At 39.6% G+C, this 72089-nt stretch overlaps 2 protein-coding genes across 4 annotated transcripts; one reads left to right on the plus strand and one right to left on the minus strand.

The window, feature by feature from the left end:
- Positions 1–4504: 4504 nt before the first annotated feature.
- Positions 4505–55504, minus strand: fhl3a (four and a half LIM domains 3a). 3 transcript variants are annotated; one of them, XM_041793536.1, is made up of 7 exons: positions 55287–55504; positions 50096–50285; positions 15410–15582; positions 12253–12427; positions 7986–8155; positions 7407–7593; positions 4505–6940 (listed from the first exon to the last, which is right to left on the minus strand). In XM_041793536.1, the coding sequence occupies exons 3-7, from the start codon at positions 15563–15565 to the stop codon at positions 6789–6791; spliced, it is 840 nt and encodes a 279-aa protein (XP_041649470.1). In that variant the 5' UTR covers positions 15566–15582; positions 50096–50285; positions 55287–55504; the 3' UTR covers positions 4505–6788. The 3 variants fall into 3 exon arrangements, with proteins under 3 accessions (XP_041649470.1, XP_041649468.1, XP_041649469.1); XM_041793534.1 differs by lacking the exon at positions 50096–50285; XM_041793535.1 differs by lacking the exons at positions 50096–50285; positions 55287–55504 and adding an exon at positions 15697–15843.
- Positions 55505–67126: 11622 nt separating this feature from the next.
- On the plus strand, positions 67127–71150 carry utp11 (UTP11 small subunit processome component). Its single transcript, XM_041793806.1, has 8 exons — positions 67127–67331; positions 67529–67590; positions 67716–67818; positions 68035–68154; positions 70189–70282; positions 70400–70530; positions 70685–70795; positions 70900–71150. The coding sequence occupies exons 1-8, from the start codon at positions 67272–67274 to the stop codon at positions 70981–70983; spliced, it is 765 nt and encodes a 254-aa protein (XP_041649740.1). The 5' UTR covers positions 67127–67271; the 3' UTR covers positions 70984–71150.
- Positions 71151–72089: the final 939 nt, after the last annotated feature.

The raw sequence follows: 72089 nt of genomic DNA on the forward strand, positions 1-72089 counted from the left end.
CAGTTTGATTCTACTGAAGCTCTTAAAACAACAAAAAGAGCAAATGACACACCTTGCTAATTATAGTCACTACATCAGTCATTACAAGTGTGTTTCTAAGTTGGCAGTCAACAGGTGAGACACTCTTCATACCCTATGCCTGTTGCAAGCTGTCTTTCTGTATTAACTCAGACTAAAAACAATGCCTGAAAAAGGTATTCTGAAATAAACTCTGACTTGAAGTACTCATTGTTCTCCTGAAATGGTCGCACCAAATTCTTATCAGTTCTTCATTCTGAAGAATCTGATTAGTTGCACACCCTCAGTGCATGAGACATGAGGGTTACAAGAGATCACAATGTGAACAGCAACTGTCTTTCTGACTCATGCCTTCGTGTGCTTGTCTAGACATCATGTAGGACGCGACCACAAACTACTGCAATACTCACCACTGCTGGACGAAGTCGCTGTGTCTTGATGTTTGCTAAATTAAAAACATCAAGATAGTCATTTAATCATAATTTCAGTCATAAAGGATGAAATTAGTCAGGACAAAGCAGCTTACTACTGAATGGCTATGTAACTAATCACTTAAATCAAATTAGCTTTAAAAGCTTTCAAGTCCAAACTTGTTAATGTTATTCTGTCAGTTTGATTTGTGTTGTGAATTAGAGTGAAGGTTTTATGATCAATTTCAATTTGATAGAGGCCTAATTCACTTATCTGTGAGAGACATGAACTGTTACATAAAAATATATTGGTGTGCTGTGTTAAAATCAAAATATAATACAATTCTTTGGTCCTTGAAGACTCTTTAAAGCCTGATTAAATTATGTGAAAAGGACCAGTGTGTAGACTGTACAAGCCGTTATCGATTATAACATTCAGAATCACTTTCTAAACAATTTAAAGAGATATTGCTGTATTTTTGAAGTTGGGTTGCATGCGGTACTTGGTAAAAGTAATGGCATTATCCTCCAGATATTTCATTATTTTTTGCAACTTTAAGGAGTACGAGCTGGGCCCACTGACAAGGAAGCTAGGTTATACAGCGCTACCGATACACAGTTTCTCTGTGTGATTTACCAAGTTTAGGTTAAAATGGGCCAAAAAAACACTTAGCTGCTTTTATTACTTAAACTAAATCCAGTTATATTCTGGATGAAGATGTCAGGCAGCGTGGTATGGCTTGCACATCTGGGCACTGCAGTTTTACTCCATTAGTCTTTGCAAAACTATTCGATCTCAGTAAAGATGCATGGAGTTTGAGCAGTTTCAAGTCCAGCAACAAATTCTCTGCTGGATTGAGATCTGGGCTTTGACTCGGCCACTCCAGAACATTCACCTTGTTGTCTTTAAACCATTTCTGTGAAGCTTTCACTGTGTGCTTTGGTTCATTGTCTTTCAAGAAAATAAATCTTCTCCCAAGCTGTAGTTCTCTTGCCGACTGAATCAGATTGTTCTCCAGGATTTTCCTATATTTTGTCGCATTCATTTTTTCCTCCACCATTACAAGCTTTCCAGGGCTGGCAGCCAAGAAGCATGCCCACAGCATGATGCTGCCACCACCGTGCTTTACAGTGGGGATGGTGTGTTTGTAGTGATGTGCAGTTTTCAGTGTCTGCCAAACATAGCATTTTGCCTGATGGCCAACAACACCATTTGATGCAAAGAACTTTCTCCCACTTGACCATGGAGTCTCCCATATGCCTTTTGGTGAACTCTAGTCGAGTTTTACTATGACTTTTCTTTAGCAGTGGATTTCTCTTTGCCACTTTTCCATAACATTTTGACTGGTGAAGAACACAGAAAACAGTTTTTGTATGCAGAGTCTCTCCCATCTCAGCTTCTAAAGCTTGTAACCCCTTCAGAGTAGTCTTAGGTGTCTTGGTGGCCTCTCTCACTAGTCTCCTTCTTGCACGGTCACTCAGTTTGTGAGGACACCCTGATCTAGGTGGATTTACGCATGTGCCATATTCTTTCCATTTCTCGATGATGGATTACACTGAATTCTGGTGTTGCTCTTGGAATTTCTTTGGGTCTCCATCTCCTGAGTTTTACCTTTCAAAAAACATTTCTCTGAGTTGCTTGGAGTGTTCTTTTGTGGTGTAATGGTAGCCAGGAACACTGATGAACCAGTGATTGGACCGTCCAGACACAGGTGTCTTTATACCACAATCACTTAAGACACATTACCTGCACTCAGGTGATTCCCACTTCACTATTTGTGAGACAAGAAGCACCTATCGGCTGGACCTCTGTTGAATTAGGTCAGTCATTTTGAAGGAGGTGGATGTTTCTGCAATTACTTTTTTACATTACATATTTTTTGTTTAACTGACATCACATTGAAGAAATCTGTTTTCTTTCTAACATTAAAGAGTTTTTTGTTGTAAAAATAAAAAAAGCCAAATTAAATTGACCATGATTGATTTATAAAATCTATAAAAGGGTAAAACATCCAAAGAGGTCAATACTTTTATAGGCACTGGAAGTCACTATTTTTGTATTAACATTTGATAAATTATAGTTGCAGCAGCAACAATGAGACTCAAAGATTTTCTGACCTCTTGTTACACTCATAGTGAAAGGCCTTATTTTTTCTTATGCCCTAATGGTCTGCTACCAAAGTCAAAAGGCATTTTAAAGGACAAATGTGCGAGAACATGTTTTTGCTCACTAGAAATAGCAGCTAAAGCTGAACCTCTGGAGAGAGTGCACATACGATATAGTTAACATCTCCACAGTGTTTCCTCTGACCCTTCCTGCTAGCCGTCACCTCTCCGCCTGCCTCCTCTTTCCAATAAATCCGAAGGGGGCCGTGTGTGCAGCTGACCCCCCAGTGAAAGTGCCATGGAGCAACTCCAGATGTGAACATCCTCCCTCTCTTTCTCTCTCTCTCTCTCTCTCTCCCACACTTCTACCACCAGTCTACCCCCTTCCTCCCTCCCTTCCTCCCTCACGTAGCTACGAGTTTTCCATTTCCTTTTTTGGTGAAAAAATCTCAAACAGAGGCAGGGAGGAGGACGTTTCACCAATGCCGACAGGAGAGTGTGTTTGGCAGTCTGTGTACTTCATCAAGGCAATGAAACAGTCGAGTCAGCATAAACAACAGTGTCTGTGTGTATTTATGTGTACATCCAGAAACACACATACAACCCCTGCTGCACTGACCCTCTTTTAATCTCAAACACAGAGAAATATCTTAAAATTACACACAAAAGGGTTTTAATCTCTTTTATTACACGCATGGTTTCTCTCTCTAACACTTTCTCACCCCCCCCCCTGCACCCACTCTTTCTCCCTCTGTTTCACACACGCTGATCTTTCCTAGAAACACACCAGAAGGTTTTTCTCTGTCTTTAACAGTAAACACAAGTCAGAAAGCTATGACCTCATAAACCAATAATGGACACAAATCCACAAAAGCTGAAACAGAGAAAAAACTGGTCAGTGTAAATTTATTAAGACTTCACAAATAAAGCTCAACATTTATCATCTCTTTAACACTAAAGCCAAACTGTCATTGCCTTTATTTCCATGTTAAAATGTATGTTTGCCAACTCTGACTCACCAGCATCAAAGCTGTAACAATGAAATATAGTTTTCATATAATTTTTCACATAAATGTTAAAAAATGCTCCCAAAACAGAGTTAAACAAATTCATAATGGAAAATCATGGCATACAAACATGCATACTCCTGCAATACACAACTACAGTATCTCATTTTAATTTCTTTTAGGTTATAAATGCTGGCTCTTTGAGCAACAGTGCTAAAAAAGACATTAATTACAACAAATGAAAAAGAAAGAAAGAAGAGAACATGTACATAAAGTTAAGTGTCTTTGCAAAGTTAATAAAGCAGATACATGACATAAAAGTGGTCTGTGTGCCATGTTTTTTTTTTTAAACATTATTATGTGCTCATAACATGAATATCCAAAGTGCAAATGGCTTAATCAGGGGTGTCCAAACCTTTACAATGAGGGCCACAAACAGAAAATATGGGGCCACTTTGATGAACCTCACCTTAAGTTAATCAAAATTGGTAAAAAATATTATATGCTGTTTTTCCATTAATGGCTATCAAGAAAAAAAGCCATTCAATGTGAAGGATTTTCAAATTTATTAATTAATCAGGAGAAAAGAGATGCTCATTCCCATCAGATGCAAAACTAAAAGAAAACAGTTTAAAGCTGACAAACATTATATAGGAGTGATGGTGCTTAAATATGATTTGCGCATTAAGCTTTGTAAATCACACCTTGAGATGACGGCAATAACAGGGCACATGGGTGCAATTTGTGCTATTTTTGCCTCCCTAAAGCTTGGTTGTCAGCAGGGGTGAAAAGTAACTCATTACATTTCATCAAAATTACGGTAGTTGAGTTTTTTCAGGTTCTTTTACTTTTTTAATACATTTGAAATCCTTTTACTCTACTTAAAGACCCTGTAAAGTGAAAATAAATCTGTATTTAGGTTTGTTGTATGATAGGCCACTGTGTTGTGAACCCCCAGGTCAAATTTTAGTCAATTAAAACATCTCTAAGTTTCTAAAATCAAGCTTTAAAATCATGAAAAATGAGGCAATAAAATCTGCTCCAGGGTGGTGTGGGTGTGTCTGTTGAATGAGCTGAAGCCACGCCCACATAGGAGAAAATAGGAACCTCTCAAATGTCAAAAATGCTACAATCTGAATGGAGGAAAGCACTCATGCAATCAGCCTGTCCTTTGACCTTACACTGACCTTATGAACAGAGTGCAGCTGCCTGGCTTTGTGCAAGAGAACAGGCAAAGTCAGGTGAATTTATATTGTAATGTTAGAGGGGCGGGGTTATTCCCCACTGTGGGCTGGTGACATCACCAGCCCACATATTTGCCCCGCCCACATTAAACCCAGCCAGGAAAGAGGTGAAAAACTTTCTAATGGTCTAAATCCAAAATTCAGTCACATGTAGATCTCAGCATTTTCTCATGTTTACAGCAACCGTATTACATCACATCTAGTGTCTTAAGACACACATTTAGGATTTCACTTTACAGGGTCTTTAAGTTTTAACCAGAGAAACTGTGCTTTTACTTGAGTACAAAACTCCTTTACTTTTTCCACCTATGTTGACCACAGAGTGGCACAGCTGTTGCACAAAGGCAAAACTGGAGTGTTGATATCTCAGGGTTTACATTTTGGAGATGATTTTAACTTCCAAAGTGTAATTTTTAACTCAATTCTAATTGAAGTGATCTCTAGTGTCAATCTACTAGTGTTGGTTCAACTCTGTAAAGAGTCAACTGATCTGAGCGCTGCTCACTGCTACTTAAAAACCTGGTGGGCAGATGGCAGAGTTCCCCATCATGCACTTGTGCAGTGTTTAGTTGCTTTTGGATGTTGCCTGTTGTACAGTGACCTCTGCTGGGGTTCTTTTGCTCATGTTTCTGTTGGATTGTTGTTGTCTTTAATGTGAGACATATTTGCACCATGAGTGAAGTTACCCATTGAGTTAGGGTTCTTGTCTGTGATTTATGGTGCTCCTAGGACACATAGTGCATATTCTTCAACAGTATTGCCTTGCTATGAGGTTGACTCTGCTTTGTTCTTGTCAGAGGAGACCCACCTTGCCACAGATTTTCAAGAGTTACAGCAGCCTATCATACTGCCAAATATTCAACACTTTTAAAGGGGAGTTTAACGTTATATTGTGTGGACCAATGAAAGCACTTCTAAAGTGCTTAATATAATTCTATATGAGTTTAATTAACACTTTCAGTTTTGCTGTGAGTTTTACTTTATTACAGAGGTGTGGCTTTCCCTGAAAAACCTGGTTGGAGATCCATTCTCCTGTTCTTAGATCATATTCTACTGCTCAACTCCTTGGTAGCTACTCAGTACTTAAAGAAAACTTTACATTAAATCATTTTTACTTGTGTAAATTTGTAGGCCAGTACATTTACATGTACTTTAGTAAATTCCAACCAGAGTAACTACTTTTATTCGAGTTCAACAGTGGTGTACTTCTTCCATCTTTGGTTGTCAGGTGGTTTACCATTTACAGTCATCTCAGTTTGGTCATGAGTATGGCAGTGAATCTGTCTAGTCAAAATGTTTGTTTGCTGAATTAGCTTAGCAGCACTGCCTTCTCAAACTAAGAAGCACAATACAGTAGCCTAAGCTCAATGTTCTTGTGTCGGGCACATTTTATTTAATTTCTTGAATCTGCAGCTGGTGAATTAAAAATGAGCCATAGCTTGGACACCCCTGAATTTCTTGATCAAACAGCTCTAAACTGACTGCCTCACTGTAAATGTGTTAAATTCTTGTTTTTTGCAGTCTGACATATTTATATAAAAATACTTTAAACTGTAGTAAAAAGATCACAAAGCCACTGTACCTCCACCACACTCTGAATACACAGTAAGGTTCACATACTGTACAGTATCAGTGTTCTGTGAGGAAACTTTTATAAAAAATATTAAGGATTTTTCAGCAAAGTGACTAGCATTTTGCATATCTTTGGTTCAATAGCATATAACATTAAAGTAATGTTATTCTGAAGGCACTCCATTAACTTTGTTTCAGAAAACTTTTTTTGGTTAAGGAATCAATCTTTTGAACAATGCAGCATCAAAACAGGATTTTTGCGCACTAGGTCCTGAATGGAAATCTGACCCAAGGAGGGACAATCAGTAACTGATCTCTTTATAAAACAACCTGAGAGGCAGCGTTTGTAAGCCTGTGTTACCTTCCTTGGTAATGAATTGGTAAGTCTTGAAATGCAGGGAAAAAGAGCAAAAATGTGGTAAAAGACTGCTTTATAGGTTACTGTTGCAGTCCCGACACAAGATTCTGTCACCATCAGGGAAAAAGCCGGCGCCCACCAGAGAAACAGAGCATTGGGAGCAGGTGAAGCATGGCTGATGCCACTGGCGATCCTCAAATGAGATGTACTTTCCCCCTCCAAAACCTGTGAAAGAAAAAGTGAACAGAATGTCCAGTCTTAGACTTTTAAATTTTGAACCATGGCAGATGAAAATCATGCAATCGCTAAAATATAGTAATTGTGATTTTTCTATTGTGTTAAGATTAAAAAGAAAAAAAGGTTTTGAATTTTGATATGCTATGGTTGTTAATGATCCCATTTTAAACTTCTGTGAGTTGCTTGAAAACACACTTTTGGGTCTTACAGGAAATTTCCCTTTAATATTTTGCTTCCTTGGTTGCACTCGATATGTATCTGTTATCCATGTGCTGTGACACAATCTTGATTTAAAAGTTAGAAATTTAAGACCTAGTGACACAGAAATGACAACGCACAAAGCAGCTTCCATCATCTGTGTCAGTCTTGTTCACAGAAGTATTAGTATTTCTAGTTTCTCCAATTAACCTGATTTAGCAAAGGACAAATCAGTATCACAGCGTTGCTGTCTTGCCTGTGATTGGTTTGCTGCAGGCCTCACACTTCTTGGCGTACAGACTGCCGAAGCACTTGAGGCAGTACGGGCTGTCGTCTCGGGATGTGAAGTGTTGACCCGCCAGCTGCGTCTTACAGTTGGTGCACACAAAACACTCCTTATGCCACGGCTCATCCCGATAGGTCACACCTCCTTTAGCCAGGGTCTGAAAATGAGACACATCAAACACAATTAGGATCCTTTTAAGTCACCTTTTAGACCAAATCTCCTGTGCTGCCCTGCAGAAACAAAGCCACCCAGACCTACCTAACCCTCTGTTAAAAAGAGGGTGGTGGGGGGGGTGGGTGTTACTTTTTTACATAGGCCCAGGCTGGGCCCTTAATAAATGAAATTATCATTTAAAAACTGCATTTTGTTTTGACTCCAGTTACCTTTGTTGATACTAAAATGTGTTTGATGATCTGAAACATTTAAGTGTGACAAATATGAAAAAAAAACTGGAAATCAGGAAGGGAGATAATACTTTTTCACATCCCTGCATATCTATTTAGTTTATTTACTCTTTAATGATTTTTCATTATTCAAAAGAATGCCCACCTTTTTACAGCGTGTGCAGCGTGGTGCAAACTTGTCCTCATAGCACTGCACACAGTAGTGTTCATCCTTGTCGGGAATGAAAGACTTTGAGCCAATTGGCTGCTCACAGCTGTGGCAGATGAAGCAGCTCTCATGCCAGGTAGAGCCTGCATACTCCAACTTCCTGGAACCTAGCAGAGAGAAAATACAAAGGAGGAGGGTGAAAAAGAGATCTAAAAAATGACACAGAACGGGGTGACATTTCACTTCTTTAGTGCAGAATCAGTCTTCTCCTTTACAAGATTGCTATGACCAGTTTGGTCATTTTTGGTGTCAGTTTTATTGAATATGAAATAATACACTTGTACTGCATGAAGCCATATGAAACTTTATTTTTATTCCATAAATTATCCTCTGTTTTAAATCATTATACCACAGGCCCCAGACTTCTTCCCAACTGCTGACAGTGGCGACAGGCCTTACAGAAATGGATAATGCCATTTTTCCTCCGTGTCCCCAACTAATCCATCTTCTTTCTCTGGGCTGTTGAGGTTTTTATGATACTGGTTGGTTTATTCTATGGTGACGCGGTGGTTTATGTGGAGCCGACATTTTGCACTACTGCTGTCTGCGGATTTGCTAACGTTTCACTGCCTTGGGCTGTCTTCTGTGGTGTCCTCAATACAAAAAACTGCAAAAATCCTCTGCAAATACATTCCAGTTGTATAAGCTTACAGGATTCATAGTGGCTCAAGAGTAAAATACTACTAGTTTCTATTTGTTGAATACTTCTACATATATATATTTTACAAATAGAATAAGACTGAACAAGCTAAGATATTCAATATACAAGGTGCAATTTCTGATGGTTTTGAAAGCTTAAAGAGCTCCAAATATAATGCAAAGATATTAAATAGGTATAAAATACATTCATATGTAACACAAGGGGAACTATTCGATATAGATATTTGACTGTGCTCATTTTAATGACATTTCTCTCCTAGGTTTAAGTTCCTCAGTTTATATATTACACATATCTCTGCAAATCCTTGAGCTTGCTCTCTGCACAGAGACTCTTACCAATACTCGGAATAATACTAGTATCTAATGAAAGGATAAGTGTGCAGTGAGGAAACGTCTAAACCCAACTACCCTTTGGCACCTCAGTCATCCCCTTCTGTGCGTTCTCTCCCCGCCCACCATACCAACACATAAGTGCTTTGTATTTTACTAATTCTACCCCTTGGTGCAAACAGCCCAAATAGCATTGCCACCTTCAAGACCTAGGCAGCATAAACGCAAGCTCCAGGCAGGGACAGTGATGCTAGGCCTACTACTGGGGCCATAATAGCCCATACGAAAGAAAACCCCATACTATTCCTGATGTCAATATTACACATGAAAAAAAATGGCAAAAAGAGATCAAGAGAAGACAGAAAAGTACCAGAAAGCCTGAAAAGAGAGCCTAGAAAGAGGGCAGGGGAAATAGAGCCAGGGTTGAGAGGAGTCTCGCTGAAGGCCACACATTTCTGACAGCCACTCTAACAGACTGTTCATCTGAGACACTGTAGAGCTTTGAAAGAAACTGCCCTAATCTGCTGGTACATTGTTTTTCCAGTTTTTAGATACTTTATTACATTCAACTTTATTCATGATATCACCACATTGCAAACAGTACAGACTAGCAATACTTCATAAATAAAACAGAGAAAAAGGTCAAAGGTCTCATCCGAGATTAAACTAAACATAGACCGATTTTTAGAAATAGTTACATGAATGGAGGCTTGCTTTAGCTACGTCAGCTTTGGCTAAAGCTAACATAGCTACACTAGCTACGTAATTTACATTACTACATAAGCCAGTGCAGCTAATTTAGCTTGAGCAACATGAGCTTTAACAAACGTTGCTAAGGATAATGTAGCTACATAGATAATATACCTACGTAGCTAGCATAGCTGCTTCATGAGCTTAGCTTTAGCTATGTTAGCTTATAGCTAAGTTACCTTTAGCAACATGAGCTTTAGCAAACTTGGCTTAAGCTAACTTAGCTATGTATATACATCAATATGTATCTTACGTAGCTGCTTTGTGAGCTTAGCTTTAGCCTATGGTTCCTAAGTGCTGACAAGATAAGGAAACGGTCCTCTTGGGTGTCAAAACACTAGCCAATAGCAGCAGCAAAATAAGCTGTTTGGTATTGGCAGAGAAGATTTGGCAAATTTTTCATGGGTGCAACCCACATACTCAGCTCTGCTGCTCATCCCACAAATGCATGTTCCTTAGAAATGTGGTACAGTTTAAAAGGGTAATAGACAGGCTTTCTAATGGTATACGATTCATTGCCAAGAAGCATTGTTACAGGAAAAAAATACCCTCCCAAACACAAATTTCCTCACTTTTTGTGCTAAGTGTATTTCCTAAATAGACTTGAGCTTTTACAACATTTTGCTTGTTGTGTGACCACAAAGGCACACCCTTTACTCCACATTCATATGCTGATGGTGAAGAATGCTATATAAAAAGGTCATTAGTATTACCTTAATACAACTCATAAACATCCTTACAAATTCACGTGCCATTAAAGAACAGTGGGAACAATTTGGTGTGAAGTGTCTGCTGAAGGACACATCAGCATGTGATTGCAGGAGCTGGGGATTAAACCTTTGACCCTCCAGTTGAGGGACAACCAACTCTACCTATGAGCCACAGTAGCTCCAGTATCTTGATTTTTTTCATGAGAGTTTGTATTTGTTGTAGAAAGGTTAACACATTTATTAAACACCTATTAAACACCTCTTAAACCATGAACTCTCCTAGAAATCTTTGATTTGATCACTGTCCATGACATGTTTCTGTCCCACTTGCTCTGAATGTTGTAATACAATGTGTGAACATGGGATTATCTGCAGTAGAAATAAAGAGGAATGTTCTCTTCCTGGAATCATGCTCTGCCTTATGAGGCCTGTGTAAGCTGTTACTGCAGCGCTGGAATAACTGTGCGGCTTATCTCTTCATATCATCAGACTGCTGGCAGACCACCAGCTCTGAGGATCTGGCTTACAGACAACAAGTCATGCAGACTGACAATTACTCTGTCACATTCAGACCTGGCTGCTGCTCAATCCTGAACCATGGCTTTGGTCTCCTTCTCATTCCATCATTTCTTTCATCAATTTTTTTTTGGAGCGTTTTGAGCTTGCCATGTCATCATTTTCCAAAGTCATTTGCTTATCTATCATGACATTTGAATTTGTAGACAACATGGAAAGTAAAATGTGGGACAATGAGGCCAGTGCTTAGTTGTTAAGTAGGTTCTGTCAAATGTATTATTCACAAGAGATTTCATAAGTCGCTCCATCTCTTATCACATTTCCAAACTTTTTTGTTCTGGATTTTTTGCTGATCTGGGATTGGGAATATAATCAAAAAGAGAGCATTACTTGATTCACAAGAACCTCTGAAGAAGAGGGTGCAAAGTGATTTGCGGCTTGTCCATCTCCATAGTGTTAGTTACAGTACACAAGTACAGTACACAAACCAGATGTTAGATTATGTCACTTGATTATACATACGCAGGTGTTTTTTCAATCCACTCAAGCCAATCATTGGCAGCTCTCATTTCCTTTAAGAGCCAGGTGCACCTGCAGGCTAGCATGTTGGTATTTACACTGCAGATTTCAATCTTTATTTGTAAACATACCAAAACTCCAGCTTGCTTATTTAACTTCTCTGCTTTCACTGTGTCTATGAATACACAGAACACACACAGGGCACTGCAGAAAATATGCTGATTGGTGGATTTAAGAGTAATGTCAGTGAAACATCACCATAACATCAAAAACAATCAAAAAACGTGCAGTGAACACTTCTGAATGCTGCACAAAAGTGTTACTTATCTTTCAGAAACACCAGACACACCAACAAGACTGGACAGAATCTATGTTCGCTAATGTTTTGTGTGCTTAATATGAAATAAAGGTAGGATACAGACATTTATTTCCGTATTTTTCCTGCTGAATCATTTGCTCTTTAAGGGATGTGTAATGAATGACGGACATCCCCTTAATAATGTGAACTATAACATCAGTGGCACTCATAGTTACAGTATGTATAGAAATATAATAAAAATCATCTCTGATGTATGGGTGTGTAAATTTAAGTTAATGAGTCTAGTGGACAGAACATGAATAGGAGTTAATGTGCACAGAGCAGAGCTTGAAAAAGAAAAAAAAGCTTTCTGTCACTCAGCCCTCTAATTAAAATCTTGCATTTCAAAATGTATTTTTACCTGGCATGACAATCTTGTCGCAGGCTACACACTTGGAGGAGAACTCATTACAGTAGCAGTCGTTGCAGAGTAAGGCGTCATCCTGGCTGGTGAAAGTCTCATCCGCCAGCGAGCGATCGCAGCGGAAACAGCGGAAGCAGTGTTCATGATAATGTCGGTCCTCATAGAAGAGCTCCTGGTAACACAACGAGAAAATAGAGTTATGATAATAGACTAAAGGCATCACTAGAGCATTGTTGCTTTCACGTGGATATTAAATAAATTCTCAAAATGCCTCAACAGAAGAAAAGCTGCCTGCATTTAGCAGTCACTACCCATGAGGGTTTCAATACCTCATTAGCTCCTTATCTTAGCAAACTACTGAGCACTTCAGCATGCCCTCCTGTGTAAACTTCTTTAAGTAGTGTATACCAGTCTTAAATGATCCACTTCACGTTAATGTTTTCCATTAAGGCTGAATCAGAATTTAACTCTGAAATGGGGAAGAAAAAGAGACGTTCTCTCATTCTGCATTTTTACAATCTATGACAAAATTAGCTCTGTTGGCTTATGTAGACTTAGTGAAAATTGCCTGTATAATTGCAAGTAAAAATAGGTTATACTATGCCTTGCCATACAAAATATATAGACCACGCCTCATTTAGCATGAATCATGCATCATTAGTATGACACAAGTTGTAGTTAGGATATCCAAGGCTGTGTCAGAGAATGGCTCAAAGCTGATCAGGGCAGATTTTTAAATATTGCTCATAGTTTGGAGTGACTAAGTTGATAAATGGTGTTTATTTAATTGAATGTTTTACAGATGGTAAAGGTGGCCAGAAAAAGTAGGGCCACGTACTTTGTTATGATTAAATATGATGAGGTTTGGACAGGGGTGGATCAGTGGGGTGGTTAGGGAAGGACAGATTTCTGTTGCATCAGTTATACATATGTGAGGTCTAAAAGGTGCGTGCAAAATTGGGAAATATTAGCAACATCTAACAGTCAATTTATAGATTGCAATTCTTGGCTATGGGGCTAACTGTTACAACCAGTGGAATTAAAAATGGGATTCTGTTATTTACTCTCTTCTGTGGTACTGTAGAAACACGCAAGATGCAAAAGTTCAAGATAGCACAGTCCACAGAGGACCCTCTCTCTGTATGAATAAAAGGCTTATTTTAAGTTAATAAAAAATGAAACAACTTAATATATTTAGGTGATTAAACACTTATTGAGATATGCATATTAATATGTATCATCTTTCATTTTCATCAAGTTTGTTCTGCTAAAGGCAACTAGGCTAAATATTAGACAATGCACCTTTAAGTTATGCTATAAAGTCAAAACTAACCCTAAATCAAAACTAGTTAGGTTCTAACCCAAGTTGTGTCATTGTTTGGTTGCACCACAGAGATGTAATGTTTAACTGAACTAGTAGAGTGCAACCACTGAAGCTAAATATGGCCACTGATGTTTTCATGTTATTGTTTGTTACAGTGCTGCCTATCATGACAGATTATCTGTGAACACACTAATCTTAAATTTTTACATACACAGGTTGCACCGTGCGGTTGTTTTGCCCTGACCTGAGGAAAGAGGTCATAAGACCAATGAGTTCACGCAGTACCATGGGTGAGCACATCATAAAGTTGAAAGGTTAATGTTTGCTAGAAATGATGTGTGGTTTTATGTAAAATTCTGTGGTTTTCCACTTTAAAAGTTAACCCTTCCTCATCAATGGCACCACTGTAGCTCTGTGACCCACTGACCTCCTGATGACCTTTTGCTTGTGCTGCAGGATGAGACGTAATGTTGTAGTGATGATTTACGATCAGGGCTACATGCATTGTGTTGTATTTTGAAGTTGACTGGGAATTTTGCATGTTTTACAGCTGTTTGAATAGATCTGCTCTCCGTGGATTGACACTGTTTGGCAGTAGCTGGCGTTGTAAATAGATCTGGCATGGTGCAAGGATAAGGAATCTCCACTATGACAGATAAACCAGTATTTAACATCACTTAAGCAAAGTTCTGGCTGGAACATTTATGATTTTGGCTACTTAAATAGTGTCTCCGTTACTGTATATAGGTCCAACACGACAGAGCTATACGCAGCTGTCAAAGGTAGCTTCTACTGTCCTAAGCTCTTTTTGCCGTCCAGGCCTCCACGCTGGTCATGTGCCTAAAAGCTAATCCATGATTTGAGTCAATCTTAGAATCAATCTTAGAAGATTTGTGTTGCCATTCTGTTGTGCTTCCTTTCAAACTTATTTTTATTTTAGTTAAAAAAAAAAAAACAAACCTCAAACATTTTATGTGTGGCACAGAGTAAACAACAATGACAAGGACTTTATGTTTTTGCACAAACTTGTTCTCCCATCTCTTGGTGACCAAAAAGTAATACAGATAATCATTCTGTAGAAGAATGTAAAAAGTGTTGTGTTATTATTTAAAGCAGTTCCTCATTGCAGTGACACAGAGGGACACATCACAGGCTCGCTTTCTCTCCCTTATAAGCAATCCAGGCCTTCTCTCTGCCATTATTTAAGTGTTAAGGTATGCGCAGTTTGATAAAGTATGAAATGACAACAGAATAGCTTGCCATTGGTTGTCACAGCCTATCTCAAAGCACTGTGGGTACAAAATGGCGTTGAGCATTATCCGCTGGTGGCAGAAATAGCAGACATTCAAAATCAGATTTACTGGGTGGATTTAATCTTTTAAGACCCAAGAAAGTCACCCAAGTTTGAGGCTCACTAGAAAAGCTTCCGTACGGTATCTGAAGTTATGGATACCGTCACTGGAATGGCAAAACGGAGATCTCCAGATGGAAAAAAAACAGGAGGCTACGTTTTATGGTTCAAAAGTTATTTAACTTTATATAAACTGCGTCACTTCTTGTCATATTCAACAATGCTAGTCTCAGATGGGTACTTGGAGAAAGTAGATATTATTTGAGACAGGAAGGGAAAATTAAAGGCTCTCCATTCATGTGTGCACTTAAATTTCATGCTAACTCTTTATAAGCCAGTGCCCCTGTGGGCGGCCCCAGTCAAACAATCTGGATCCTCCCCTGCATTTCAATGATAACACTGCATGTTCCCCAGATATAAATAATGTTCAACTGATATTTGTTTGCATGCCTGATCATGTCAAAAAACGGATGCCTTACCCTTGCATCATGCCCGATCAGTTCTTTGCACTCGTCACACGTGTTGGAGAAGAGGCTGTCGTAACAGGGAATGCAGTAAGGACTTTCATCAGATTGGATGTACTTGCGGCCGTACAAGGACTCCTTGCAGTTGTCACAGTCAAAACGGTCAGCCATTGTATTGTTCTTTAAACCTGGAACAAAGAAAAGAGACACATTAACGCCAAAAAATCCATAAGAACAATAACAGATGAATGATATAGGAGAGGAAGAAAAGGAGGTAGACTTCTGAGGTATTGTTCTGTAACCTTTTCTGGCACTGTAGTGAGGAGTCTAACTGCCAATATTTATGCTGTAAATATTTCAGCTTGTACCAGCGATGGAGCTGGGCTCAAAGAAAACACGCGGTGCAAGTGAGAGCAAGTGGAAAGTGAAGAGAGAGACAGAGAAGAAGAGTGAGAGAGAGGCCGTTTAACTTTTATTGTAGTGTGATGAAAGTGTGGTGGATGCAGAGGGAGGGGACAAAAGCTGTCACTTTTTCTTTGTTGTTGCTCAACCACTCAGAAAGCACAGATTAAAAGTGCAAGTAAAGAAGTACATGTTTAAAGCGGCACATCTCACACACCTGTGGAGATTTATGAGGCACGAATGTATTTGTGAGTAAAGCTCGGACCACCAACAGACAGAGAAACCTCATGAAGTGTTTGCGCTGTCACAGACACTTGAAGCTGTTTGAACTCTCCAACAGCTGGCTTCCTTTTAGCATGAAGTGCAGCACAGCAACATGCAGATACAGTTATAGGAGAAGTGCATGGTTTTCACTGTGTGATAGGGCCCTTGATCATGACTGAACACACAACAAAGTGACAGAATAATATTGTGAGAGCATTATGGCAACAATATCACGTTGCCAAAACATTACAGCATGACTGGAGGGGAGCCCAGTGATAATGGATACAGGCCTCTGGCAGGGTGCACTGTTGGCAATTCATTCCCACCATCCAGTAATAATAATAATCACGTCTGATACAATAATCAATCACAAACTGGGCCCTTTGCTTCCTGTCTTACACCCACACACACATGCAAAAAGTCCACAAATGCACAAAAACACGACACAAATGCTAAAAAAGAACAAAAGCCAAATCACACAGGATCCATCATCAAAGAAAACATCAGTCCCAGACTCTCATGTTTCATCTGTCTCAGCTCTTTATGCCAGACGAAAGCTCTTAATGAGTCAGGGTGAGAAAGTCACAATCTGACAGACTTCACCTGCTCACAGCCTTCATATTTAACCCACTGATGGCTTTCTGCTAACACATTTGAACTCCCTTAAGCTGAAAAGATGCTTTCAGCTCCCTCAGATGACCTCAAGACATAAATTAAAAAGTGTAAATGCTTGACAGCCCTGCAGCCACGTATAAACACTGGCTCAGAACACTAGACTAACATATCTCCCTATTTCTGGACTTAATAGATACATCTTTACAATCTGATGTCTTATATTATCATTTCCATCTGGAGGTTATGGCAAAATATCAGAAACAGCAGCTGCGGTCGTCCTGGGTGAAGTAAAGTACAGCAGGGCGCTGAACTTGTAAATCTTCCTTTTAAACACAAATTTCTAGTTTGACGAATCATCTGTCAGAAAATCTACACAATCAGCTAAAAACAAAGATAGAAAATGAATGCCATGACCTTTATGTTATCTGCAGTGCCAGGTAGGTATGCACTGCCTTTGCTTGCCAAGTGAGAGGACGAGACGAGGCATGATTCAACAGGTGGGAAGCGAGTTTTGTGACGTCTCACGTCAGCTTTAATTTCTAAAGCAAATCAAGCAGCCGTTTACTTCCCTCCCTAAAATTGTATAATCCATATAGTCATGACGTATTAAAAGTTCAGAAAAAGTAGGACAGGAAACTTTCCTAAAAAAGGCAGATATGCAAACCCTCACAAAAGAAGTGAGACTTAAACATGGATGATGGGGTGTTCCTGTTTGCATTACTGACTTCTCTCCAGAGATTCTGTGTTACAGCTTTGTAAGTAATCAGTTTCGGCTCTTAGGGGACAGATCATGAAAAACCCATTTGATCTATCCTCTGTTTCATTCTGCTTACCCTGGGTCATGCTGACAGCAGGCTAAGCATGTCAGCCCAGACATCCCCTTTCCAAGGGACAATTTCCAACTCCCTCTGGAGGATCCAGGGGCATTCCCAGACCAGACAGGAAGTATAACCCTGCCAGTGTATTCTGAGTCTTCCCCGAGGTCCTCCAAGTTGGACGTGCCTGGAAGAGCTTCAGTGGGAGGCACCCAGGGGGCAGAGTTGCTCCTTCTTATGATACAAAGAAGGAGCAACTAAGGCTGAGCCTGGCCACCCTCTGAAGAAATCTAATTTCAGCCACATGGAGCCACATCTCATTCTTTTGGTCATTAACAATAGGTGAGGTTGTGAACTCCATGAGCTTTATCATGGTGGTGGGGCTTGCATGGCCTTGTGAAGCTGGGAGCTGTGTTGTTGGGGATGGTGTCCGGATGCATACTGGTCCAAGGGGAGGGCCCAGACAGACAGACCATCGTGAATCGACAGATGTAGGATACCAGGGCACTAGGAGTGAGTATGGTACCAACATGGTACCAGTACCAACACATCCAAAACATACTGGATCAAATCACAACACAGATATCAATACTTCAGTTCAATACCCTGCCACCCCAATGCGACCCCCTGCCACCCCAAATGAAAGCCAAGAAATACGTCATGGAATTTGTGTGATGTATTTAAGTTACACCGGTTTCCTTTCCTTATCCCATGTTCGATAGGCACTTTACAAAGATAATTCTGCAAATCCTTTAAGACACTCTGACAGCTTTTACTCTCCCACTGACTTTCAACACACTTCTTTACTCTCAAAAACATCTATTCAGGCACCATTAAGGTATCAGCACCGTACAACAGGTATCAGTTTGGCACAGGTATCAAAACCAAACAATACGGAACCCTATGGGGCACCCATCTGGACCCAGACTTAGGGGGCAAAAGGGGTCACCAACATGTGTCTCATAGCAGGGCTTGGTAGGGTTCAGCTCAAAAAGAAACATGGAGCTGCTACACTATGGGTTCACCACGTGCAGGCAGGGATGGGGCATCGGGGTCAGGTGAAGCATGCACCAGCCAGCAGGCAAACTGGCTCTCTGTGATTTTAATATTTTTGCATATATTTGGCTATCTGGAGTATCTCCCGACCAACAAATTGGAAAAAAGTCAACCCAGTCCGTTGCTCAGAATCCTCCGACACAAAATCTGACAGCCTGTTCAGAATGAGTGGTCATGGTGACATCACAACGAGACATACTAACAGTTCCTGTTCTTCACCTGGTAACTCCAACCACAGTTAGGAAAGCATGACACTGTATTCATGTGGGTTAACCCCAGGGAAAAGAGGGATGGGGTTTTAAAAAGCTCTTTTGCATTTAAAGAGACATACACCAAAACCAAGTGTTCTGACAAGGCTGTTTAGGGCTGGTTTACATGGGCTCAATACCCTCCTCCAGTGCTCGATTTATGTTATATTCTGACCAAAGCTTGGCACAAAAGTTTCATTTAGACCACAGGGGACTGTGTTAAAGGTGGAAAATGGGTATGGTATGTCACATTTAAGGCATAAAGAACTCACTAAAAGTACTGTAAGTGAGAACCTAAAGGCAACTTCCTAAAAGCACAAATGTAAATGTTACACCAATTTGCCAAGTTTCCAATGTAAGATACATACGAATATGTTACTGAATTTTTCCTCAAAGTCTCTAAGAGATTAAGGTATCAGTGTGGGAGTGACCGGTGCAGAGCCTGAAATGAACCTCTGATGGCACATGCTCTCACAGAGAGGGGCATGACGTCAGTGTACCAAGCCCTAGGGAGATGGACTTAGACATGACTACATACAGATATTACAGACCCCAAAACCCACAAGAGAAGAGAAGAGAAGAGAAGAGAAGAGAAGAGAAGAGAAGAGAAGAGAAGAGAAGAGAAGAGAAGAGAAGAGAAGAGAAGAGAAGAGAAGAGAAGAGAAGGATCTGGGTCATGATGATATTCAGTCTGGAGGCTGGTTCTCAGGGCTTTGTATCTACTACTGTAATGTGCTCACTTCCAGGCAGAGGTCCATCTCCTTCATGTCCAAGATGACTAAGAACCCACTTCGGGTTAATAATGTTCCCAAATACCAGAGCTGTGACTTAATTCAGGCCCCTGGGAAAAGTGTGGGCTTCAAGGAAATCACCAGTGCCCCCACACAGGACAATGATCCAGAAATGTAGCAGAGCTTAATTATAGTACAGCAGTTCAAAGCAAAGATCTCATTTTAACCAGGCAGCAGTGAATTCCATTGCTATAAATGATCCAGCCAGAGTTCATCAGCAATAGCAGACCTATATTAAAACACAGAGCTTAATGAGTCAGTATGAATGAGTCTGAAGAAATTTTTTTGTGCAGTGTGGTGGTGTTTGGTCAGTCTGGCATTTCCAAATCAGACGGTGAACCTTCAGTTCAGACAGATTGGCTGCAGACCGTTCATCTCTGATGGCCACTTTTACAGACAGTTCATCTGAGACACCATATCTCTGAACAGAAATACACTCTAAAACTTCGGGAAAAGGACACGTAGCTTATGTAGCTCTGTTAGTTAGGTAACCTACGTAGATAATGCTGAACTTCAGCTCACAAAGCAGGTGCGTAAGCTATGTATCTACGTTATCTACATAGCATTAGCCGCATTTGCTGAAGCTAACAACTATAGATAACAGAAGTACGCATTAGTGTCAGTTATATTTATATCCATGGGACCTACACAGCTACATTAACTATGTAGTTTAGTTAGGTCTAACTGTTTCTTTTAAAGCTAACTTAGCTATAGATATAGTGCTATACATAGATATTTACCATATTGTTATCTATGGGAGCTACATAGCTACATTAGCCTTAGCTGTGCTGGCTAAAGCTCACAATGCTAAGGCCAATTGCTATAGATAAGGGCTATGGAAGTTGCGTGGCTAGCTATCTATGTTAGCTACATAGCAAATGAAGTTAAAGCTAAACTCACAAAGCAGTTATGTAAGCTACATAGATATTTACATAGCTACATCAGTTTTAGCTAGTTAAAGCTCATGCTGTGAAAGATAAATTAGCTGGCTTTGGTAGTAATGTTAATTACATAGCTAGTGTAGCTATGTTAGCTTTAGCTAAAGCTGAAGAAGCTAAAGCAGGCCACTGTTTATGTAAGTACTTCCAAAAATGGATCTATACATAATCTAATCCTGGATTAGACCTCTGATTTTTTCTCTGTTTTATTTCTGTTTCTTAGTCTGCAATGTTTGCAATGTGGTTATATCATGAATGTAACTGCCAGACTTTATGATTAAAGTTTAATGAACAAAAAAAATATCCTAAACTTGAAATATGTTGTACCGCCAGGCTTTACAGACCTTAATCTTTAATTAAGCCAAATCATTTTGATCAAGCAAAATAAAACATGTTTTATCAGGACTGTTACATTTTTTTTGTGGCATCTTATTGGGAAGTGCTCACAATAAAAGCAGGATGATGTTCTCTCTTCCTACAGCTCTAATACCCTGCTTGTCCATAACAAACAGGTGTCAGCCCCGTCTTTACATTTATCGTGGGACATGATAAACCTACAATCTGTAAACAGGAATTAAAGCTTGTATTTGCTTTCACAAATCCATCTATAAGATAACCAAAGGAATGCCAAGGTTGCATTCTTCTAGTCAACACAACCCTCCATGATTGGCATAATGAGGTGAAGTTCAGGGCTGAGTGTGAGACTTCACAGAGCAACAGAGCAATTCAAACACGCCGGCTGTATGCTGTTACCAGGCAACACAGTCACGGTTGGTAACTGTAGGTTTAGCGTTTACAAAGTCCAGTCCAATCCCACAGACAAGCCTGTTAATCCTCTACCCAAACTTTGCTTACGCTCTGGTTGATTCCAAATAAGCAGTAGGCACAGAGTACAGTGAATAAATCTGACAGGACAAAAAAAAGAAGGATAACTCTACTGAATATTTATCAATTATAGGGAATATGTTTTTAAATCACACAGAAAGGTCCAAGAGGGAAGCATTATTGATGCTAAAGCTATGAAGAGATGTGAGACTACTACCTCTTAACATCTACTTAAAGGTCTGACAAAACCATTGTGGGTCATTGTGTAAGTGTGTGCTGGTGTGGCTTAAGATTGGCTTACAGTGAAAACATGGCCTTAGGACAAGAGCTCATCTCAGTGAAATCACACCAATTACAGGCATTAGTCAATGGCTGCTCTGTGCTTTACAGTAAACAATTCACTACTAGAGCAGAGCTGTCTCCATACATGGTGGACTTTTTCAGAGAACCCTCATATTCAAGCCAAATAAATCACTTTTGTGAATATACTATATTATTTTTATTCTAAATAAATAAAACCAGCATTAGCTATGGTATGATTGATCTACTTTAGAAGCTTTTATATTAGTAGATTTCTTACAGAAGACATCAATCAAACAAACAAACAAACATAGCATAAAAAGTAAATTAACCACAGAGTAATGACTTTCTAAAAAGAGTGGAGAAAAAACCCTTTAGGTCTGTTGTTCCAAGCTCAGTGTTCACACTGATGACAGCACTTCCCTATCAGCTTAATTTTGCTTCACTCAAAGGCTTCACTCAAACATGTTTCATACATTTTTATTTTATTGCTGTTAATTTAATGACAAGTTAACAAAACTAATATGGATGGTTTTATGAACAGTAACATATAAATTGCTTTCAACTTTTGGATGTGATAGGTTTTGTGTAATTCATCATAACACACTGTTTAAATACCTTTGATTCAGTCAGGACCACTTTGCCATTAAAATACACAATTTGCAGTTATAAATTTGTCTTTATTAGCAGTTATTAATTTCCTCTTATTGCTGTTATTTTCATTTGTCCATGTGGCTGTTCTGGGATCCCCCTGCTGTTCCACAATCCTATGTGAAAAGCATCCAGCAGGAACAGCACACATTCATTCTCTTACTATGCCTACAAAGAGAGCCTGAGGCAGGGAGAGAAGCAGCAAAATACCCAGAGCAGAGCAGGCATCAGTGACAACAGAATGACACTGATTAAGTCAAACATATCATAAATGAGCAGCTGGGGTGGAGGAGGGTTGCAAAAAGCAGCTTGCAGAGGGACCATAGAAGTGTAGCCAGGCTAGCGCAGTTGCATGAGTGCAATTAGCCAGTAGTATGCTCAGAGCAAATCAGCTTGCCATCAACTGAGAGCTTACATGAGATCAGCTAATCTCGATTTAATGGAAGCACTTGATGCTGTGGTCTGCCTGAAAGGATGCTATACCCTTGATTTTATTAGCATGAACTACACCCTTTCTATAGCCTAACACACCAGATAGACTATACATCCATTGCATGGGATATATTTCACTTTCATCTGGGATATCTCCTATACAAAGTGTTTGGGAAGGGCATAAAAAATCTCAGAAGGCAATCGGATGAATGGTCTATCACATTCATTACGGGCCAATCAGAGCTACAAGTCTAAATGAGGAAGGAGGCCTGCACAGCTCGACAGGCAGGTGCTGCTGAAGTTTATGAACCTTTGAGCTTGTTGGCGGATGAAACTCGTGCTGGTCGAGCGAAGTACAAAAACATCTCTTCTTCCAAGATAAGCTTTCAGTGCTGTTCTTATCTCCTTATTTCATAAAGAAATGTGGTCCAGTTCTGATAAAACCACGCTATAGTGTAGCTACATCAGAGCTAAATGCTACACTGGCAGCAGCCATTGCTATCAGCTTCCAGTCCAGCTGAACCCCTTGGCTACTGCCTCATTAATCTCAAATGATGCTGTTTGGTCAGGTGTGTTTTAGACCTGGCACGTTCTTTTCAGATTGGAACTTTGCTGATCCATCTGCTTTTACAAGGTTGCACTTAGCCCTACATTGAGGGGGACAAGATAAATCTTTGCACACTTTATGTAGTGTTGCAGAGGTTCATTGCTAAAGCACAGTTCTAAACAATAAAATTACTTCTTTTTGTCCAAATTACTTAGAGAAACCAGAATTGAATCAAATTTGGGCTGCATTTCTGAATGCATATTGATTCTGTTTTTACTTTTTGGTTTGATAGATGGGCTAAAATCTGACATCTATCTACCGGAGGTCACATGTTATCCCTTTAGTTATATTTTCAGCTACTTTATAAACAATTCTGAAGAAAAATTACGCCTAAGTTTAACCCCAAAGACAAGTTTTTTTTCCCATGAATTCATAAAATTAATGTCAATGGAGCTGCAGTTGTTTATGCCCTTATTAGGTGAAAGCAGTGAAATGAAAATTAACCAACAACGTCCTAGTTTCTTCATTTTTAGTGCAGAAAACATTTTGTGGTTAGATAGAACTGAGCCAAGGCTCTGTGGAAATGTCTTATCTCCAACATAAAGAAAGTGACAGTAGAGGTCTTACAACTGCATCCTTCCTGATAAGAGAACAGGACTGTTGGTGGAAATTTCTTCACAGTCCGTTAATAAAGACTTGGCAAACAATTGGTCTGGTTGATCGCCAAGTTGAAACTGTTTAAAGCTGTGGCTTTGCTGTTAGAAGTCAGAGTAACTTCAAGGTATTGGACAGGCATGTTAACCAGAGTACTTTATATCAAAGATGACACTTGAAGAAAATTGTGCACAGAAGGTCTTGGTCTCTTTAAAAAGTAGCAGCTACAAAAGCCACTCAGTCACCTTAAACTGCCTGATCTCCTGGCAGCAAAGAGACTCACACAGCAGAGGAAGGAGTGTGTTATAGAGCAGGTCCCCTTAAAGTACACATTACTTTGTCCCCCTTTATACAAGCTCCAGAGAGAGTGATGAAGGAACCGAGGAGAAATCAAACACAACAGAGGGAGAGAGAAAAAGAGATGGTGACATTTAGAGGCGACTGAGCGCTGCAGCAGGAACTTACAGCTATGACAAGTCTTAAATCAAACTGAAGGAAAAGTGAAACGGCTGCGTTTGGATAAACACATACCATCGCACTACCCTCTCTCTGGTGTCTGGACATCTTCCAAACACAGTAAAGCCGCTTGGCTGGCTTTAAGATGGGAAAAAACATAGCACTGGACATTTAAATATATCATTTGAGGGCCTGGTTGAGCATATCAAAAATAAAACAAAATGTCAAAAGCACACTCCAGAAAAGATCATTTGTGTCTCAGAGCAGGGGCCACTTGAACAGAGCCTGATGTAGATGTCGTCAAATCTTATTTATGTCAGAGCCTCGTGACCATGGAAGACTTTCCATTTGGTGACTAATGTGCAACGACAAAGGCATGAATTCAACTTTTTTTTAATGCTCCAGAGCTTATGTTTATGACATAAAGTCAGAGGGATTATATTTGTCTTTGTCTTCAAGGAAATGGAAACCAAGGTCAGGGCCTTTGGGAGAAGCTTCCAGATCCACATATTCAGAGAGACTAGTCACTCCATGAGCTGAATAACATCAACATGACTAACTGTGTGCATGGACATCATCTATTTGACCATTCAGGCTGCAGAAATGCAACAAAAAAAGTCAAACACTGAAATATGATTTTAATATTACAAGTTGAGCTCTGAGGAAGTGTTGACCAAGTATCCCTGACTGCATTCTTTGAGGACTGAGGGCTATCAGAGCTATTTTGACAGGTTATAATGTGATGAAAATCCAACATACCACTTTGCAATTCTCCCACTAAATTACTTTGGTAACTTAATTTTTACTAAGTCGGCTAATCTCCTTAACTCTGGTCTTCATAGTTGATCAATGTTCATTTATTCAGCCTTAGATGACATCATCAGCTGACTCCATGGGGGGGTAGATCTCACCACTGCTTAGGGCAGACATCCTTCAATCACGCTGTCCTTGTGGAGTTCAAGTGCCAAAGAGGCCCTGACAATAATTCAATATCGCATCTATGTTAATAAATATAATTCATGATCGAATTTATGTAAAATAAACATTTATCTTCAAATTAGTCACTAGTCTCTCCTGATTGGAATGAACTTGACTACAGAAAAGGAACTTGTTATGGATTGAAAAGGAATTAAAGGGACAGTTAAAAGTAAGTGTTTGATGACAGAGGTTGTAAATGACTTTAAACTTGTCCACTGAGCTGTCGTAGACTGTTTAAAACTGAACTGAGACTGATATCTGCTAATATTGGCCTATCACAAATACTATATATTAAAGATGTTCCTTGGCATATATATATATATATATATATATATATATATATATATATCCCCTTTTGGCTCATTGAGATTTTGTTAAACCGACTAGTCTGAAGAGGAGAAAATCCTTAGAAAACAATCAAACACATCATTGTGTCAGTGAGGTTGGTACACTCTCTAGAGCGTGGCTAACATTAAAAGCTAGCTCCACTAGCCTTCGTTCCTCTTTGAAGATTTATATTGCGCTTTGATATGTGGCCTCTTTTCACTTCGGCTGAGTACATGTGAGTACGACCCTCAACAGTCAATTTCATTTCCATTTATTACTTTAAAGGGATACTTCAACATTTTGGCAAATTCGCCCATTGCCATAATTCCTATAGTCTTAGTAATAGGTTTGTTTCCTTTAGTTGTCGGTGTAAGCTGTTTCTAGATCTGGGGCGACCGTTAAACCAGCTGCACCGCTAACCCTATGTTAGCAGACGGAATTTTAGCTTTCCCTCATCAAACTCATCAAATACACAATCCAACAACTCCAAAACGCTCTCGTGGACAAGTTGTGACCTGTACATTCACCAACCTTTCACAACTTTTTGAGCTAATATATTTTTCACTGAAAAGACAACACTGAAAACAATGAAATACTTCCAGCAGCTGTGCAGATGTGCAGCTTGTAGTCCACCCTGACATTGGTAATATAAGACCTTCTTTATTATAGCAAATTTGTTATTTGAAAGAAGCCATTTGGGAACCTTTGAAGGATCATATTGTATAGAGACCAGTGCACGTAATAATCTGTATGGATCTTGCACACATGTAAGACGTTATGGTTTCATTAGCTATTAAATGTCCCGCATCATGCTGGTTGTGCCATTGCTCATCAGTCTCTTGCAATTATCTATTTGCACACTGTTTAGTCTTTTATGTTTCTGTACACTTCATATCTATGCTCCTTTGAAAAAAAATATCTAAATCTTCCCTTATGTCTTTTCTTAAACTACTGTGATTGAACAAGAGTTGCCAAAAGCAGATAGAAACTTCTGCTGGTTTAAAAAAACAGCACTATAATACTTATTTTTGTGAAATCAATTTGAATTGTCCATATTTATACTGAGTGTGACTTATGTGGCAAGGCATGGTTACATCTCGATCAGCCAAATCTGTAATAGTTGAAATTATCCCTTTAAAATCCGATATCGCTGTCTGTTTTGAATATCCTTTACTGGTCAGGGTCTATATCTGACTCATATGTTTGTTGCTCTGCATCTGTTAACTTTCCCTGAAGCTAATAAATGAGGTCCAGAAATCGAAAGGACAAGGCGAAGCAATGAATCTTATCACAGGAAGAAGAGGAAATTGCTCATGAAGTGGAGATAATGCTTTAGCCACATTCATAAACAAATGTGCTTATTTGAACAAGACAAGCATGGGCTATGAACATACTCAAACATGTTTATTCTGATGGTGAAAGGGAATTTGGCTCTCTTAAAGGTGTTATAATCTACTACAATGGAAGTTTCTAAAGTATAAACATGGCATTTAAAGCTCAGAGTAATGTGTGGACTGTAGAGCTTCTATGATAATGTGCTTTAAGTAAATACAAGCCAGCTTCACTGTGAGTTTTGCCATTTTTCTAATCTCTCTGTCGTGCATTTGAGGAGAGCCTGGGCCACCCATTCTCTCAGGACACTGAATGAGGCTACAAGCAGGAAGCTACTGAGAGAAGGGGTTTCAATTTACTGAGTTTCTTTGAACAACATCAATGAACAAGCTGCAGCAGGACGGAGGAGATCAGGGGCGGGGGTTGTTGAGGGGGCACCTGAGACCACTCCTCTATGGGAGCCTTGGTCAAAATGAGTACAGACTGCAGGACCAGACACTGGGACTCAAACCTGTTATTGTCCCTGAGCGTTTAAACACTGCCTGGTGTGGAGTGGGAGGCAACAGAGGGCTCAAATGAAAGCCGACATCATAAACAGAAAAGACGGAGAATGACTACCTACAGCAGAAAATGTCACCGCCGCCTTTGTAATTTGTCCTTTCTTGGCAACTTTTAATGACAATGCAAGTGCAAGGATATGACTTGATGTCTCTTAATATTAGCCTTTCTTCAGTTGTGTGGTACACGCTGCAGCATTAGCATAAATGATACCAGTGAACAGCAGCTGGATCCAGAGCGCTGTCCTGTCAAACCCTGCGGACTCATCTATTAAAAGGGTTTGATATGGTGGTTAAATCCAAAGATAAACAAAAGCACAGCACAAGCCTGTGCTGACGTATGTTTAGTTATACTTAAAACACAAATTTGTCATAATCTGACAGGCGCTTGGCAGGCCCAGACTTGAGGACGTGCTATCAAAAGAGACTCCATACGAACAAAACTTTCAGGAGAGAAGTGCAGCTAAAAAATGCAACTGTTGCAATTCATGTATCCCCTTACACAATCCCAGCGCTCCACAACACTCAACCAACAACAAACAATAACATTGCAATTATTCTAAATCATACAGTACAGTCCCAACCACCATGAGGGAATAGCTCGGAGCTCAGGAATGAATTTATTTTTGTATCTCAGCGTGTGCACGGCCAAAAGACTACATTTTTGGCCTACATTTGTCTTCCTTTGAAGGAAAAAAATGCTGCCATACATTAGCGCTTCACATCTGGTTTGCATCGGGGAAACTATGCAGTCAACTCCTGTGTGCCAGTGGAGGTTTTTGGAGAGTCATTGCCTGGAGAATGCTAGAAAGGTTGCCTTTTTTTCTCTCTCTCTCTGCTTGTATTTGCCGGTGAATGTTTAGATGGCAGAGGGGTAACTAGAGCAGGAGTGAGAAAAGAGAAAGCAAGACAAAAATGCTTTCTGATCTGATCTAGAATGCTGTTAAAGACAGATAATTTAGCAAAGGCTGATCAACAACCCTGAGAAAGGTGCAAAGCTCCTACTGCTTTAAGTTATTTTCTGGGTGCCCACTTGGTTTCTTTCTGCAGTTCCTTAAAGAAGTATATTATTTTTCTTTGAACAAACATGGACATTAATCCCAGGACCACTTTACTACAAAGTTTCCCACAGATTTGTGCCCAAAAATGGTTATCTCAGTCACTGTCCTGATATAATCACATCCTCCCCACCATCCTCTACCCTGTGATCCAAGCGATAGGGCATCCCTTTGAAACCTGAGGCTGTTCTCTGTGTGCCGGAGACCCATCTCAATGCAGGCACCTGTTTTGTTTTGGTGAGGACTGTGGATCTGTGTGTCTTTTAAATCCACAGGAATCACAAATCCACATTAGCCCGTGTGCTGGTTCATTTAGGGTCTTATGCTTTCTCAGAACCGTTAGCATCACAACAAGTTTTTATCCTTGTTGACACACTGTCTCTCCAATTTCTGACTTTTATGATACTAGGTTTGGGGGGGGGGGGATGTATGTACTACAGAATTTTAGGAATAAAATAACACCAAGCATTGTGGGTAGATTCCCCAGGGATGTAGGTACTGAGCATCTATCAAAGTTGCTGTTTTCTGAGCCACAGTAAAAGATGTTCTGAAATTATAAGGAACCAGTCGATGCAAAAGAGCTGTAATTTAGCATTACATAGGGGTATTATAATGTGTTTCATGTGCATTCTACCTGCTAACTAAACTAAAATAATAAGCATTTTTAAACTAAACATGAAGTAACCAACTGAAATGAAATATCATCAGATATCAGAGTTTCTACTTCCTTATCTAATTCAGAAAAATGGTATTTTAACATCGTCTTCCAAAGCCGATGATTGGCCAGATTAAACAGATTAGTACGGATGCATCTATAGTGGCATTTTCATCAAAACTGAACATTTCTTTATTGAAGATGAGCAAAAAACTGCACTGAAGGCTCTTATAAGAAAAGCTGTTTTTCCTCTTTCCCTGACTTGCTTTGGCGAGAGTTGGATTTACCATCTTGCTCCTCAGATAGTGAAGAATTGTGTATTGACATGACAACAGCTGCTTGCCAGGCTTGGGCAGTGTTGTTTACTCCCTGGGGTGCAGGTCAAATACTTAATATGTTTAGTTGCTCTTATCAGACTGTGATAAATTTAACTGACAGAGTGATTGTCCAGAGATTTTTGGGAAGGTCCTACTCTTCTAAAACACTGTCTATGGGTGTGTTATTCTCTGTGGTCAGCAGTGGTTTTGGCCATGGAGCTCTCCCATTGATGCCATTTTTGCCTCGTCCCTTTCTTACTGTTGAATTATGAACACTGACCTTAACTCTGTCAAGTGAGGCCTGCAGGTCTTTGCAGAAGGGGCGAACTCCCTGAAATTTGAAAAAATTATAGCAAAAGTGCTCTTTGAATGCTTTTATGATCTAAAACGATTACAAAGTGCCCTCTAGTGTTCTATGCAAGAAGACAATATTAGATAAAATGTCCTCTTTGATGCCCTCTGAGTGTAATATATTGTTCAAAATGTCTTCTTTGGAGCACTTTAAGTGAACAAAATTTGACAAAGTTTCTACTTTAGTGCCCTATAAGAGAGAACAATTTGACAAAATGCCTTTTTTGGTGTCCTCTAAGAGAACATCCGTCCATCCATCCATTTTCTATACCCCTTATTCCTTTGGGGGTCGCAGGGGGCTGGAGCCTATCCCAGCTGTCATTGGGAGGGAGGCAGGGTACACCCTGGACTGGTCGCCAGTCAATTGCAGGGCTGCCTCTAAGAGAACAAAATTTGACAAAGTGCCCTTTTTGGTGTCCTCTAAGAGGACACAATTTGACAAAGTGCCCTCTTTGGTGTCCTCTTAGTAGACACAATTTGACAAAGTGCCCTCTTTGGTGTCCTCTAAGAGGACACAATTTGACAAAGTGCCCTCTTTGGTGTCCTCTAGGTGGACACAATTTGACAAAGTGCCCTCTTTGGTGTCCTCTAAGAGGACACAATTTGACAAAATGCCCTCTTTGGTGTCCTCTTAGTAGACACAATTTGACAAAGTTTTCTCTTTGGTGTCCTCTAAGTGGACACAATTTGACAAAGTGCCCTCTTTGGTGTCCTCTAAGTAGAAACAATTTGACAAGGTTTTCTCTTTGGTGTCCTCTAAGTAGACACAGTTTGACAAAGTGCCCTCTTTGGTGTCCTCTAAGTAGACACAATTTGACAAAGTGCCCTCTTTGGTGTCCTCTAAGTGAAAAATAGACATTATGTCCTCTTTACTGCACTTTCAGTTGACAAAAATTGACAAAGGTCTATTTTTGCTGCCCTGTAATTGGACAAAAAAGTCCTTAAGTCCATAGGTATTATGTCAGTTTTCATTGATATCCTTAATTCTCTAGCTTTGCAGTGCCCCACTATATATGTCATTTACAACTTGGGCTCAGCCCAAATACGCCTCTAACCCTACCATTTAGTGCTGCCCTTACATTTGGCAAATTCATGTCCAGGTGTAGGTTTGTCTTGATTCTTGTTGGAATGAAGGGGTAGGGTGAAATGCTATAGATACATATTCATTCAAACAGAGATTTTCCAGAGGTACAACTGAGTGTAATGGGAAATCTCCCAGAATGCTTTGCAAACTATCAGCAAGGTGACTGCTTACGCAGCAAAAGAAGTGTACAGATGTATGTAGCGTCCTTGTTACCAGATTTGAAAATAGTTTGATTTAAAGCATCAGTCATTTTATTTTAACAAGCATTTTGAAATTGTTGTAGTAGAAATGTCAGGTAATGTCACGTCTTTTTAACACCATCAGTGACTTCTAATAACTTCAAGCAGCATTGGGGAAAGTTTCACCACTGCCCCTTGGGATTCTTATTTCAGGGGCAAAGAGACACTCAAAAACCAAGGAGTTGGGCTAAAAGTTGAAAATGAAACTGAACCATAGACTCTCTCCTTTTATCCACCATTCCCATGTTGTCTGTTTTACATCATGTCCTCCTGCCTCCTGAGAACATGGCCCCCATCCAACAGGGAAAGTCTCCAGCTGTGAGTTACATATGTGAGCGAGAATTCAGAGGAAGTCTGCCATTCAATTTTCCAGAAATCTTGAGGAGTGCATGTGTGAAAAAGGATTAAGATGACGTAAATGTACTTAAGGGCTAACCCACACATGCCACTGCTGGGTCTGTAAGGAGCCAGAGAGATGTCGATCAAATGGGGATCGTCAATACCTTCCCACACAGGCCTGGGAAAATGTACAGAATAATGAGATAAATTGCATCATTTATGAATGTATACTTTGCCTCAATTTCTAGATGACTATTTAAACTCTCCACTTTGATAATGCTCTTTTTTGTTTTTTTACTATTTTTAAGCCACATGTTCTTTTTAGATAAATTTATACTACACACAGCCTGGCCAATCAGAACAGAATGAAAAGTATGCATAGCGTAGTCAGGGTATTTTCTCTTGAAAGCTGGCTGATTCACTTTCTGGGCCCATGGAGAGGATGTTATTTTCACGAGACTAACCTCCAGAGGGGGAACAGAAAGAGCCCTTCTGATGCAATATCTGCAGTGGCATAACAGACACATCAACTTTTGCCTGTTTCTTTGTGCTTTTGCTGCAAATCAGGCAGACAAAGCAAATGTCTTACAAGTCACCACAATGGAAAAATTACCTCTGGACTACTTTTATAAATAAAACAAACTTTTTTGAACCGCTGGAGCCAAGAGATTTAGACGCCTCCTTTGATTTACACAGCTCCCAATATGGATTCAAAGCATGCACCTTAGGGATCTTTCGAAGGAGTTCAGAGCATGAAATCCGACCATTGGGATATTAAGAATGCTTTGACTTTGTTGTCCATCATTCTGATAGGATACAATCAGTCATATTTCTTGTCTTTGTGCTGTGTCTACGTGTCTTTATTGTTTAACTTTGGTGGATGTGTCGTACAGTTTTATGGCCTTGATTTAAGCAGACCACTGCTGTTTTTTTACACACTTGCTTCAAGGCTTTTAGCAGCCAGCAGGGGCCAGACACCAAGGCTAACCGTGAACCAAAAAGCACAAAATGGCTCCCTCATACTGGCCATTCCCAGGTGGTCTCATAATGCTGCTGAGTCAGCCCAACTAGCCAGGACATAAAGGAGCAGGGTTAAGGTTTCACCGGCCGCACATTCAGCAATGTAAGCATGCCACACACACAACTGTGCAGCACACACCCACAACTGCTTGCAATTATTTATAACTCATTCAGACTTGCGGCTCGTGGGTGCAGTGATGGCACCTGACCCTGAGGTTAATGCCCAGACAAAAAGAGTATTTTTTAAGCACACATCCCAACATCCCCACACATGAATATTCAGTAGAGCTGTTCTAAGCAGGTGGATGTTTCCAATCACTGAGTGCAGAGGGCTTTCATGGGTATTACACATTATACGCAGCAAGAGCAATCTACATTCTTGGCAACAGCTGCACAAATTATCTCCCACAACTGCAACGGACCAAAATATTCACCTCTCCCTTCCCGTCTGACTCTGTGACCCTGAGATGATGGGTTCATATGAAGAAAAAAAATAAGCATTACGTCGGCTTAGAAAATTGAAAGGGGTGCTGCCAAATGTGAGACGACTGGGATGAAGATTGAAGAAGTCATTTCCAGTATGTGGAACCATTTTTTCCCTTCTCAGGCACGTCTCCCCTGACAACATGTAAACACTGCCCTCATTTCCCTGGACCATAAACCTCTTGGCGGTAATGTGTGGCTCTCTTTCGTCCCGTGCATCGCTGACTGAGGGTGCAACCAACGCTGCTGCGGCCATATGGGATCGGCCACATACCGAGTGTTATGCCATAAAAAGTATGCCATATTACTACATCCTAAACTTAGATCACTCAAGGAGATTTTAACCTTCATGCTTATCTGAGCCGCTAGGGTTGGGAAATACAGACCAAAAATCATATCTTGATATATTCTGGCTGAATGATGATGCACTGTAACAGATGGTTCTCACAAAACTGGAATCATCGACTCTCATATGATTCTAGTAAGGGAATAAAATCATGTGATATTGAAACCTATTTGATACCATCCATCGTCCATACTAGTTATACTAGTTGTACTGTTCTGGGTCATGAAAGGGGCTGGAGCCAATCCCAGCTGTCATGAGTGAGAGATGGAGTACATCCAATCACAGGCCCTGAATGAAACAATAGCAACAAAAACAGCAGTTCTAGGCATGCAATATCGGGTAATTTTTTGTTTTTCACTGAAAATTGCAGACAAACTTCCAGACACTGTCTGAACCGTAACAAACATTAGAAACATTTCCTTACATTGACAGTGCCTTTTTTTTAACTATTAAATACAATGTGTTTCAAAATGATCAAATCGTCATTTTTCACTTATTGGTGGTATCAAAAAGTCCAGAGAGTTAATGACATTCAGCTGCATCTAAGACAAAAAGAGAGAGAACACTTTAAATTGTCCAAATACATTGTCGACATTATGGAAAAGTTGATGGAGCTGGTGAGATGTGTGGGAACTCCCTCATTTTAACTTACGTTGCCAATGTATTTGTACAATTAGGCAGTGACAACAGTTGTTAAAAATGAAACATAATATGTATAAAAAGGTCTATCTTAATTGGTTTTAATCACTTGAATATGTGGTGGTGTTATAATTTAACTTAGAATAAGCCTTTCATTCATACATAGAAAAGGTTCCCTACATGGACTCCGCAATCTTGGATCTTTGCGTCTTGCATGTTTCTGTTATTTGCTCCCTTCTATGGTACTGTAGAAACATGCATGCACAGAGAGGAGCAAATAACAGAAACCCATTTTTAAAAATTCCACAGGTTGCCACGATTACCACCAAAAGTAAGCATCGCAATCTAGAAACCGATTGTTAGATGTTGCTAATATTCCCCAATTTTACACATGGCGCCTTTAAGACCAGATCAGACAACAGATTTTTTTTTCTTTTGCAAAGGCAGCATGTCAGGTTATCCAACAAAATCCTATCTTGTCTTGACTGCTAAAGATGTCCATTCAGTCTAATTGAAGCTGCAATTTTGATGTCAGGCTGTCTAATTCAGATAATCCAATAAATGCTGCAATTATTTTTGTACTGAGTAGTACTTACACAGTTTACAAAGTTGCCTGCAAAAAGGCTTTTGAGTTTAGAATAGTGCCATTTGTGCACTTTGTGGCAGTACCTTTGTTTTTAAAAAGGAAAAACTTATTTTTGGGGGAAATTTGAAGTTATTTTGACAGCAGCACTATAAATCTTCAGGTCTTGTATTTTTTACACTGCTTAATATTTGTATGTTGTGAGTCAAGAAATACACACCTCAAAGCTATCCTTATTTTCTGTAGTTTCCTTGATAAAAAAGCAGGTAGACACATGATACCATTTTTTACTGTATTGGATTGTAATTTCTAATCACAATTTTGGCCAGTATAATCACATTGTTACCAAATCATGCAGCACTATTGACTGCTAGACTGGCAACACTAGAAGTGTGACCTTGGCCAATTACCGTACTCTTTCGCCATGCCTGTTTTACGTCTTTGCACAAGTTTATTGGTTGTTAGGGAGGTCAGGCATTGTCAATCAGTCCTGTGCTATGAAAACAATAAAATAACAAAGAAGAGACAACTAGTAGACTCACAAGTCAAAAAGAGGTCAGTGTGGATCGACTATCCTTCAGATTGAACTTCAGGTGTGAATCTTAAAACTTGTGAAGACAAGTAGACCAGTTAGTCTAGCTATGCTAGATTGAGAAGTTGAGAAGATTGAGTGTGGAGAATTGTATGGTGTCACTCTGGCAAATAATGATACAAAGATTAAAAGCAAATTCTATCCTGTTGGTGAACATCAGGATACATGCTGTTGATGTCAAATGCAAGAAAGTTCTCACATGCCAGTCTTGTAAAACTACGGTTGTGGGGTGTCCTGGGTGCATTGTTAATTAAGTCACACTACAAGAACACAAGTCATTTCCAACGTTTTTACTGGGGCCAACATTTGATGATGTGCTGCGATGCCACAATAGGCCAAAATCTGGCTGAAGTTGTGTTGTGTGACCCAGCACTACAACAATAAATCGCACATTAGGTGTTTTGGACTTACAATGATGTTTAGCTTGAGTTCAAGCAAGAAGACTGTTTCATTTCACCTCATTCATTAATTATCATTCATTCATGTGTCACATGTTTTTTTTTTTTTTGCTACGGTAATCTGCTGGTATGGGCGCCTACTTAAGTTCTAAACTAGTATCATTCTACTACAGCCTCTTTCAATCCAATCATCCTGCTGCTGTCATATTTTAAAAATCCATTCTCCCATCTTCCAAAATCAGTCATTTCAGTGTGACTGCTGCTACCCCCCCCCCCCCCCCCCCCCAGCTATCTCCATCACATCTCATCTGTACTCAGCTCCTTAGAAGTCCACTCCCTTCATTCCCACCTCCAAACCATCTCATCAGTGTCTAAGTCAAGCTCCTGATTCACCCTACATCGTTCTATCACCATCACCTAGTGCCTAGACTCCATAAGGTGTATCCTACCCTGCTGTCAGCCTCACTTTGCCTTTGAGCACATGAAGACACGAAGACATTACAATGGAGTCTACTCGCCAAAGACATTTCAGATTTCCAAACTAGTAAAATGAATTATTATTAGGCCTCTCTTGATTGATTTGTTGCTGTGATTTCAAACAGGTCTTAAAATAATTTGATTTTTACTCGTGTAAATGAGTCTTAAATAAATCAATAAATAGTAATTACCCATTTTGAATAAACATTTCAAATAGATCGTCTTCTGATCAAGGAGCATATAACTGTGCTGGCAGGATTGGCTTAAATTTTTATATCTATCAAACTCAGCATAAAAGACACTGTCTAACACTGTATCTCATTTGAAAGAGTATCTATGTAAATTAAAATCTCCACATCTTACCCAGCCCTGTCTCTAATGCTCTTGTAAACAATCTGGTCATAGTTGCTTAAAATAAATCCAAAATTTCACCAGCGCATGCAGTTAAATGCATACGATTATATGTGTTTTTTAACATCACCACATAGTAAAGTCCCAAAGCGTAAAACCAGGGGCCTTAAATAGATGTGATAATGGGGGTTGACCTCTGAAACATCCCTGTGCACCATTTTCCTCCATAAAAACATAATGTCTTTTTCCTTTGCTGTGGTAAATGCTGTGAGAACCAAATGTGGGTTCACTTCCTATCAGGCTTTCACCACTGTGGGTTTGATAACAATAAGGAGCATATACACATACACATGCACACACACTGTGGTTCTTCCTGTTACCCCAAACAGAGACCATTTCTGGGACTTCTCAGAATGACGGTCACACACTTCTGCAAACACGCAGTCACAATGAGAAACAGACTTTATATGTCTAAACACACTGACAGGCCTGAGTGCTGCATGAAGGAGAGCTCACAGACACACCTGCAGACACGTGGATTGTGCTTGCATAGTCACAGCTATAGCAAAGACATGTTTTGAAGATTGTACAAATAAATAAACACCAGCGGCACTGAGGGACAATGGGGGAATGGTGCAGGAAGAGTGCGGCATGCAAACTCAGTTTCCACAGTTCTCAGCTTTTCTGATAAGATTATACAGTTTCATGTCGAATTGCCATAGATGTATTTTTACTGACATTCTAGGAGCGACTACTGCAGAGTTGCAGTTTTTAGAAGATGGAAGCTCCACTTATTCAAACAATGATGTCATCATTGGTGAGACTTCTGGAGAGGTTTTAAACTGCAAGGGATGATTTTCCATTCAGACTGTACTGGAGATACTATAAATTCCCCCCCGATAATTCTGCACACTGCAGCAGAAAGAGAAAACTAGCAGAAAGAGCGTGTCCCTCTTGACCCACTTTTATGATTCCTGACAAGGACCACCTCCTCCTCCTCTTTGTCGCTCTCACTGTTTGCTTTGACCTCCAAGTAGGTTCCTGAGGAGTGAGCCACGTGTCCATTGGATGCCCCTGCAGCTGACTCTTTGCTTGTTGGAAACCCAAACACACACTGATGAAGTGCCACATAATCAGGAAGTGCATATGCGAGCGGTGCACCAGTGGAGGTTAGTGACCTGAGGGTCATTTATCCCCCTCGCCGCACTGCCAGGAGAATGTCCCTGCTCTGAAATGCAGCAGGCAGGCCGTGTGGCTGGAATGAGCTCACTTCAAAGGTGTCCATAAATCATGCTGCCATGCATCCCAGGACTGCCTCCACCCTCTACCCTTTTCTTTTTTCCTCTTTGCTGTCCTTCAGACCTTGCATCTTTGTCTATAACTATTCTGTGTTTTCACTGAGCTTTGGCAGCCACCAGCGGTGCAAGAATCTGGATTGTGTGGCGACCTAGCAGGTCATGTACAAATCAGTCATAGAAGAAGTGGTAGATGTAATCATGCACTCAGCTTCAGCTGATAAGCATCAAAAAGCAATACTCCCTTTGGAACACAATGGATCTCTATTGGATTTATCTGAGGTTCAATGAGTCTCAAGAAAAGCTGCAAGTTCGGACATCCTATACCTAGTTTCTCGACTTTGCCAGAACAGACCTGCAATCCGTCAGGTCCTTATCTCCCACTGTCAGACGCTGGGATCTCTTTATCATGCAGCCATGCAAAACACCATTCATCTTCCCCGCCTACTTCATTATCAGTGATAAAATGCAAAGTCGCAGCTGCAATTGTTAAATGGACGTGAAAACAGGTGCTTTGGTAAACACTGATAGTGAGCTTGAATTATGTTGCTTCCCAAGCAGACCTGTCTATCTCTTTCAATCTATTAACCAAGACTGGCCCGGCTCTTGTCCGACCTTTTTTTCCATGTTTACCCTGCTCCTCTTTCCTATAAAGGAGTTTTCGTGGCTTTGCAGAAACATAAAACAGACACAAAGTAAGAAGCTAGCTAAAGCCACACTGTTCCCTGCAAGGCTTGGTAGACTCACCATCGATCATGAAACCTGTAAATGGATGTCACGTGTCGTGTAAATTAACTGGATATATTGCTCTGCCTTGATTATTGGACTAGCAGAGTCAAGTGGATGAATGCTAAAAGCTGCTGCTGCAGAGGCCCTGTATTACTCCCCTGACAGATCACCACATGCACCAAATGGTGTGACCAACAGTCATCACTATGCAAGACCTTTCATTTTATAGGACACTTTTTCCCCTGTTCTTTTCTTCAGTAATCATTAAACCTTAAACAAGTTTCCACTCACTATTCTTGTGAAAGCGTGCAATAGGATGAGGGATTGGGAGGTTTAGAGGGGGGTTGAATACTTTCACAGTGAAGTCATGGTGCCTGTGTCATCGGCCTTCTGCTGTGCTTTGCTCACAGTCTGGCCCCCATTTTACCCACTGATCTAATTTCCATTGCCAACCCTGAATGTGGGTCTGTTTGAAGCTTAAGTTTATGCCCTTTAAGCTCTGGCAGAATTGCAAACGTATGGTGGGCCTTTGGAAAAGTAAAGAGGATGCAACTATACACAAGACTTGCAAGAAATTCTGCAAGAATGAACAGTTTTAGGCTTTCAGTTGGGTAGTTAAATCTATAACCTTCCAAAGCATATGAACTGGCCACATCCCATGTCTGTCAGGCAGATCCATCAGTTCTGGTCTGAAACGCTTGTTCCAAGTCTGATCAGCATTATTTAAGGAGAATGAGGTACTAGCTACAGGGGAGGTTTAGTTAAAGCAACTGCTAAGCAACAAACAACTGGGTCTCATCTGGTGCCTCAGGACCCAAAAGTGGGTAGCAAAGCTGTTTTCCATAGGTTGCAAAGGTGTGCCTGGAAGAGAACTATACAAAATGCCTAAGAGGACATACATCTGTACATTTTATTTCACTGTGTTTTTGCATGATTAAGAGTACATTTTGGTTGTTTTCTAAATATCAAATCTGTTTTACTATAAATCTCTAGAAACAATCTAAATTTATACCTTATTGTGGAAAGCCTTATAAAATACAATGTATACATGCATGCCAGTTTAGAGTTTTAAATGTTCTTGTTTTGTCTCTCTGTTCTGTCAAATTTTGTTTCGAATCAGGCACAAACTTCAATATTCTTTGTTCTGATTTCAGAAATTTGGGTTGCAACTGTTCGTTCAGGAGGTGGTGGTGGGTCCTGAGGCTAGACCAGCTGAGAACCACATCAATGGCAGCCAGTGAAGAAAGTAGCTTGGATGCACTTGTAGCTGCAGTTTTAACAGAACTGGGCATTTCTTTAAAGAAGAGCACTGGAAGCTTTTCTCTGTGGAAAATATGTTTTTCCTCTTCCCCTAAGCAACTTTGGCAAGAGATTGATTCACCAACTGACTCCCCTGACAGTGAACAAAGATAACAGATGGCAGTCGAGCTCACATTTTGGTGTTGACTCCCAAAGGCGTTGCAGGCCTATCACATCAGTTTGTTCCCATAGAATTAGGGATGGGTACCGAATTCAGTACTTTTATAGGCACCGACCGAATTCTGTCGGTAAAGGTCAAGGTAAAGGTTAAAAAAGCTTGTGCCCCATGATAACATTAAAACACATCAAAAGAAGCTTATGTATCTCTGTTAGCTGCGTAAGCCATGTAGAAAACATAGCTAAAGCTAAGCTCAGCAAACAGCTACATAGGCTATGTACCAATGTATTTTAGCTTTTGATAAAGCAAACAAAGCTAGTAAGCCACTATTGGTCTTACAATTTCCACAACAGGCTGATTCATAATTTAATTCCAGATTAGACCTCTGACCTTTCTCTCATTTTTATTTATGAAATGTTTTTTAGTCTATAATGTTTGTAATGAACCGTCTGCTAGAGTGGCCATCAGAGATGAACGGTCTGCTGTCAGACTGTCTTTTGATACTTGGACCCAAGTATTGTCAATGACTGGGAAACACTGAACATTACGTTTTGTTGCTGTGACTGGCCTGTAATCAGTGTGACAGACAGAATGTTCATCCTATCACCAAGATAGTTTTTTTAAAAGGTTCTGCCTCTCCCAAACACCACGTATGGGCTGTTTGCCATATGGATGTGAAAAACATCCCATACCATCAATCTATCTTGTGGTCAATCTCTGACCAAGCTAAAACCTGGTATTAAAGAGCTTCTTGCTTTTTTTTTTAGATTGGTTTTAATTTATTTTAAGAATGGAAAATGGACAACTAACAAGGAATGTTCTTTTTCCTAATGAGATAACAAACATAATAGGTAATTTTGAGTTCATCTGGTCCATCTGGAAAATATTTGCCCTTAAATTTCCATGAATCAAATTACAATTTAATAGGACCCAGAGTTGACTAGCAATTTGCCAGTAGAGAATCTGGACCGTTGTTTTCTAGCTGCATCCTAGGACACAGCAGTGTAGAGGCAACAACATGGTAGGATGTTAGGCCCAAAGATTATAGATATAGTTTTGACACATTAGTGTGATCCACAAAGGTTTTCTCTTAAAAAAGAAAAAAAAACAGCTAAAAGACTGAGTAAACATTCAAAAATAGGTCATGAAGTCAGCATTTCTCCATTGCTGCTGAATCTAAGAATGCCTGTCGCCTGTTTCAAGTGCTCTGATATTTTTTGGAAATGAGGATTTCTTCAGTGTTCATTGTTCACAATGTTTTTACCCAGGGCTGAATCATCTGTAAAGGGTTTTTCCAAAACAACTGACCCAGTGATTAAAACCAGTAAACACCTTGAATAAAGCAGCTACACATTAAAATTGAGTTTTTACCATTTCTGGTAACCTTGAGGACTGCAAGCTATTCCAAAGCTAATTCTAGCTCACTAACTTCATAAAATCCCTCATCCTGTTCATGATTTTGCTTAAAAGAGGGAGCAAATGACATTTTGTGTACCAAAAAAGTCATTAGCAGGAAATGCTGTCTTGTCCAGCAGGCAGCTCCTGTTCTGGAGAAGTCTGATTATTGTGGATCTCAAAGATAACAGAGACTTTTGTAGGCTGATATAAGAGTTTAATTTGGCGCTGAACTAAAAACACAGCAAGAGCTGAAGCCTGAGTAATGTGTCTCCTGTTTAACCTTCCAGCACTTTTTGATGGGTCAGCATGTAACAGTTTATTCCCAGTTAAATATATTGCCTACATGTAGATTGGTGGCAGAGATGTGTTATATTTGCACTATGCAGCTGCTAATGTGGTCAAGCATGATTCCTGTAGGTGGTTTGGCTGGATGCCTGAGACATATACACTCCATCAGCTGCTGCTTGTAATGGGCCTGTATCTGTCACATCATTTCTCCGACATCACAGGGACAGCTTCATTTCTAGGAATTACTACTGAAAGGTATTGAGGAACCCTTAGGACCGGGATAAGACAAAATACACAACACTATCTTAAACTTCAAGCAGTGAAATCTACACCTGACTAAAGACTTTATTAAGTGCTGAGGGCGTGTTGTTCCTGCAGCGATGTTCCATGAGATAAAAGCCTAAATGGTGGGATGAAAGGTTTTTCCATGGACATAAGAAGTACATTTTATAGCCTGAAGCTCTCATTTACAACTGTGAGGTTCTTTATCTCAGTGCATATAGATGCTATATAGATGCTGATACAACCTAAAAATGTATATCATGCAGTAACAGTATGAGATCCCAGTCTTACAAAGTTAAAGCTGCAAATTTAATCTTTAAAAACCCCAGAAACTCACCCAAGTTCCATTCTCTCTACAACAGTGAACTGGCAGGCCACATCAGGCCCCCCAAATCTTCTCAGCCGCCCCTCAGAACATTATCACCTATAAAAATGTGCAGAGGAAAAAAACTGGTTGCAGTTTTATGGGTATTTTTTTCTAATTAACTCCCTAGTGCTATAAAAACAACTCCAAAACATTTGAGATTGAAAGAATTTAATTTAAAAAATAATTAATTTAATCTTAATTGTTTTCTTTGGTAACTTTAAGTTTCAGTGGTTTTGGAAATGCAATTGTCCTGCCTGGGACTTTCACTTATTCCTTCACAGGGTGTAAGCATCAAACCCAGTGATACTCAACATGACAGTCATTGAAATATCCAGCTAAAATATCTCAATCACCCCCTTGTGGCTGGCTGTGATATAGGGACCAGAGCAGGTGAGCGGAGTGGAGCGTTGAGATTTCCCGTTCCTCGCTCACAGAGCTGTTCCTTGAGCCCGCTCGTCTGCTCAGAGGGGATTCACGCCGCTCCGCTAATTATTGCTCCACCTTCCACTCAAATTTCTACCCGCTCCACTCCAATCACTCACCGCTCACTCAACGAAAACCCGGAAGTGCATTACCATTACCATCTTCTCCGTTTCAGACACTGGCAAATACTGATGTTTTTTAAAAAATGACAATGGTGTTAATATTAGTATATCAACTCTGTGCAGGCATCTCAAGTCCCTCTGATTATTCCGGTGGAAAGCCCGGTCTGACGTGCTGGATGTCGCTGTCTCTCTGCAGGAGCAGTGAAACCAACACGGGATGCTTCACATGGACGGTGTGAGTGGTACTGGAGCGAAATTGGAGCGGGATGGAGCGCAAGATAAGGTGCCGGTGCAGCTTTTTTGAAAAGAACGCTCCGTGCTCTGACCAAAATCCTTCCCCTCGCGCTCCCCGCTCGCTCCGCTCACATGCTCTGATAGGGACTGATCTCACTGTTAGAGCCTAAATATTACATAAATTCGAAATAAAATACAAATATTAAAAACACAGATGTTAATTAAAGCTTTCTAAAAATGTCTTTTGAAAATTTGGCCCACAAAATGCCTGTTTTGAAAAAAAGCTGGCCTTTATACAAATGCAGTTGATGACCCCTCTTCTAGAAGAACCTCAGTAAGGGCTACAAAGGCATGGAGAGTGTCTTAGAACAGCATAATGGAGGGCTTCCAGAGGGAAAAAGTATTTAACTTATATCAAGTATACTCGATGTATTGCGGCTTTTGCCACACTTGTTAAAATACTTTGCAAGATGACGTCGAGATAACAGCGGCAGTAACACAACACGTTGCTAAAGACATGAGCCCAGTGTTGTCGAAAAGCCAGGGTTTAAAAATTTCATAAAGAGACTCCAACCAGAATATGTGGTTTGCCTGGGTGCAAACATTTTGCTGAAAACTCCCTGCCAGAGTCATACATGTCAGAGAGAAGGTAGCCCAGCCGCTGACAAATGTAATGTGATCTACTCTCCACAACTCTGGAGCCCTATCGCAGTCTAACAGTTCAAAACACCCACAACAAAGAGTTAAAATGTTCTTTTCCCCCCATGATCACACAGGAGAGTTTCTTAAATAAGATCTAAAGATGCTCTCATGTTATGAACTTGTCAGAAGCTGCTCCAGCGTTCATCAGCACAGACAGTGGACTAATATAATCACAGCTGTGAGCCTGAATGGTGGACTAGACTGCAGAGTTTTGGCCATCAGCTGCATGCAGGATTGGTTAGTTTTGTGTAGGTTTGCTTCACCCCTAATGAGGAAATAGGAAAATAATCCTTTTATAATCAGCAATAATAAACATAACACAGAAAACATTTCAGGACTTTCCATACGCTGTAAAATACCGAGTATTTCATGATTTATGTTTTTTTTTATTTATTAGTAAAAGATTAAGTGAAGTCCTTTTCAAAATAAAACTGCTAGATTTGACATTATATTGATTTTTACCCTTTCTGCAAACAATTTTATTAAAAATCCAATAGAACAGTCTATATTTATCACCAAACTAGTGTCATTTGGGGCTGAATTAAACACAGCTGCTGAGAGGCCATTTCAAAATATTGTGATATATATTGTGTATCGGGATATAGCAAAAATATATATCAGGATATACATTTAAGGCCATATCGCCCGATCTATAACCTGTGTCTCTTCTTGTTAAATACAGCAACATTGGCCCCAGAGGGTTTCAAGCAAACCAGACTCAGCCCTCTGCTGAAGCCACGTTAGGAGTGGAAAAGACTGGTGGGAGGGTTGGGGGTGGGAGAAAAGCAGGAGGAGGAGAGGGACAAGAGAAACAACAAAACAACAAATGAAAGACAAGTTAATGGCAGTGGTGGCCATAAACATGTCTCCCATTTAGTAGGAAGTTGCTCTGACTTTATTGATGATGGTAACAACATGTGAAAAATTAGTAGAAATATGTATGGCTGGTAGAAAACAGAACAAAGCAATACGAGAAATAGAGAACACTATGATTAACAAATTTAGCAGTAAAGTAGAGCTGTTCTAAGATTGAAATTAAATGTTCTAGTAATGATAATAGAAGGATGAGGCACAATAGTTTTCTGGCCCTCATTTGATGTTGCAATAATCCGTTTAGTGCCAGAAACAGTTCCAGAGAGAGTATATTAATACTCATTTACCATCCACCACTAAAAGATGCTTAAACAAAAAAGCATCTATGAGGGAAACTCATGAGGTAACACTTGAAATGGAAGTATTTCTCAACGATGACATCCAAGCTCACATCCTGGTCTGTTGGAGCAGGATCAAAAATTGATCTTGCAAAAGTCCCTATCATTAATCTTGTTAAGAGTCTATGAACAAAAGCTACTTAGTAGCCGTCAAAGCCCCACAGACAGTCTTCTGTTAGTGGAAGTCTGTGAATCATTTGGTAATTGTGTTTAAAAGTAAGTGCTCTGATCTCCCTCTGGACTGAGTTATAGCTGAATCTTACAAACATCCTGTGCTCAAAATGACCTGCTGGTTGTGAACATAATGTCAAACACAGCAGTATTTCACTGGAATGATCTCACTGCAACACTCTCTCGAACATTAATGGCATAAGGTGTACTAGCCGACGCCGGATGCTTCTCGGGGAGTCACAACATGTTCTCGCTCTTGTGTACATTTGTTGTGATAAGGGTAAATAGTGCCTGCACACTTTTTCTTCCAGAGATCATTGTGTGTTACACAGAGTAAACTTGCATTTGTCTTCTGATTACGCTATTCTGTGACAGCCCGTTGACAGATGCACCCACAGGCAATAATGGCGCACTCTGGCCACTCCTCTCTTCATCTTGTCTTCTCTCCTAACTTCAACTGAAAAGGCAAGAAATCCCTCTATGGCTCTGTTATAAATCCCCATCTTCTTTACTAGGAGTTGAGGTCCTTTTATAGCCACATCAAGGACACTCTGCCATTTATGGCTCCTCCAAGGCACCGTATGAGAGCCGGTCAATGAAGGTGAGAGAACACAAGGAAGGAAAGGAGGCCAAGAAACATCCTTTCCTTCTCTTCCTATTTAATACAACTTTGAAAGGTTTAGAGTTTAGTACAAAAGAGTGCCAGAGCTGTGCCAAGTGCACTCTCATTTCTGTTTGACTGACATGAATCCACACCTCGGTGTACGGAGTAAGCCTGGCTTGTCTCAGCCTGCCTCCTCTGTAGACACGACTGTCTCTCCAACAGAACCATGGAGTGAAAAGTTGGAGGGTGAGATAAAGTCTTTGCCTGTAAATGCTAGAGAGAAAAAACACTCAAGGACAGAACAATGATGAGACAGAGATGGTGCAAGACCTCTTGGGTAGGGAGGCACATTCTTGATCACTTGCTAGCTTCATCATGCAGAACAAGCAATTTTACACTGTTTACTTTTAGCGAGGGGAATGCTCTCGCTCGCAGCTGCTCCTCAAATAAACAGTACTATGTCAATCAGTGACAAGATAACACACAGCTAATCTGAACAAGTACCATCTTCTCCGGCAGTCAAACAACTCACATCCTTTTGATTGTGCAATGTGGTGAAGATCTACATGGGTTTGAATAAAAATGTGCATACTGACTACAGACACCTTACAAGATACACCCATGCTCTCATGATTGTACTCCCTCTGCCATGATGTCACAGTCTGGCTTCATTTTTCACACATGTGTGATCCTATTAAGTGTTTGGGAAGCAATCAACACCAGTTCATTTGACTGTGCTGCAATGTGAAGTTACTAGCCATATAAAGAAAACTCCCACAGCGGCAGGGGGTGAATGTGCGGGTACAGGAGTGGCATAGTGGAACAAACAACACGTGTACATAGCGCCAAGACTGAATTATCCCTCCAAGACATCTGTTATGAGAACAGGGTCCTGCCAGCATGTTGTTGTGGAGAAATACCTCATAAATGGTGCACTCTCTCAGGGTTTATATTGGTTTGAAAGGTGACATTTTCAGCCTTAGGCATTGTTGCCTTGTTTGAGGCCTGCTGTGTATCACTACGTGGTTAAGGACTGCATGCAACATGGGCTCAAATTATTACCCAATTAAGCCAGTGTGCAAGAGGATCCAATGGAAATGACAGTGGTAGTACTACTCCAATAAATATAAAAACTTTCCTAGGGCGCTGGGTTGGCTTAAAGCATACACCCCTATATGCAGCGGTAAAGCCCTCTCTGCATGGTTTTCCCCTGAGTTCTCCTCCCATTATTTCCTGTCTTTAACAAGATGTCCAAGCAATGAAGATGTAAAATGTCCCAAAAATTAAAATCTGCAAAAAATAAAACCTCTCCATGTAGGTGGATTGTTATTTTACTGGTGGCGTTGTGCTCCTTTCACAGCTACAACTGTATTGTCACCAAAAGTAGAGTCAAGTGCAAAAGTTTCTGTCATGAAGGGCACTAAGGATTTATCACAGGGCCACAACCCTGGGCTGGAAAGGCAGGGGGGTGGCAGCCAGTCAACCTCAACATAACCGAGGTCTAGCTTAGCCTCGTCTCTTTTGCACGGGCCTTTTCACAATTGGTAATACTCCCTGAGACTGCCGGCAGTTTTTGGACCTCCACAACAGGACCACGGGCTAACCCCCCAGGCAGTACCCTGGGCTATGCTTAATTGCCATACCCACCCCTTATTCTATTTTAAAGGTGTATATTTCGTTATCTTTTTCAACAGATTATTTTTCTATGTACCTGGTAATATGCAAGGACATCCAGAGCACTACTGTGGCTTTGTCAATCGTCCTTTCCTGCCCAATGGTGCCCTTAGGTGGCTTACTTACCATATCTACACCTTCAGCCTCAAATTTTGGCCCAAACATGCCTAAAAGTTCCGCACATTACTGTACCTGACATTTTTAGTATTTTTTTAAGAGGACAAAATCAGCAACATTGATCTCTTTTTAAAGGCTGACCAAGTTCCAGTAGAAAATGAAACTGGGAGGAGAAGATGGGAAGGATCAGACATATACTGAGCAACAAGCACCCCTAGACAGGCCCTTTCCTGGAATCCACAAGGGAAGAGCCAGAAAACACCAACAAGACATCAAGGCTGACACCAAAATGATGGGCCTCACCTGGAACCAACTGGAGGCTCATGGTAGATCACGTTGGAGGGCTCTCGTCCATGGCCTGTACCCCAAAAGGGGATTATGGGCCTGAATAGGTTAGTAAGTCCCAGTACTCCCAAACTACCACAAAAATTCAGAGAGGTGTCCACTGAAATATGGCAAACAAGCAACAGAGCCAGATGTTGTGATGACAGTTTACTCCTTCGTATCAATGCAATGTGTTATCATTAGGGATGCACTAATTCATCAATCAATTCGATTTTAAAAAGATACTTTTTTATCAGGCAGATGAAGTCTTCTGTCAGACAAATTGATTTATTTTTATGGCTGAACATGAATGAAAATGTTGGTACAGAGGGAGTCTTGCACAACATAGGGGATGAAAAATAACACTGGCATTGGCATCAGCTAAACTGTTATTATCAACATTGGTATTGGCCTAAATTTTTACAATCACTGCATCTATATTAATTATACATATTGGCATAGATGAAAGGAAATAACATGCTTGCAAAAACAATAATGTTTCCAGTCATAGGAAATAATTTCTTGAATATTTCCTCCTGTGTTAACAGATTGAACTTTTTTTGTACAAACTTTGTCTGTTTACGTCCACATATGCAGTTCAGACTAAATTTCTGAAAAATTTCAGGAGTTTTGGGCATGTGTTGGTATGGCTTTACACATTAATTATTATTATTATTATTAAGTACTAAGCACGTTTCCCTGAAGTTGAAACACTTCATACATGGGTGTCAGTCAGTGTCTATAGTTTTTCCTTTTTTTTTTTTTGTTTTTTTTTTGGAGCCATACAACCATTAAAGCATACAGCAATTTACATCTGCTCCAGCTCTGACAGAAGCCATGATGATAATAATAGGTTAGTGGACCCTTAGTAACAAAATGACCCCAAAGAAAATCCCTCCTTCATCATAGATATGGCCCTGTGGTGTTGCAGCATGAAGAGTAAGCCTCAGCTCTTTACTTTATCATCTCTGTCAGCAGAGATCTATCAGGGTGAAACAACATCTTATTACCTTGTGTGTTGGAGAATCTCCCTAACCAAGACAGTTCTCCTCAAGTGCCTCCATTAACCATAGGTTATCCTATGATTTATCAGCCACAGCACAACATAACTATTACTTTTAAGAACTCAAAACACATCACCAAAACAGTTGTATAAAAGCCACTGCAATTTGTCTGCTGACTTTAATCTGTATGTGTGTCTTTCAATGCTGTCTCAATCTTTCTTCTTGATGGAAGAAGTTGAGCAAAAATGTATACTTGGATGTCTTTTAAAAAAAAAAAAAAACAACTTTTGCTGCACTTAATCTCTGTGGTATTCTGTTTGAACCGAATAAGATCACGTCTAGGTGCTAGTGTATTGGGCAACTTTGGGTAGATGCTTTTTGGCAAAGAATCTTTCCACCCTCAGAAGAGGTACGTGATATCTAAGGAAACACAGACAGGTTTATCCAGGATTGTGTTCCCATGGGCAAACTGAGGCAAGTTAGACACATGAAGGAGGTAACCGCCACACTTTTTTGCATCATCCTTGTGACTATCTCCATGCCATGCACTTCTGTGGAGCACAGCCCTACCCTCCTCCCTCAAGGCGAAGGTGCAGAGCTGACTCACAGCCTCCTCAAGCACAAGACATAATGGGGTGATGCAGCAGTGATTTTACTGGATTCTTAGACACAAACAACATCTGTTTTAATGTGAGAATGTGGAAAGGAAACATTATTAATGTAGAGTGGGTATCATTTATTCAAAGTGTAATAAATTGACAGTCAGGTATAACAGAGTGGTGAAAGGCGAGTGAGGTAAGGCAAAGCCCCATTCTTTTATAACATATAATTAGTCTGTATCAAAAAGTGGGTAGATTTGAGGCTTCTGCAGCTCTGTGCTTACAATTAGGTATTTCCTTTGAAAACAGCCCTCCCTTTGAGAGTAGTAGGTAAGTGCTAGCTATAGGCCTGTAATTGTATCCCTTGAAGAATGTAATTGCCCCATTAGCACAGAATCAGTTACTTTTTACACTCCTTAGCTGCCTATATAAAGTTTATGTTCCTTGTGTATTAACTTCCACATGGAATGGAAGTTGTGGCAGAAAGTGTACACAGAGAAAAAAAGAGACAAAGAGAGAGAGAGAGAGAGAGAAAGGCAGGGTGACTGGATTGTAAAGAAGGGGGGCATATTACATCCCACAGGGACCCTGGCTAAAGGGATCAAGTTTCAGACGTTTACCAACAAAGCATCCATGGAGGAAGTCTTGTGCTCCTCACAATAACACCACAGCACCTGGACGTCCTACCACAGGAAACCTGAGGTCACTTCCCCCCTTCTGGGGAATCCAGCCACACTCCTGCTGCCAGCCACGTGCCCACACAGCCGACTGAAGAGAAGGCTGGCTACCAGGAGAGGATATCATGGTGGCCTGGAAGAGCAATATAATAGATCAAGTCTGAAACAATTTTACAAACCTTACAAACAAATTAACATTAACCAAACATTTTTACATTTCATAAAACAAGTTAACATAAGCAAAACACTAATTTACAAAAAATCCTCTACAAAAAAGAGTACTGTAAAGTGTTTCAGACTATGTCATTTTGTATCAGACTTTCTAAATTTGTTTCTCACTATGTTAGTGTTTTGGACTTTGTAATTCTGTATACAACCTTGTGAATTTGTTCTAAATTTTGTAAAAGTGTTGCAGACTTTGTAAATCTGTTCCAAGTTATAAAAAAAAGGGTGCCATACTTTGACATTTTGTATCAGACTTTGTAAATTTGTTTCAAGTGTTGTAAAAGTATCACAGACTTTGTAAATTTGTTTCGAGTTTTGGGAAATTGTTTCAGACTTTGCAAATCAGTACCAGACTTTGTAAATATTCTTAAAAGTTTTGTAAAAAAATTTTCAGACTTTGTCAATTTGCATCGGACTTTTACATTTGTTCCAAGTTTTAAAAAAGGGTTTAAGACTTTGTATTTTGTGTTGGACTTCAAGTTTTTTAGAAGTGTTTCAGACTTGTAATTTGCATCAGACTTTGTAAATTAGTTCCAGTTTTAAGTGTTTCAGACTTTGTAATTTGTATCCAACTTTGAAACTTTCTTTTGTAAAATATTAATTTGTTATGTCATTTGTAAAAGTGTTTTGCTAATGTAAATTTGTTTAAAGCTTTGTCAAAAGTTTTAAGACTTTTTTATTGCACTTCCAGGTCGCCATAGGATGTGGCCATACAAACTTAAAAGGATAACTGATAAATAAGAAAATATGGAGCCAAAGGCACATGATTTCACAAGTTTTCACTGATACGGATCATAAGACTGTATTTGAGAAAGTGTGCCAGCAGGTTCTGTTAACACCAAAGCAAAATTTCCCTTTTATGGTCTCACATGTAACACAGATGTGATGTTTTTTTTAAATCAGTCTGAACAGCTAAAGGCTGGATTTGGTTGCATTGTTTAATTATGGTTGGAATCACATGAAGAAGAGGTTGAAAGTGAGGTATGCACGCTAACAGAAATGCTGGAATGTTAACATTTTTAAGTAGAAATATCAGTGAAAAACAAATAAAAAGTGAATGAACACATTCCAACAATGGAGACAGCCCAGATCTATTTGATAACCACAGCTTGTCAAAATGTGCCCTTATATTAAATCATCAGATATGATCAGCAGATGAGATCCAAACATGAAAACCTGCTGATCGAACATATATTTGATGAAGAAAGTGCAAGAAAGTGATACAAACAAAATAAACTGTGCCCAGCGTCCTTTGAGGCACAGTGGAGGGATGGACAGCTGCAGAAAGTCAACCCTAGATTCTGCCCTTTATCCACCTGCAAACACTTGACCGCCAATTCTCCATCATTATGGTTGGCCTGAATTCAAACAATGCCAACCCATAAAACCAGCCACAGCCAGTCCGAGTCTTTTAGTTGTAGTCCCACTGCAGTTCAGAGCTGGCCGGGGTCCAACCACCACGCAGGGCTAACCTTTGGAAAACACTGAGACCTCCGAAGAATGTGACCACGGTCAATGAAACAGAGAGGCAGAGAGGAAGAGGAAGAAAGCAAACAAATACATCACACAGCCCGTGGGCTCTGTCTAGGCAAACTACCCAGATGTCTAATAGGACAGAATGAGTGGCTTTTAGCTGCTGGGGGATTTTTTTTCTGCTCGTTACTGGGACAAACAGTTTATATATAAATAACCTGTTAGTGGTGAAGACACAGCGTGATGCCTAAGAGATCAAATTCCTCCAAGGTGTCATTCCTGAATTAACAGACAAAAACACATGGTCTGTCTCAGTATATGAAGCCTAAATGCTAGGCCATCTGTGCCCCAGGACAGCAAATTCTAACCTTCAACTTAAAACGGCATTATAAAAGTTACAATTAAAGTCCTTACCAGACAGTTTATTGACCAAAAGGTCTGGCTTTCTAATGAATGAATCACTGTTGAATGATGATCAAGTAAAGCTTCATTCATTACCTAATTATCTGTGGTAATTATTTGCCAATTGTGCAGATCCCCTCATTTCATCTTATTGCATCTTTATGCTATTTCTTTTTTTTTTTAGGGAGTAGTTTTACTTTTTTTTCAGCCTCCTTTCTGTCTTTAGTCTCAGCATAATCAGTTTTTGTCTATCATTGTGTGGCCTCTCTTACATGGAAAATGAAGGATGAGATATTGGGGAATGGATGGCAAAATGTTGCCTAACAGGAGTGGCATCCATGCTAGGCAACCTGTACCGTGTCCAAGCATGTTTGACCCCAAAAGACCAGTTTGTTCTTTTAGTGTGAGTGCTCCATACAGCGCTCAAGCACGGCACACTTCCTTGGTCTTGTTAAGGATAGAAGATGCCTCAGCAGGGCTTATGGATGCTCATGTGGACACGATAATCGTTGGAGCCTCTTGATTATTTTTTTAAGCATTGGCAGAGTGTTAGAGGACTTAATCCGAACAAAACAATGCAAAAATTGAGTAAAATTGCAATCACATTCTCTGCATTCCTCTCCTTTGTGATGATGCTGAGACTTAGTCATGCATGTGTCATATTACAATGTGATGACGGATGTACTAGTACAAGAGGTAACCTTGTCCAGGTTTGACTGGTGCTGTAGCAATGTGAGTAGAGGCCAGTGAGGAGTGGGAAGAATGAGCAATGGTGCTTCAGCATAGTATGGGGCAACTGGGCGTAGTGAGAGTGCGCCCTGAATTAAAACTGTTGACCCACAGGCATCAGGCAGCTGTTTTCAGCAGAAGAAGCCTTAAGAATTAAGCACCAACTCCCAGGCAGACAATATAAGTACTAACTGGAGAACATAACAGAGCAGATAGCATCCAACCAGTCAGATGTTCCTCTGTTCCCCAAGGGGGGTGGTGATCTTTTAGTAAGAATAAGTATATTCAGGCCTGTTATGTTGGAGTTTGTACCACCTTTTTCCATGTGGGTCCTGAAAGGGGCTCAGCTTAACTTATATAGAGATATGGGGGTCTCTAAGGATTGGGAAGCACTGGGAAACAAGATGGAAAACAAGCGACAGCTTTTGGAACCAACAGGATATTGCATGCAATTTCTCCCTTTTTGAATGTAAACTCAGTGATGTATGGTGTAATAATGTGGTGTCAGAACCATATATCTTAATATTTTAGACCCCAACAAATTTCTCTATATTAATGAAAAAGTCTAGCCTCAAATACAGTACTGCTCCAAACTTTTAGGCATGTTTGGGCCAAAAATTGAAGCTCAGTAGACCAGTAAGCCCACCTGAGGGAACTATCAGGTCGGAAAGAGGACTGACACAACCTAGGCCATGCTTTGGATGTCCTTGCATATTACCGGGGCATAGGAAAATAATTTGTCGAAAAAATAACAAAGTTCACACCTTAAGGGCTGAGCTAGGGGTGGATGTAGTGAGTAAGCACAGCCCACCATCTGGATGTGTAAGATTGCTCTGAGCTCTGTGGGTGTCCAAAGTGTTGGACAACTGGTCTCCAGGGGTATTACCAGGGATGAAAAGGCCTAGAAAGAGATTCCATCGAGCTTGACCTTGGCTACTGAGCAACACACATTGAGCTTGCCCCAGGTTGTGGCACATTAGACCCCATGATGATTCCTTAGCACCCTACATGCCTAAAACGTATGCACATGACTGTAGTTCTCTTTTACAAACTGTCTTAGTGAAGACGCCTATCAAAATACAACAAAAAAATAACAATATGCTGGTATGGCGAACGGAATCTCCGATGTTTTGTTATGCAATAGATGGAAAAATTACTATGACACATTCTTAATAACGCTTTTGAGTCTTTGTTAAATTCTTCCATTTGCCTTGCCCCTTCTCCCTCTACACCTACATGACATAACAGGTAGAACAGCAAACCAACGTCATGAGGATGACTCCACTTCTACTACGCTACTATGTGATGATGTCCTCCCAAAACAAACCTAGCACAGACACACCCTTCCTAGACACACACTGGCTGCTGAAAACCCTGCTGCTGGAGAAGAGTCAAGTTCAGCCGGAGGGACTCTGCTCTCTGAGGCCTTCACACACCGCTCAGCTGGGAGCTTCTGTGACACAACAGTTGTTCCTTAATCCTTCCTGCGCACAGTTCAGTGGGTCAGGCTATCCAAGACGGTCTCCCCCTCCACTGACAAAATGGTGTTTATTTGCTTTTGTGGCCTTATGTTTGTGTGGAGATTATATCTATAAGGGAAATGAGTGCAGGTGTGAGGCTGTGATTTAAGAGAAAAACACAAATAAGGAAGGTGGAAAAACATCCTGGTAGACCAAAAAAGTTCAGACCCTCTCTCTTGATACAGGAAGTGGCTCCTCTTTTATCATGCTCTACCCAGGTGGTATGTTTGACTAAGGTGTGAAGTATTAAAATGCTTTCATAATGTCATGCCCACACATGCTGTAATCTGCAACTACTGAATTTACCAGGTAATAAACAGTAAAGTGACAGAAAAAGGTTAAATCATATGTTTAAAGTTGCTAATAGTACACCTTAATACAGCTAAAAAAATCAATAGTAGTAAAATTTATGAGGACAAAGCATATGATACTGTTTCTAATAGTTAAACTGGGAAAAACTAGAATAAGAAGCATCTTAAATCCCCAAATAATGTTGTTTTTGTTGATTTCAATTCAAGTTCTTGCTTAAAATCAAAATCTTTTAGGCTTACCCGGTCCATTGATTCATTCTGTCATTCATTTCAATTTAAAAAGCTCAGACACAGTCATTTTTAAGATATCTGGGGCATTATGGTGCATATTTCTCTCAATTTTACCACTTTCTCCAGCTAACATCATCATTATCGTTTTCTTTGTTTACTGAAGCCCCTCTCAGGTCGAAGAGTTACACTCTTGAATCGTAAAAAAGCCTAGCTCGTCCTTAAAAAAAAAAAGTAATTTCCTACCAGGAGTAGTGTCTGAAGTCTGGAGGCACCTTCAGCAACAACAGTGGCACACACCGCCTCTCTCTCTCTGTCTCGCGCGCTCAGGTCAGATTAGTTTGCTGCTCGCTACTCCGCGCGTCGCCCTCCAGCTGTAAAACTTTCTGTGTTTCTTCTTCTGACAGTGGACAAAACTCTGCGGCGGAGAATGATGCAGCTTGCCGGCTACATTTGTCCTACTACTGAGGAAGTTGCTGGTGAGTCACAAGATCCCGCCCCCCCCTAAAAAGCCTTTCCTCCCTCCCTCTTTTTTCCAGAGACTTCAAACGAGACCAGAGAGGAGTCCAGGCGGTGGAGGGAGTGATGGAAGCGGAGCCCTCTATCTCTGTCATTTATTTGAAGTTTTTCTCATAGCCTATAGTAATATTCAGGCCTTAACATAACTTTTTCTTCAGTTTCTTAATGAGGAACTAAAAGCCATGAGTTAGCTTAATTTTATGCATAATTCTGGTGTTTTAATGCCTCATAAATCAACCAAACAAGACAATTCACAACATAGACTGTGTTCGAAACAACCTTTCTTCTACTAAATGCTAAAACATACACTGCATACTATTAACTAATAGTTAGTATGCCCTTTGAGCTCACTTAAAAGCCTGTTATTACATCTCATCACATGGTTTTATCATTGAAGTATTTTCAGTCCACGTTTAGCTGCTAGGCTAGCAACAAGCTAGCACGAGTGTTGGTTTATAAATAGGATTCAACAACAATTCACATGTATTGATTTTAGCAGATAATGAAAGTGACTATAATAATAGGCTAACTGTTTAACTGTATTTATTTGAGAGTTATTTTATCGTTGACCTTGCTAAGTAGATTGACTGGCCAGATTTCATGTCTGTCATCAGGCAAATCCATTCAAAGCTTCAGTCTGAAACGATTGTGCCAGGTCTGAAATGACCAATCAGCATAATTGGAGGAGGACCAGGTGGCAGCTACAACCAGGGTTAATTGGAGGCTACTGTAAGCTGACAACAGCGTGTAGCTCATATGTAGCTATAGCATAGCTACATTACCACAGCTGGACCACATTTTTTTTATTGAATAAAGAGCGAATAACAGCTCTGAAATTTTTTCATGACGGAAAATTTGTTTTTGCTCTGCTATGGTATGAGTTTGCGATATTTACGAGAGGGGTTCAGTTGTACTGTAAGCTGGTAGGCCTGTATACAAGTAAAGAAACACTTCCGAAAAAAAGTTCTGCCCTTCTCAAACGCTTCATGTGAGGGGTTTCCTAGATAAACGTATATCATGAAATGGATACGAAACAGTCTATGTGACACGTCAGGTCATTTTAATGCCTATCACAGTACCCTTATTTTAATGCTGCTTGTTGGTGAGCTCACCTATTAAAAATCTGAGAGCCACAATGCATTGTGGGGTGGTTTAGGACAACCAGAGTGGTCCTTTTTCATACTTTAAAATTCTGTCCAATCCATCCTGTAGTTTCTCACATGTACAAAATTGTATACTTTATCAATTTATATTGTATACATTCTCAGTGTGATGTCATAATTAGCATGAATGTTAGTATGTATGTATGATTACTAGGACAAAGCTTTACAGTTTTTCATTTTAATCTAGGCCTGTATAACTAGGGATCAGTATTGAAATTGGGTGCCAACATAATACAGGTACCAACATGATACAGGTACCAACAGATCTGATACCTATACCCATACTGAATTACAAGACAGATTTCAGTGCTTCATTTTGGTACCTCCCCACCCCAACGTGACCCCATCGTTTCGAAGGAAAGGCACAGAATTATGTTGTGTCAAGAAGTTAACACCTGTTTCCTTTACTTATATTTTCTATTAGCATGGAGAGTGGAGGAGGGACATGCAGGAAAGGAGCCACAGGCAGGACTTGGACATGCCCACCTACATGGAGGGGGGCGAACTAACTTCTAAGCCATCTGTCTCCTGGAGGTGCACCTTTACGAGCATTTCTCCTCCATCATGTGAAATTTATGAATAAAACAAAATGTTGGTTTTCTGTTTAGCAAATATGCCTTAAAAGGGTGCCTTTTTTGTATCAAAGTCCTCAGTTTAATACAAGAAGCAGTCCAGTGAAGGAGGCAGTGGAGGTGGATGGCGCTGAGCAGTGCTGGTTTGAACTCATTGGTAATACAGAGTGTGAGATTCAGTGTTATATGGTGGTGAGTTTGGGCGATTGAACTTGTGGCCTATGGCAGCCACCATGACAAGACAAGACGATTAAGAACTTCTCTGGCATGAAAACCTCAAGAATAATTGAGCTACTGTAAGGCCTCAATTGAAATCGATGTAACATAAGAATGGTAACTTTTTGAAACAATAAGATATGTCAGTGCAAAAATTTTTCATATTGTATCTTTAAATAGACACCTCAAAATGAACTAGTCTGTATTTTCAAGTAAAAGCGCTGAGTCAGATGATTGTCAGGTCAACATTGGATGTTGACCAATCTTTGAAAGTGTTGCATTTTTATGTGGTAGTTGTGGGTGTATTTCAGTGCAAGGGAATTAAAAGTTAAAGCTAGAGTTTTTTTTGTATATGACACAGACTGAAATTAATAATCAAGCTTCTTAATGAGCTACAAGAGCAAACAAGACTATCAGAGGCAAGACTGGTTGTTTCTTGGAATAATTCACCATTTATCATGGGAAACTGAGAAAAATAAAATGTATGGATGAGTTGCCAGTAATGGCTTCCATATCAACTATAACAGTTGTGTTTAATTTTGGTTTTATCACTGTCCTTAAACTAACACATTAAAGATGTTGCTACATTTTCTAACTTCCTTCTCATTTTTATCTTTATTTATAATGTTAGGACTTTGGGTAAAGACCAACCCTGCTCTTTCATTTCCCTTACTCATTTTTCACTGTAGATCCTCTCTCCATGATGTTTCATTTTGTCATGACTCAACATGTGGGAGTGACGTCCATCCAGGATGCAGCTGGCTGCTAGTTTTTTATACACAGAATTACATCTGATCATTTGAGTCACTGCTGATAATCACTGCTCACCCTATAAAAACACAGTATGGCAGATAGCTTTGTGTTACTGCTTCCCCTTATTTTAAGTTTCTGTGTTTGCTGGCATCCAGCTTACAGTCACTGTAAACTTTCCCATGTAGTGTTTAGCCTCATTTGCTGTGAAAACACCGACACGAAGATACAAGATCTGATAAGCAGGAGCATGTATGCTGTCAACCATAGGAAGGACCTGATGTTGCACAATGTGTTGTTCAACCAGGCAAAAGTACTTGGAAGTATTCATCGCAGCCTCAAACAAAGATCAGGTGAGCTACTTGTTGTGAAATCAGCAGAGGTGGGCACAGTTAATCAAATATTTTACCGTTAACTAAAGCTGTTAACTTCAGTAATAGTTAATGCTTTAATTTGGCTCTAAAGAAGCAAAGTTAACAGGAAAGTTCAGATTAAAACCTGTCGAGAGTGCACCTCTATAACCCTGGGCATCAGTGTGTTTCTCATGATCATTAACGCAGCTGCTGTGTATAAATATTACTCATTCCAGAAATCACTAATCACAGCCAAAATCTTAGCATCTATCAAACCACTGATGAATGATTTATAGTCATTTACCTTTGAATTTGAAGTTCCTCTGTACCATCCTGACCAGCCAATAAAAACGGTCCTGATGCATCAGGAAGGGTCCCCATGACTGAAATCTATTTAAAAATTCAATCGAAAAATTTTACATCCATAAAGACCCACTGATTGCTTCAAATCTACAAATAAATAATAGAAACGTTTTTGATATGCACTCCAATGGAGCATTTTGCAAATAACTAGGTTAAATGGCAACTGGTCAGTGACATGACTGGGTGTAAAAGGAGCATTTTAGAGAGGCAGAGTCTCTCAGAAGTAAAGATGGACAGAGGTTCAAAAAGTTGTTGAACAATTTCAGGAAAAATATTCCTCAATGTACAATTGCATAGACTTATAAAATCCCACCATCAACAGTACATGACATCATCAAAATATTCAGAGAATCTGAAGAAATCTTTGTGCTTGAGGGACAAGGCCAAAGGTCAATACTGGATTTCTGTGATCTTTGGGCCCTGAGGACGCCCTGCATTAAAAACAGGCATGATTCTATTCTTGAGATCACTGATCTTAAGAACTTTTTAGGAATTTGGGTCATATTAAAATTTCTTAGTTAGCCTTAGCTTTAGTCAGTTACCATAGTTACACATTCTTAAATGAACCATATATGGAGCAATTTGCTTATGTGTCTGACTTTAAAGCTCCAGAGAAGGAACAAGCCACTTTTTCCAGTTACCATGCTAAACTGAGCTAACTGGCCGCTTGCTGCTCTGTACTGACAGAGTGGCATTGATCCTTCCCAGAATTGTTTGTGAATGAATTGAGATAATATATACTGCATGCTATAAAGTCAGTCCATGTGGGTTAACAGGGAGTCTTTATCAAACTTGAGTAAACAATGTGACCGGTTGATTTATGCCATTCAACAAAAAGCGAATAAATGCCCGGTAACTGAGTCATCACCCCATCCTATCATGGTCATTGTGTTGCAATGTATGAGCAACAGCCTTTTCACTCAGTCACAGGACCATAATTACAGATTTGGCTTTCACTATTGAGCTATACTTCACAATAACTATGGTGGTTAGTGGTTTTCCAGATGCTTTCAAAAACAGTCTTTTACAATACATTACTTTATTGTTGCATTGCACCTTTTAATCTAAAGTTTTGTGCCCTAATACTTTCATTACTCAGCTTCTATGAAATGTATAAAATGCACACCAGTCACCGTCTTGCTAGAAAAAAATGTTTAGTTAAGTTAATTATTTTGATTTAATTGGTTTAAAATCAGTTATATACTGTCATGTTAGAGCATTTTGTTGTGTTGTTAAAAATCTCCAAAAGCCGCTGAATGTTTCACATGAAAGACATCAAAAACAGGACTTTTTCTAACAAAACTGGCCACATGTGATTCTTATCTTTTATGGTCCTGTGACAACTGAAAGAGTGTGATCTGAACTGGTCTGACCCCTGTGTTCCCCCACAACCCAATAATTATAAATTCTAATTTTACACTCTGAGGCGTGGTCCCGTCCTGACTGTATGAGACAAATTAGAGGATAGATGCCTGTCAATTCATCATGGCACCAATGGTCTGATGACTCTAACTCTGTTCTTTTTATGTTTGGGGTTACCTTATTTTACCTTGGACCTAAAGCAACACTGCATTTTAACTTTGAAGACACAAGTTCAAAGATTAATTGGGTTAACAAAGTTATCAGTTCAAAGAAATCCTGTAAATTTAGACTGACAAGAACACATGGAATGAAAAAAGTTACATGGAAAGCTGTAAAAGATTTCTTTTGTTGAGAAGCCAACCCATCTTTATTGCATTAAGTATAATTTTTGACCCTGGTTAAATAATGAAAAACAATTCAACCTAAAAACACTCTTTCTTCGAAGCGGCTTGTGTTGATGATGTCTTAGGTGACTGCTTTGATGAGTTGAAATTAAATTATATTGATGCAGCAGTAGTCCTTCGTTCTTTTTTGTTTTAATGTGGATTAAAAAAAACAATCCTAGCTCAACTCTTAATAAAAACCAGCTGTGTTAAGAATTATGTTTCTGGGAAGTGGACCATATTTTAAAATATATTCATGTTTATACAACAGTAAGTTCTGACAAAGTGATCTGACTGGAAAACAAACAATTGTTGAGTGCTATATCAAAATAGTATGTCAGATTAAAGGGATATTTTTATTTTTAGTTTGGTTGTATGGGGACTTGGTATTATCCTCCAGAGATTTCACTGAGCATTGCCCACATGTCCAAACAGCTAATCAAGAGATGACGATACACTGTAAAAGAAGAAAATTGCCAATGAACACTGAGGCTTTCTGGGTGAAAATTAAAAATCTTCTAATATTTTCAGTATAGCATACATTTGAGCTAGCATTGTTTTGTGGCCCATTTTAACCTAAGACTGGTTTAATTGTGTGGAGCAGCTGTACCCGTCTATAGTGTTGTACAGTCTGGCTTCCTTACCAGTGCCCCCAGCTCATTTGTCTTAAAGGGACAGTGTCCTCTGAACTCTCTGGAGGCTTATGCCTCTATTGGAAAATAGGCTTGAGCATGTATAGTGCTTTTCTAGTAGTCTGACTACTCAAAGTATTTTGATTGTGGTATTTTTCACAATACACATTATACATTGTATAAACACTCCTATTGTCGCCACAAATCAAGAAGTTGGTCCTTAATTTCAGTCTAACTTCATGCCACACATTAACTAACATCTCCATGTCTGTGGTTGTTGTGTTTCCTTCTTCAGTTAGCTTGCATCCCGGTTGGCTGTCCATGTTGTTTCCCCCACTTAACGGTACATCTGATGGTAAATATTGAATATGTTTAATATTTTCGGTTTAAGACCAGGACAGCTCTGATTGTCTTCTGAGCAGATCAGAGAGGGTAAAATCACTCTTAACACAACTCATACCACAGGAAATTCTTGCAAGATAGTCTTTAGAGGCATCAAATAGTCAAGCCTTCACTGACTTTGGTCTGAAGGGGATAATCAAGCCCAAAATCCTGCCTTAATATCTTGTTGGGTATACCCCACCTTACAGGTCCTGCCTGCAGGATTGGCTGGGCCCCTGAGAACCGGAATGGGCCCTCCTCAGCTGTGATTTACTGATGATGTCAAGTGTATGTGCGTTGGATCAGTAGCACTGGTGCTAGCATCCTGGCTAACAGTTGCCTCATTTTAGAGCTGAGAAGTGTGTGAAGCTGTGAGTGAGTTCTGATGTTGAAATTATTTATTAATGCTAGTATTTAACCTCTTTACACACACTTTCTGCCCATTGTTGTGACTTCTTCTCTTCAGTTTGAACCATGTTTGCTGTTTGTAGCCTTTTTTCTTGCCATGTTTTGCCCTTTTTTGTTGTTTTCCCAACTTTTAGCACTTTTAGCCAATCTATACCACTGTTTTGCCAGTTCTTTTTTTAATCCAATTTTTGCTGATTTTTGCCCTTTTGTGCCACATTTTTGCCACTTTTCTTCTATTTCTTTTGCCACTTTCTGGGCACTTTTAACCCATTTTTGGCACCTAACACCAATTTCTGCAACAGTTTTGCTCCTTCTTTTCAACACTTTTATCCAATTTTTACTGGTTTTTGCCTTTTAAGGCTACATTTTTGCCACTTTTCTTCTATTTCTTTTGCCACTTTTTGGTCACTTTTACCTATTTTTTAATTGTTTTTTTCTCAGTTTGTCACTTTTAACTCATTTTTGGCACTTAACACCAATTTCTGCAACAGTTTTGCTACTTCCTTTCAACACTTTTATCCAATTTTTACTGGTTTTTGCCTTTTTAGGCCAAATTTTTGCTACTTTACATCAATGTTTTCCAGTTAAATCCCATTTTTGCCACTTTTAGCCCATTTTGCTATCTTTTTGCTGACTCCCATGGGCCCCCAGTTTGGCTGGGCCCCAGAGAGCTCTCCTCTTATTAGTGGCCTTCCTACATGTTGTTGAAAAAAGCAATATCACACAAGAGGAAATGCTGTTTCACTGAATATCAGTTTGGCTGTGGATATTTTTAGCACTCAGGGGCCTGCGTCTTCATTCCTATGACCTCCTTTGTGAACAACATTTAACCAAATGTGTCTTTTTTTAATCCTATCCATGCTAAGTGGATATATCCACACACTGCTGTAATCAAAACATATTTTTAGGGTGCTGTGATCTACAAAAAATCCCATTACCAAACATCTAAATTCCCTCCACCTCTCGCCACTTCATACTGTTATTGTCTCCTGCATAAAACGGCTCATGCTACGATACACCTCAAGACTCAAGCAGGGAAAACAAGCAACTGCACTGGCACTTAATTGTAGACCATTTTTGTTTTTCAAGAGCTTGTGGTTAAAGGACTGGAGTGAGAATCCCACCCAGGAGTGCACCTACTGTTCAATAAGGGAATTTTGAGTGGAGTTTAGGCTGAGAAAGTCCAGTAACAAGAGGTGAAGGATTCAGAATCCAAAATTTAAAACACTTTTGTACCATGAAAAATCAGCAATTTCAGATATCCTTTCATTAAATAATTAAGATATTACATCTGGTTGTAAGTTTTGCTACTTAGGTAATTAGAAAAAGTGATAAAGTTCTGTTAAAATATAGGCAGTGGGCTTTTCTCTGTACTTCTCTCAGATATTCACTTTTTAAAAGTTTTACCTATTTAAGACTCAGACTGTAGATTATTAGGAATCTTTCATGAAACATTTGAAAATGTATTTTATTTATAAGCTTTTCTTACCTTTCCTGATAATGTTGTTTGGATAGTAATTCGCCAGTGAGACTGTCAAATGCATTACTAAAAGTGCAACTCTCAAATAAAAATGAGGGAAGTATTTGGACCAGTATTTTGCTCTGATGTGTAGTATTTAAGTAACTGCACTCATTTAAGCTCCACCATCACCACCAAAAGTAACTAAAGCAGACTTTCTTGCATTTCTGATGGTTTTAGCCCTGGAGATGCAGCTAAATGTTAACAAAGGCGAAACTTCTGGCTCTAGCATTTTTAAACGGTCTAGCCTGGCGGCTCGCTGCAGATGAGGACCAACCATGGTCAGAGGAGACATACCAAAGTCCTGAGCTCAGCCCCAATGCAGCCCTCTAACAATATGTCAGCAGTGTTATTTTTTACAGGGCCATATTAGAAAACCAAATGGATCTGCATCTGCCCCACAAGGGCATTCCTCCATTACTGACCCTGAACAAACCCTCAGCCTCTTGTCGTCCTGCTCTTGCATCAGACTGTTACAGGCCCCTGGTTTCCAGAGTAGTATTTACCCCTGCCGTGGCTCACCAGGCACTTCACCCCTAATGATAAATACTCCCATGAATTAAACAGCAAGGAGCCGAGTAAGTTGTATCACAGACGTTTAACCCGTAAATCCTGGCTGCCTTCTGCGTCTGGATAGTTAAACATGGGTGAGTGGATCCATCAGGGCCTTGGGCTGAAACCTTCACAAGAATCGGGGTCATTAGCCATCAGACAGATAAACAAGGCCGTGACATATTGTGGAAACACTGATCCCATTCATCGGTCTAAACACCCGCAAAACATTCTACATGCCGAGCAAATCTCACACATATAAAACAAATTCCTCGCGGTTGGTGGGGAGGACAGCGAGCTGCCATGGGGGGAAAATGTCTGTTTAGTGGAATATCTCTCTTTGTTTGAGGCTTACACTCACAACCACAAAGAAGTGAGAGTCTGGGTGACATTAAGGGACTGGTGTTTTGAGGTTTTGTCTTTGTCTTCCCTGGATATCATGTCAGGAAGTGGATAGTCTTATTCCCCAGAGTAAAGCAATGACCTCTGAGTTCTACTTCTTCTTATTCTTCTCTTTAAAAAGGCTGGAAAGAAGATTAACCGACATGTCTTTATCTCTATTTTTTAAGCCTGTCAAGTAAGACCAAAACAATTTGAATATGAATAAGGAGTCTAAACCCACATTAGAAACATGCAATAACTGTAAATGTTGAATAGAAACTTATAACAAATTAGTGTTATCAGTAAGCTCTGGAAAATGCAAGCCCTCATTATAATGACCAGTATAATTTGGGTCATCTGCGCTGCAACCAAAACAAGTCAGCAGTACTGAGATAACCCTCATTTGTTATTAAGGGATCCAAGTCTGGTTTATGTCAGATACCAATTACATTTGTCTGAAACTTGTTTTCTTTTCCCAGTAAGCCTTGAATAAATAACATTAGAGCTGTTAACATTTTTAATGTCAAGTGAAAAATTATTGACCTTCAAACACAGATAACATGAGGTTATTGGATAAGAACATTAAGGAAATTGGGTTATTAAATCAATGAAAGGTTATTGTATTTCCATCAGTTTACTTGTTTTGATAATATTTATGTATTTGGTTTTGCAAAAAAGCTGTTTTGTAAAGTTTTGTGAAATCAAGATAATGCCTAGAAAAGTAGGCATTACAATTATTACAAGTATCAAGCTTCATCAGGAAATGAAAATAAAGGCATTTTAATGCTTGGAGAGAGTGCCTTGGAGATTTTTTCTTGTTTATCATCAATTGTTTTTCTTATTTCCTTGTTACTCCTGTATACAGTGCAGTGGAGTGAAAATGGGTCTGTTTCCTCATGAAATGTTAAGTGTGAGAAAAAGCATAGGAAAAAACAGCCTTGAGTAAACCGTATTTTTTTGAAAGCTGAGATCAGTTTCCTTAGCCACACATGCTTGATTAATGTCAGACATGTTTAATCAAGAAATCCCCAAAATGGAACCCGTCTGACGAAGTGAAGTGGGCTAAAAGATCTTATAAAGCAACTCATCATGCCACGATCTAAAGAAATTCAAGGAGAGATAATAAACAAAGTCATTGATATCTATCAGTCTGGAACAGATTACAAAGTCATTTCTAAGGCTTTGAGACTCCAGTGAAACACAGTGAAAGCCATTATCCACAACTAGAGAAAACTTGGAACAAAGGTGAACCTTCCCAGGAGTGGCCGGACAACCAATTGACTCCAAAAGCACATTGTCGACTCATCCAGGAGGTCACAAAGGAACCCAGAACATCTAAAGACCTGCAGCCCTCACTTGACTCAGGCTCATCTCACATTTGCCAAAAACCAACTTGGTGATCCCCAAGACTTGTGAAAATATTCTGCAGACCAACAAGGCAAAAGTTTGACTTTTTGAAAGGTGTGCATCCTGTTACACCTGGCCTAAAACTAAGACAGCATTTCATTGAAAGGAACATCATACCAACAGTCAAACATGGTGGTGTGTGATGGTCTGGGGCTGCTTTGCTGCCTCAGGACCTGGAAGATTTGTTGTAATTGATGGAACCATGAATTCTGAAAATCCTGAAGGAGGATGTCCGGCCATCAGTTGGTGACCTCAAGCTAAAGTGCACTAGAGTAGGACACAGGACAATGATCCGAAAGACACCAGCAAGTCCACCTTTGAATGGCTTCCAAAAAATTAAGGCTGTGGAGTGGCCAAGTGAAAATCAAGACATAAATCTGACTGAGATGCTGTGGCATGGCTTTGAGCAAGCCAAAATGCTTGAAAACTTTTCCAGTCTGGCTGAGTTGCAACACTTCTGCAAAGAAGAGTGGGGCAACATTCCTCCACAACATTGTGTAAGACTCATTTCCTGTAATTACAAAGACTTGCTTGCAGATGTTGCTGCCTGGGGTGGCACAACAGTTATTAGGTTTAAGGGGCAATTACTAGGCTTGGATGGCATTTTCCTTTAATTTTTTTATTTATTTGTATCAACTTATTTATTCTGATGATCTGAAACTTTTAAATTTGTGAAATATGCCAGACAGAAAGAAATCAGGAGGGGGGCAAATACTTCATCACAGCACTGTATATCCATAAGCAAATACATGCAGTTTGAACTATACCTATTTATGTAAGCAGAGTCCCTAAATAAGTGTTTCAAGTGACTGTGAAAAACTGTATAATACTTCAGTGATGAATTTATCATTATAAGTGACTGTTACTCAATTGAAACCACTTAAAAAGGTGTACAGCATCACCCCCTAGTGTTTACTTTGCGCTTCTACAACATATTTTGTATGACATAAAATATACTTTAACAAACAAAGAATTCACGTTCGTTTGTTCTGGTCAAATAGCTTTTGCCATTCCAATATTTTCTATGTTTATTAATAATGATACCACTGCTCGTTAACGCGGTTATTCAGGGGGAGTCGAGTTGCGAATCTGCGGAAACGAAATAAACACAGCACATTTAGCCGGGCAGGAACCCACGTGTCCAACTATCAGGAAAGCAGCACAAGACTGTGGACAGAGGGGAATCTTGTGTGTACATGTGAGGAAAGCCCCATTTATAGCCATACACTAAGCTTTTTTTCGCTTTATTACGTTTAAGGACATTTTCACGATGTCTTCGTTCAGGAAAGCCCTGAAATCCCGGCAGAGGAACCACCATGAAAGATCTCAGGTGAGCAGGTCACTGTTTTGTTGGTTAGCTTGTTAGCTTGCTAGCAGGCTTTCCCCTTCATATTTATTGCTAAGAGGTCAACAAACAATCAACCCAGGCTTATTTATTTAGCATTATTACGCGTGACTCATGCTGATATAGAGCCCCAGCATGCTGTGTATGTTTATTGTGGCCTAACTGCGATTTTGTTCACCCAGCCTGGTTTTAGGAAAAACTTGGGATTGCTGGAGAAGAAGAAAGACTACAAACTTCGAGCAGAGTAAGTGGAAGAGCAACATTTCCATTTCACACACACTGTATCTAAAACCTTACAATGACAAACGTGAGAAATGAGTAATTAATAATAATAATAATAATAATAATACTGTTCTTTTTATTGTTCAGTGATTACCACAAGAAACAAAACACCCTTGCAGCCCTGCGAAAGAAAGCTCTGGATAAGAACCCAGATGAGTTTTACTTTAAGATGATCAACTCTCAACTGCAGGTAAGATTTAGCATCACTGAGGGAAAAGAAAAGAAGCCCTTTCCATCTACTGTACAGATAATAAGCTGTTTACAGCATATTATAAACATGTCAAGATGTTGCAGTGTCATTTAGCAGACACTTAAGTCCAAAGCAACCATAAGATCTGCCATCTGTCAAAAGTGGCTGCCACATGTTATACATTTATGTGTTGCTAATTGTATGGACTGTTGACAGGATGGAGTTCATGTTGCTAAAAAGGAAAAGGAGGATGTTGAGGTGACAGAAGAGCAGAAGAAAGTAATGAGGACACAAGATATCAAATATGTGGAGATGAAAAGGGTTGCAGAGGCTAAGGTAAGTTTATTTATTCAGTACTGAATCATGCATTCAGAAGCTCTCATCTGGTATCATTGGGGACAACACAAATGAATTGGATTACACTCTCAGAGACTGGATAACTATCTTTAAATATTTATGAGTTAAAGTAGGCATTTCTGGCACAACTTCCAAAGTGCGTGGAGGATGAATGAAGTCATGGAGGGAACAGAAAGCTCCAGCAATAGAGAGCAACTTTATTAGACCAACATGTTTCGGCTTTTGGCCCTCCTCAGGGTCATCCATCGTTCTAATAAAGTTGTTCTCTAATCAACAAGTGTTGCTGGAGCTTTCTGTTTCCTCCTGTCTTTAAATGTTTATGAAATAAATGAATGTACTAAATTTAGTTATAGCCTGGGTCATAGCAAGTTGATTTCATTGTCACTGGGTTTAAAAAAATGATTTTTAGCTGAAGGGATTTTTCTATAAATCTTCCTCTTTAACAAGTTGCATAAAATGATCCATCTGATAAAATGTCACACTCTGTCACTACACAATAAACTTGGCAATGAAAGGAAATTGCCTGACAGTATGCTTTTACTCTTCTGTGTGCTGTGAAGTGTCTTAATTATTCTCTTGGTTGTACTCTGAAGTTGTGTTTGTGCTTGTTCTTGTGTTTCGGCTGTATTTTTTTCTTTTTTATAAAGTATTAGTTTTATGAAGTTATGTTTCTTCACTCATCCATTTTCCTTCATTTCTTGTTTTTCAAAATGTTTTAAGTGTCAAGGTGTGAGTGGGATTTGGATGTAGCTAGTAATCATGTTTCATAACAGTGATTTCAATCAAAATAATCATGACAGAGTTTGTTTGTTTTTTTTTGCCATAATTGAACAGCCCTACTATGAACAGTATTTTTCTACCACGCTGTGCTTGATGACTGTCTTCAGTTCAAGTAAAAACATCACAACAAAATATGCTTGGATATCCCCATCAGAGACAATATTAGACTCAATATCTGTCAGTTACAACATGTCCTAACTGCATGCAACACAAGTGAGCATCAGCTTGATAACATTGATTTCTTCTGTCATGACAGCCCATGAGGGATGGAGTGTGATGCCGTGCAACATTTTTCCCCAGGCCCTAATTTCCTCTCTGTTGCCCATGTGTTGACTTGCAAGGAACATTAAAAAAGGAAATTACAAGGCTCTAGGAGTGTAATATGGAGGAGAGCTTGTTTTACAAAGTGAAGAAAGTAGTGTATTCATAATATCCATATCTGTGTTTTAAATGCTATGCTCTGACTTGTGTCAGCACAGAGACAAAACTAGGTCACTCACAGCCATCAAAACACACCACAATACTTCTGTTTCTTTTTTATTATTTCTATTTTACTACTATTAGATAGTTATAGTTTTACACAAGGTTGTTATTCAAAGAAGTGCTTTACCTGAGGCACTAGAAGCTGAAGCTTTTGCTTTAAGTGTTGCACAGGGGGCAGTATGCCTTCTTTCAGCCAGTTACTTTTGGACCTTTTTCTGGTACGCCTTCAGAAAAGTTAGAAAGCAGTGGAGTGGTTGTATGCTGGAACCATGAAAAACTTTGCAGCTCTTGATCTTTCAAATATAATCTATGCTTTGCTTTTGGCATAAATATGGTGCACACTATCCCAGTAGCTTTTGGTGACACTCACCATAGGGCAGATGGAAATGGCCCAGGATTCATGTTGTTCAGCTTCCAGGTCAGAGCCTGTGAAGCATGCAGAGAGTGCTCTATCACATTTAGGTCTGGTTAAAATGTATACATGCTAAAGAAAATTGCCAACAACCAAATTATCAAGGCATGTTAGTCTTTGAGAAATTCAGCTTAGAAGGTTTGAGTCAGACTAACATTTACATTCAGTTTTGATTGGACTTGCACAATAATTTTACTTTTTCCAAGTGTGTGTAAATGTACAGACTGTATTTGAGGGACTTAAATTTACAAAACCTCTTATTGTTTAACAAATATCCCCGATGCAATGCTTCTATTGTTGCCCTTTGTTTAGCTTGTGTATTAATCATTTGCTTTCAGAAAATCGAGAGGCTAAAAGGGGAGCTCCACCTTCTGGATGCAGACAGCAAACAAAAGAACAAGCATACATTTTTTATGGATACCAGGAAAGAGGGTAAATATAAAACCACAGAGCACAAGAATGTTATATGATGTGAAAAGATATCATTATCTTTGTGTGCTTTGTTTTTATTTATGAAAAATATAATGTTAGTTTTACCTTTCTTTTCAGTGGAATCATTTGACCTGGCAGAGCACCTGAACACAGCTCCAGAGCTGGTGGGCAGAGTCTACAACAGACCGACTCTGCAAACTCTGGAGACCAAAATCATCCAGGCAGCTGCAGAGCCCACAAGTGTGGAGGTCTGTATTTGTAAGGAATGCTTGTCAGTGGGTCAAATGATCTGATTTCAATATGTAAATGTACAAAATGCCTTTTTATGTTCCAGTGCTATAGAGGTTTAATTTAGGTTGCATTTCAACTCACTGATTATGTTTCCCCTCTCTCACATTGTAGAAATTGGCTAGACAGAGGAAGCACCAGTATAAAATTCTCTCCCAGAGGATCGACAGGGAGAAGAAAATGTTTGTAATCAGCCAGAAGATTCAGACACGCAAAGACTTACAGGTAAAGACATTTAGCAGAGGACCTACAATTAGCATTATGATTTAAATTTCAGACAATTAATGTTCAGTTTTGTTAAACAGAGATCTTTTTCACTCTTGCCTCAGGATAAGACAAAGAAAGTGAAGGTTAAAAAGGAGACGGCAAATGCTGCAGCTATCTACAAGTTTGAGGCCAAGAGGAAACGCTGAGGAGAAGTCATCAGCAACTTTGCAAAGAGAAACCGGTGAATTAATGGATTCTCTCAGACCATCACCCATGTTCATGGGATACAATTCTTTCCCTTAAATATTGTTGCAGTTCTGTACATATTTATCTAAGAAATTTAGCTTCTTTTAAATAAAAAAACAAGAATAAATTCTCATGTGATTCCTTGACTTAAAAATACATATAAACTCTTTTAGGGACCGTAGTTTCTCTTTATTCCATTGTTTTATTTTTAATGAAGAGACTTTGAAAATTTTGGGTAATAGCAAGATCAGTAAAAGAGCTCCAGGCTGTGTTTAAGAAAGTGTGATTGCACTTTGCTCTTATACCACTAGATGGCATTAGTGTTCTTTATCCCAGTATGTAGGGAGACGTATGTCTGTGTCTGAAGCAGTTTGAATCTGCATAATGTGAGCTGCAAGTTATTAATCTGAGCCAATATTTTAGAGTTTAATTGTGGTTGTGATGTTTTCTGTGAAAAGTCAGTGATGTTTCCTGTTGTTAGTTTAAATAAACAGTTCTATATCTGGCAGTGAACTGAGGAGCTGAAACCCTCATTCGCATTTCAAACATTTCACAGAAGACTGAAATGTTCCATTTCAAAGGCTCTCCAGAAAGACTAAGAAATGTGTTTTTCTTTGGCCAGATTTTGAAGGACACAACTTTGACATCCCTCAGTTTCCAAAAGCTTGTAGCAAGAGAGTTTGTTGGATCTAGGTAGTCATCAACTTATGAAGTGAGGAAACCTTTCATTGCCAAGACTTGTTTACCAGGCATTTGCATTCAGATACCTACCAATCATGAGTTAAAAATTATATGATCCAAAGAGAAGATTGCTACAACCTGTAAATGGTTAAAGCCAGGTAAAATTAGTTATTTTAAAACCTTAAAAGACCTTCTGATAGCCCGACAGATCACTTTATTAGGTGTACCTGCTGAGCTGCTCAATAATGCCAGTATCCAATCAGCCAATTACATGGCAACAACCAATGAATTTAGGCATGTAGACATGGTTATAACCATCTGATAAAGTTCAAACCAAGCACTAGAATGGGAAAGAAACCATTGCAATGTCACAGCAGAAATGGAG

This window comes from Cheilinus undulatus, linkage group 8 (genome assembly GCF_018320785.1).
Source record: "Cheilinus undulatus linkage group 8, ASM1832078v1, whole genome shotgun sequence".
NCBI lineage: Eukaryota > Metazoa > Chordata > Actinopteri > Labriformes > Labridae > Cheilinus > Cheilinus undulatus.

Excerpts from the sequence above, each read along its gene's own strand:
- fhl3a (XM_041793534.1), bottom strand. The coding sequence starts at position 15,565 with ATGGCTGACCGTTTTGACTGTGACAACTGCAAGGAGTCCTTGTACGGC. Across the intron at positions 8,156-12,252 it reads CGACAAGATTGTCATGCCAG|GTTCCAGGAAGTTGGAGTAT; the intron begins GTAAAAATACAT and ends TCTCTCTGCTAG. Across the intron at positions 7,594-7,985 it reads GCTGCACACGCTGTAAAAAG|ACCCTGGCTAAAGGAGGTGT; the intron begins GTGGGCATTCTT and ends TCTCATTTTCAG.
- utp11 (XM_041793806.1), top strand. The coding sequence starts at position 67,272 with ATGTCTTCGTTCAGGAAAGCCCTGAAATCCCGGCAGAGGAACCACCAT. Across the intron at positions 68,155-70,188 it reads AAAGGGTTGCAGAGGCTAAG|AAAATCGAGAGGCTAAAAGG; the intron begins GTAAGTTTATTT and ends ATTTGCTTTCAG. Across the intron at positions 70,796-70,899 it reads AGACACGCAAAGACTTACAG|GATAAGACAAAGAAAGTGAA; the intron begins GTAAAGACATTT and ends CTCTTGCCTCAG.